Source organism: Carya illinoinensis, chromosome 1, assembly GCF_018687715.1.
Source record: "Carya illinoinensis cultivar Pawnee chromosome 1, C.illinoinensisPawnee_v1, whole genome shotgun sequence".
Taxonomy (NCBI): domain Eukaryota; kingdom Viridiplantae; phylum Streptophyta; class Magnoliopsida; order Fagales; family Juglandaceae; genus Carya; species Carya illinoinensis.
Window position 1 is genome coordinate 21,133,639 of NC_056752.1, and position 72,089 is coordinate 21,205,727.

Consider the following 72,089-nt stretch of genomic DNA (forward strand, 5'->3'; position numbering starts at 1 on the left):
GTACACATTAGTTTCTAAACTTCCTCATGGTGATCTTTTGTTTAGATGCAAAGGAGGGAAAACAATGTACAATCATTTGAAAAGCTTCGTCAGGTGAGCTTTACTTTACACAATTTATTGCTGTTTTTATGAGTACTATGGTCTTGGAGTTATATACTCTGCTGAAAAAGAGTCAGGCCAATCCCTATGCTGTTTAACTCATTTTGGTGAAGTCTAGAAAGGCTGAAGTTTTACTCAAGCTTGAATAATTTTTGCTAAACAAGCTCGAGCTCGCTTGTGAGAAAATTTACAAGCAGCTTGGCTTGGTTTAATGAGTCCAAGCCTGGCAAAGCATATATATAATTCTTGTTTTGTCCTTACTTTGAAATATGTCTCGTGTGTGGTGTTGTTACTTCCAAAAAATATATATAATTTGGATGTTGATATATGTGGGCTTTTGAGCTTAGGAGCCAGGCCAAACCTAGCTGAGGGTGAACTCGAACTTGTTTACGGAACCCTAGCTGAGGTTGAACTTGAACTTGTTTACTGAACAAGTATTTAGGCTTGATTTTGATTCCACCATTAAATAAACTTAGTTGAGCTAGGCTGGCTATGTTATGGGCTTTACCCGCTTGCTAGTGGCTCCACTAATTTTCCAGCCCTAGTTGTCACTAATGTTAAAACTCATATTTCTGCAAATATTGCTTAAATAGAGGATAAATTTAGAAAGGTTTAGTATTGTATAGAATTGGGGGTTATATGGTGGGAAACTGTAACACTCATTCCTGTAGGCTAGGGATGTTACGTAACTTACGTAACTCGCAACAGGCAAGAGACCAACATAAAAATAAATCCTGCATTTAAATAAAATAAATCTTTCATTTGAACCAAGTCATTTAACATAAAAACATTATCAGTCTTGAAAGCGGGAAGAAGTTACATAAAATCTGAAACAAACTAGTCTAAATGGCACCATAGGCTTCATTAACACTAGATAGGAGGCTGAGTAGGATGATGTCAGCTAATCAAATGCATCAGGCAGTTGGCAGGTTAGAAACATAATCATGTTTAACAAAGCTCTTCTGGGCAAATGGCTATGGAGGTATGCCACAAAGAGGGAGGCTTTGTGGCAATGTGTGAATAGAAAATTTCCATTTCTATTAATAAAGTTTCTTTGACCTGTTAAAAAACACCCAAGTAGACTTAAATCAAATTATGCAAATTCCAAGTAGGATCCACATCCCCTAGCTTACGAGTTATGACAAAGTAAAGTTTGGGCTTAATTTGGACAGCTTCTATAGACTTTAATAGGCTTAACCTACATGCTATTGTATCGTTTTCTCTTTCTAGACGGGTGTCTCTCATGTACATTCTGTATATTGGGATTGCACCTTTTTTTATTACTTCTTAAAAAAAAAAAAAAAAAACTTTGGGCCTTGGAAGAATCTTTTCCCTGTCGTCCTTATAAAATTAAGGGGTCCTACCACGTCTCCATCTATTGCTTTTGCTTTTGTGCTCCTGCATTTATATTATTTGGATGCTTCTGATTACATTAGATAATTTGTGTCATCCTTAGATATTCATGTGTAGTATGATACACTTGACCTATCGGAAGCATGTATGCGATTTTGGTGTCTTAGTATTTATTTGTGATGTTTTGGGTAATAAATACACAATCAAAATCTCTATCGTCTGTTTAACTATTTTCAGGTCAGGCGCAACCTCGACCAAGCCAAGACAATTCTGGAGGCTTTAATTAAGGTTGTTCTTTCTGATTGAACTTTCAAAACACCCATAAAAAATTGAACTCTCAAAATATAGCTTCTGTAGCTTTCCACTATCTGGAATGCAGATTTATTGTTCAGTTGTTTTAATTTATACAGAGAGAGGAGACGAAGAGGGAAGTAATGGAGACTGAAGTTAGCCTTCAGAGGATTCAAATGAAGTATAAGGTATGCCTATTATGTGTATCTTTGATTCCATTTGTATTAAGGAATGCTCCGTTGAATTTCTGTTTTGAGTAGAATCATGGTATATCTGAAACATCATAAGAAAGACACATGGCCCTCCTTCTGAGACATCTATCTTATTGTTGTTACTTGGTGGTTTGAATGGATTCACTTTTTCCATGAAAAGCATCTTGTGTATAACAGTACCAGCACTCCCCTTTATTGTTTTTTGTTCACTATTGTTATTTTTATATTTTTGAGGACCACTGCTCTAGGTTTCCATTTTTACAGATGAGAACTTTTAAGTGAAATAATTGAAATCATACCCCTTGTTTGTTATACAAATGTTAAAAGGACAGAGAATGAATCATTATTTGCTTCTCTGTTGTTCCTTTGCTAATGGTCTGTTTTGGAGGCTATTGAGTTTTTCCCAATTCTGCCGTTCAATTGTTGACATCTTCGGGTAGGAAGCTTGGTGGGAAAAGCCTAGTTGAATTGAGAGCAAATCCATCCTGTATTATGTGGTGTATATGGGCAGGCAGGAATAACTGGACTTCTGAAGTTAAAGAAGTCACTAGTAGATATCAAATTGAGTTGCAAAAGTTGAGTTGTAAAGTTGAAAAGAGTGAGAAAGGATGAGAGAAAACAAAGAGAATGTGAAAAAGAAGGATTCTTTATTGATTGTCTGCTTGCAAGGGTAATAATAACATAATTACCAGAAAATACCCTTAAGCTATAAGCAGAACAAGTCCTCCTGCAAAACATGACAACTTTTAACAATATTGATTATCATAAAGGGACGTTAAACAGTTTTTATCTGCTGTCATGGATGAGGATGCAATGAGTTTAGGCAGTTTAAAACAGAACTAACTTAATTGTACTGGGATACTCAACTAAGGATTCTCTTTATGGTATTAGCCTTTTAATATGCATCATTTTAGTGGAGCAGGGATAGATTCTCGTACTGCGTGGTTTTAAAATTCTATATTTTTGCATGTATGAATAATCTTCTTTATGTTGATCTCTTAATCCTGTGTGTCTGCACTATGTTTCATAACATGATTTTCTACATAGGTTGAACATGTTGCATTTATTCACTTTACCATCTAGTTGGTCATAGGCAAGAGATTCTTTGTTTTGTGTAATTGCCAATTTGTTTTAAATTAAAATCCGTTATAATTGATGGCTGGCTTCTTATGGGTTTTCAGCACGAGACGGAGCTTCTGGAAGATAGCTTCGCACTCCCAGGATTTCCACCCTTCTCTAGCAAGTTCGGTTCTAGTGAAGACGAATATGTGGATTCAGATGACCTTGAAAATATCCGTCCACGTGCCCGACCTTCTGCAATATCGAATATCCTTTTGACAGACTCCAACTTGGTTACAGTTCCCTCAGGAGGCATAAAGCAAGAGTTTAGGCGGCGACATGTACCACAAGGATGGCTTCATAAAATGGTACTCCAAAAGCTCTTCTGCGCATATTGTCTTCCTTATTTTGTCTGAAACCCCCCTCTCTTCCCCCATTTCTCCCTTCTTGGTGGGGATAGAGAATCCAAAGTAATTGCTGAAATCGTTATCACTGTCATAAATCAAGTATCAACTAGACTGCAGTTTAAATGGTTCCCAGAAAAATTCTATATATAAACTGTGGTGGCGTCTGCTTTTGGTTGCGGATTATGAAATGTGAATTTTTTACATGGGATAAAATCATGTGCAGGATCCTCTTGAACCAATTTTATTGTTCACGAAGCCTCTAGTTCCGGAAAAGTTGGTAGCTGCAGGCATTGTACCACCATCTGATTCGTCAACAAGAAATAGCATATCAGCACCATGTAAATTTCGTGGAAGGATGGGCCGTGGTGGCCGTATAATTTTTGATAGATGGAATCCTTTGTTGCAAACTCCAATTGACTGTGGCAACTCGTTTTATATACCACCAAAACCCAGATCTTCGACGTACAATTGAGTTGATTAGTTTGCATAGTCCCAGGTGGTCAACTCCACGGTGGGATCTTGGAAATTGTAGGGTTCATGAGCATTATGTTAGGCATATTATAGAAGTGGGTGGTTTGATGCGGGAGCAGGGAGATGGGTGTGTACCGTTTTTTGGTTTCCTTTCGTCGATCTTTGCTTAAAATGTGTTCCCGTGTCGTGTCTTACCCGATGTTAATTTATTGCTTTGCCTCGATGAAACATGGTCTCTCTTTCTCTCTCTCTTGGTGGCTAATTAAGGATCGGTGTGCGAAAGACCACAGGAAAGTTGCAGAAATTACAAGGCCCGTGACAATTGTTGTACAATGTATGTACGTGCTATGGTAATTTAGTGGAGGAGATGCATTAGAAAGAAGAGATTAGGACTCTGTTATTCTGTCTTATAACTCCTACAAGGGAGATGGGACTCTTTTATGTCTTTAATTTTTTGTGATGTATTATGGCGACGGCCAAAATAATTATATAGGCGATAGCCCTTCTTGTATCATGTTTGTTTACTTCACACGAATATATATTATATTATGTATAAGCGTTGTAGTTTGTTAATGATTAAAAAAAATGAAGATCTAAACACAATTGAATCATGTAACACAAACTCTAATCCAATCAAAACAAAAACTTGAAAAAAAATAACCGAGAATAAAAATAAACCAAGCAACGCGAATCAACAAAAACCAAACCCACTTTCAAATTTGAAGGCATAAATTGCTTGCCTGTAAATAGGCAAAAAGGTCGGGAGAGGGGAGCAACCTCTAACAGAGAAGAAGAAAGGATAAAAGGGAAATAATTGTATTCAAATTCTGCTTGCCATCACTAGAGGGGCATCATTCTCTACGTTTGTTCATTCACAAACCTCTTCTAACTCATATGGGCAAGTCGGGGGCAGGTCAACAGGAATTTATCTTTGACCATAGCTGATATAATTTGTTCATAGTTAATGTTATGCCATGTTTAATAATACAAAAATTATTATAGACATAAATCAAGATACAAATATATTATCAATATATCAATTTAGGAATGAAAAATGATATTTGCAGTTTTAAGGTATATAAGTTCCGTGCACTTCTTATAAAAAAAAAGTAGATAAATTTGGAATCTATATGAAAAATAATAATTTTTTTAATGATTTACTTTACTTTTTTTCAGAAGGAATATACGGAGTTTGCACACTCTAAGACTGTATCTAACATTACTCTCTAAGTCTTATATGATGCGAGTTTACCAATAAAATAAATCCAAAATTAGTTATAAGAGTTTTTTATATTTAAGGAAAATCTTATAAGACGTTTAGCATTAACAAGAGAAAACAATAATTGTAAAAAATGTTTAAAAGCCATTCATATAGAGGACGGAGTAAAAGAGGATAAATACAATTTTAACGAAACTCATTAAATTATAGAAAAAGACGATATGACTTTGTGTTTAGATATGTATTAAATTAAATTCTCATAAGTTTTTAAGAAAAATATTTATCTTTCTCATAAGATTTGGGGTTAGAATATAAATTGTAATAGAAACCTAAAACTTGCCGCTGCCTACATACCCATAACGTCCCTTCCTCTATTCTCTCATATCCTTCATTTTTTTTCTTTGCTTCTTAGTTGGGTAAACCCTAATAGAACACTTTCAAGTTGTTTGACATTCTTATTCAGACCAGTACTAATATACATACTATCATGTAATGCTACGCACCAACTTCCTCATGCGTGGATCATAGCCAACCTCTAAACAACAAAACACCAACAGTTCAACTTGGAGTATTTGGTGTTCTGATGCATCTCATCCTGGCTCAATTAAGTGATTCTTTGCTTTTATAATGCTCACTAGTAGGAGGGCACGTGCAGTTTCCAGCTCTCCCTATAAAAATTATTTGAAATTTGAAGAAAAAACAAGAAGAGATGTTTTCAAAACACCATGAGGTAAGTGCATGGACCTAATGTGTGCAAATAGTGCTCCTGCGGGTTTGTCTGCACCTCGAGCGAGTACAGAGTGTTCGAACTCAGGGCCAAGCAACAATATGATCTTCTACACAAGGCAAGCGAAACTGCTTGTGCTCAAGGCGAGTAACATGAAAGAGAATGAATGTTCGATCAGGGGCTAAAAGTGCCTGCCAGATGGAGTAGCAAAAATAAATGTTCATTCCAAGGGCCAATAAAAGTGCAGCTTGCTCCCTGAGATGTTGGTCAAGAGTGTCAGTTACCCTATTAGGCGAGCATTATGTTGATTAGAAGTGCCCACACCAAAAAAATCGAGCAAAAGTGCTTTGGCAAACTAGGCAAGCAAAAGTGCTCGAACTTTGGGCGGAGTAATAGTTCTCATCACCCAACGAACACAACGGGAAAAAACTATTAGGTTCGAGTGAGTACCATGTTGAGTAAAAATGGTCACCACACAAAAATGAAGTTAAGATGGAAAAATAAACTAAGGATTGAAAAATAAAGGTAGGACAAACAATGAGCCTAGACGGAAAAATGACAGTCAAAGGCAAAATGAAGGTAGGATGGAAACATCATCCAATGATAGAAAAATGAAGGTAGGATGAAAACATTACCCAAGGAAGGAAAAATTATTCTAGGATGGAAAAACAAAACTCGGACGAACAAAATGACAATAGGATCAAAGAATGAAGATGGGATGGGAAATTGTAACATGGACAAAAAATAAAGGTAGGATGGAAAAACAAAACTCGGACGAAAAAAATGACAATAGGATAAAAGAATGAAGATGGGATGGGAAATTGTAACATGGACAAAAAATGAAGGTAGGACAAAAAAAAAAAAACTCGGATGAAAAAAAATGACATTAGGATAGTAAAAAGAGCCAAAAATAGTAAAATGACAGTCGGACAAAAAATTAATGTAGTATAACAAAATGAAGGTAGAGAGGAGAAATGATTCTAGTAGGGAAAAATAACCTTAGATGGAAAAATATGGTAAGACAGAAAAATGAAGTTTGAACTGAAAATGAACCTAGGACAAAAAATGATGGCCGGACGGAAAAATGAATGTTAGGGTGGAAAATGATCCTAGATTTGAAAAATGTGGTAGGATGGAAAATGATCCTTAGATAGAAAAGTGAAAGTAGGACTAAAAAATGTGGTAGGATGGAAAAATGTACTTGTCCGCTAGGGTGAGCAATGCACTCATCCCTCGGGATGAGCAAAAGTGTCTGCCTCATCCCAAGGTGAGCACTATGTTGACCATCAAATGTCTGGCTTCCAAAGCTCTTGTCCCAAAGCTTGAGTGAAGCGCCCGAATCCCAGGCAAGTGATAACATTGAAGTAGTGCTCATCCCCCAGGGCGAGGAAGTCACTTTTTAGCTTGTGCCCCAATGGGGCAAGTGCTTGCATCCCATTCGAGAGAAAGTGTTTGCAACTCAGAGAACAAGCAAACGTATTCAACCGTGGGAGCTCAAAAAATTATACTAGCTTCACGGGAAATGCTCCTATGATAACCCAACCCAAGTTAGAATCTTGAGGTTAAAACTTTGTTTCACTTGGACCTAAGTGAGTGAAGACCCAAGGGCCTTAGAACTAGAATCTAGTAAGGTGTGCCTAATTTTTTTGCCCTTGTCACTTAGTAGCGTAGGCACCCAAGCCCAAAAGGAAGCCTTAGGCCTTGTGTTTTTTGGCCACTATAGGATTTAGGGCTTGAGAAGAGCCCAATTAGGGTTTTGAGGAGAAGAGGGAGGCGCCACTTGGAGCTTTGTAAGAAGGGAAACCTTTGAGTTTCCAAAGTCCAATCATGAGGCATCTAGGAAATGGGAGTTTCGGTTTTGCCAAATGACTTGCCACTTGGAAAACATGCAACCAAGCTTCTAGAAGAACTTACAAGAAGGAAAAGGAAAAGCTTTAGGGTTTCAGTTTACTAGGGTACACTCCAACTTCATGGAAGCCATCTTCAATGTTGGCACTTATCATGCGTGCACAAGGGTTTTGGAATTTCTAGAAAAATCTAATCATGAAAGGAACTTAGAGCTGCCATAGCAGGAGGCACCACTTGTCTTTCATGCATGAGAGTTCCTTAGGTTCCCAAGAGAAGCAATGATAAGAAAAAAAATGAGGGGTGATTTTCGGCCATGCCACTTGGTAGACATGCATTTATCCTATAGGTTCATTGTATCTTGACTAAAAATTTGATTAAGAGGGCTTAGGATTTTCAGCCCCGAAGGGAGGCGCCACTTGTGCTCCATGCTCTATGGCCCTTTAAGTTCCCTAGGTGGAAGAGTAATGATGAAAGAAATGAAGAGACACACACACTACATGGCATTCATGCAAAAACATCTAGGGTTTCAAAAGAGAGAAGAGCAAAGGACAAAGGGGTGTTTCGGCTAGGGCAAGAGGAAAGGGATGCCACTTGGCCCATGCATAGAAGGAGACAGCAACTCTTCAAATTCTGCAACAAAATAATGACGAGAGAGAGAAAATGAGTGGAATCAAGAGGACCTTTAAATATGGGACATTTATGGTCGGCGCCCACACATTTGCTAGAGGGGAGATCAAAGGTCATTTTGGTTTTTTGGATTTCCTTCTCTCCTTTCCTTTCTTTCTTGCCCACCCTAGGAAGAACCACATACCATTTTCTTCCCATCCAAACACCCATTTTGTGCAAATAGAAGGGAGATTCAAAAACACTTTATTGGAAAAGATTAGCACTGTAAGAACCTTCAAGCCATAACCTCATTCTCTTCTCTTACACACACGAGCTTGCAAGGGAGTTTGTTGGAGATTTCGGTGCAAGGGAGTTAAGAGTTGTGTTGTGATTTTTTTGTAAGCATCATGGGAATGATGGAATGATTGGTTCAATCATGAGAGAGCAGCCATGCTTAAATCCTATTGAGTATGGTTTTGTCTAGGGTTTTCTTTTCTAGGAGCTCGAATCTTTGTTGACAAAATAGAAAAGAAGGGACCTTTGTGGCAATAAGTCATATTTGGCCATCACTGTTTCCATGAGAGTTTTCTTTCTAGTAAATCACAAGTTAGAATGCCTTGCACATTTCAAGGAACTTTCAGCTATGAAGCTTTTACGCACATAAAAGCATGTTTTTCACACATTGAACACACATGGCCATTAAGGCTTTGATCTTTCACAAATGACTTGTCACCTAACTACTAGGGTTACTACTAGGGTTTTGACCAAGTGGAAAGAGTGGTAATGCTACTTGGTCCTAGGTTTTTCATAAATTGTGTGTACATGAAAATCACAAAAGATGATTCATGACCAATTGGGGTTTGGAAGCCTAAACCCTAGTACACACAATACATGTTGGGTTTTAGTGTTTTGTTTTCAAAAGTCTAATAGCTACAATATACACTTTCAATTTGTTTGATCCTTGGAAAAAAATACTTTTGGAGTGTTGCCCAGATGACTAACACAAGAGGGGGGGTGAATTGAGTTGTATTAAAAAAAATAACAATTATAAATCAAATATATAATATAAAATATAAACAAAATATGAAATAACAATAAATATAAAGAGTAAGGGTAAGAGAGAAGCAAACTCAGTATGTTAACGAGGTTCGGCCCCATTGCCTACTTTCTCGCCTCAAGCTACCCCTTAAGAATTCCCAAATTCACTATTCAACCTCCTTCAGGTGGAGATAGAAACCTATTACACCTTTGAACAACACCGCTACAAAGGATCCGTGTAAAACACCCTCTACACTTGCAATCACCTTACACGTGGTGATTCAACTATTTCCCGTGTAGAATACTTTCTACACACACAAGGGTTATACACACCCTTTTTCTGATACAAAAGCTGATAGTGGGTAGGTTATCAGAAAACACTCCTCAATGAGTGAAATAAGAACAATACAGCGCAAACTATATCTCTCAAAATGAACAAGGATTAAGGCTCAATGCTTAGAGAATAGAGAATGAAAGTTTTGAATGAATGTTGTATGCTCTTGGTGTTGTAAATGTGAAGCTCTCAAATGATCTATTTATAGGCATATGAGACTTCATATTCAAATTTAAAAAGATTCACATGTCAAAGACAACATCATTCACTTTTTCAAAAAATTCAAATAAAATGTTCTTCTTTTTCGTCAAAGACAACATCATTCACTTTTTTAAAAAAATCAAACCTAATCTTTTACTTTTGGCATATGACAAAATGAGCACACTTTCCTTTTCAAAAAATTCAAACCTAATCTTTTACTTTTTGTATATGACAAAATGAGCACACTTTACTTTTCAAATTTTTTAAACAAAATCATCTACCTTTTGTATAAGTCTAAAAAAGCATCAATCACTTTTGAAAATATTCAAATAAAACATGCACATGTGAAAGATGACAATCAATCATCTTTAATATTTTCAAAGTTCAACCCTTTAATCAAGGCATGCACATGCAAAAGATGACAATCAATCATCTTTCAAAATTTTCAAATTTAATTTTCAAAAATATTCATGCACATGTGGAAAATGTATTTTAATGCTTTATGATAAAATATTAATTTTGAGCATTAATCCTAATTTCGAATTTTGAAGAGATTTACAACATTACTCTATAATTTTAATGTGAACTTGTTCCCTTCTTGCTCATGCTTGTTTCCTTGATGTGCTTGACTCCATTGTGTAGACAACTTGAGTTTGAGACTTCTTTATTCTTTGAATTCATTTGTTATCATCAAAATCCATGTGTAAATATATAATTACACAAAACTTGAAATCTTGGGTTCAACAATCTCCCCCTTTTTGATGATGACAAATACTTGATAGAACCTGAAACCTGAATTAATACTTAAGCTCCCACTGAGAATGTGCGTTAGTTTTTCAAGCAAAAGTATAAATATAATTCCAAATATATATAATAAGTTTAGCAATTCAAATGATGTTAATGTTCTAGTCTAACACTTCTCCCCCTTTTGGCATCATTAAAAAGGATCTGCAACAAGTAAATGGACCTGAAGAAAAAGGTGCGTTAGTAGACACTGTAGATAGTTAAAATAAATAAATAAATAAATTTCATCCGTCCGTGACCCGACAAGTGTGGTTGGAGATTTGAAAAAATTGCCTGATGTTGTTGACAAACGAGATTGAAGGCTCCGAGTTTCTAAAAATGTCATTTTCACCGATCAGGAAAAAAAATACATTGCTCTTTGACTTGGATGATAGCTTGTCTTATTCTTTATGCTATCTCTATAAAATCAGTCCTGAAGTTCATCCAATCCGCATCAAGTTTTCTTCTCATCTCTATAACTCATCTGCATTCCTTCAACATTCTCGTTTTAAGCCTTCTATTCTTTTCTCAATGGCTCATTCTTCTAACATTTCTCTAGATCCATCCATGAGGCATTCTGCATCTCAACCTCCTGTTCTTTCTGCAGCTACCATTGGTGCCATGTTGCAGCAAGAAAATAATAATTTGACTAATAAGTCAGATTCTGATGCTATTTATGACTTGGTGAGTCTTGGGACTCGCTACTCTTCCTCTATTGTGGCTTTTTCTCAGCGGCTACAAGGCAAAAATCATGAAGTTGAAAAGCTCAAAGAACAAATTGTTGTACTTCAACAAATTGTTCAAGAGTCTCACACAAGGGAAGGAATCATTCGGCAGAAGAATAAACAGTTGAAATCTTTATTAGATTCTTCATTCCGCTTGCCGGTTCCCATGAATAAGAATGACATGATATTGTATGAAGAGAATGAGCGTCTCAAACATGAGGCTAAGAATCTCAAGTTTATGTAAAAGTATTAAAAAAAAAAATCTATCTCTATTTTTATTGACTCTGGTCTATCTCTTAAGAGATATTCATAGCATGCATCATACCTATTTCTCTTCTGATCATACATAATCTATCTTCTGGTAAAGGTTTTATGAAAATATCTGCTAACTGATCGTGTGTGTTTGTGAATTCTAGTACTATATCTCCTTTCTGCACATGATCTTGAAGAAAATGATATCTTATTTCACGAAGCTTAGTTCTAGAATGTTGTATTGGGTTCTTTGAAAGATTTATAGCACTTGTATTATCACATTTGATTGAAATGTGATTATACTTGAGTTTAAAATCTTCAAGTTGTTGCTTCATGTAGAGAACTTGAGCACAACAACTACCCGCAGCAACATATTCTGCCTCAGCAGTAGATAGTGCAACAGAATTTTGTTTTTTACTGAACCAGGAAACTAATGCATGACCTAAGAAATGGCATGCTCCACTAGTGCTTTTTCGATCTATTTTACAGCCAGCATAATCTGCATCTGTGTAGCTGATTAGATCGAAAGATGTGTGCTTAGGGTACCATAACCCTAGGTTAATTGTACCACTAAGATATCTAAGAATGCGCTTAACTGCAATTAAATGTGATTCTTTTGGAGATGATTGAAAGCGTGCACATAAGCACACACTAAACATAATATCTGGTCTACTGGCTGTTAAATATAATAAGCTACCAATCATACCTCGATATATCTTCGAGTCAACTGGCTTACCGGATTCATCTTTATCAAGTTTAGTTGATAGGCTCATTGGTGTTCCAATTTCCTTAGCATTTTCCATCCCAAACTTTTTCAGTAATTCCTTAATATATTTTGATTGATTGATGAATGTCCCACTTTTTGCTTGCTTAATTTGCAATCCGAGAAAGAATGTAAGTTCTCCCATCATGCTCATCTCAAATTCTTCCTGCATAGTCTTAGCAAAAACTTGACACATATTTTCATTAGTAGCACCGAATATTATATCATCAACATAAATCTGAATCAAAAGAATATCATCATTTTCATATTTAATGAAAAGAGTTGTGTCGATTTTTCCTCTTGAAAAACCTTTTTCAATCAAGAAACCACTGAGTCTCTCGTACCAAGCTCTAGGAGCTTGTTTAAGTCCATATAATGCTTTTGTGAGTTTGAAAACATGATTTGGGGAAATATGATTTTCAAAACCTGGAGGTTGCTCAACATATACCTCTTCATTTATAAAACCATTTAAGAAGGCACTTTTAACATCCATTTGAAAAAGTTTGAAATCTTTATAACAAGCATATGCAAGTAGCATTTGAATAGCTTCTAATCTTGCGACAGGTGCATATGTCTCATCATAATCGATTCCTTCTTCTTGATTAAAACTTTGGACTACAAGTCGAGCCTTATTTCTAGTAATGACTCCGGACTCATCTTTCTTGTTTCTAAAAACCCATTTTATTCCAATAATAGTATGATTTTTGGGTCTAGGAACAAGTGTCCAAACATCATTTCTTTCAAATTGATTCAACTCTTCTTGCATAGCTAGAATCCAAGATTCATCAAGAAGTGCGTCATTAATATTTTTGGGTTCAATTTGAGATAGAATAGCAGTATGATTGCAAATATTTCTAAGAGATGATCGAGTACTTACACCTTGTGAAGGTTCTCCCAAAATTTGTTCCACTGGATGATCTTTCACAAATTTCCACTGTTTGGTTGCATCTTGTATTAAATTTTGATGATCTTTCCTGATGGCTCCATGTTGAACTTCCTCTATTATTTTCTCTTTGTTGAGATTGAGACTTTCTGTATTATTTATACCTCCTGTTTATTCATCAATAGATTTCTTGGAGAGTGGAGAATTAGATTCATCAAATACTACATGCATAGATTCTTGTACAGTCAAAGTCTTTTTATTGAATACTCTATAAGCTTTACTATTAGTAGAATACCTGAGAAAGATACCTTCATCAGATTTTGCATCAAACTTGCCTAAATTATCCCTGTCATTCAAAATAAAACATTTGCATCCAAATACATGAAAGTAACCAATGTTGGGCTTTTTCTCATTCCAAAGCTCATAGGGGGTTTTATCTAACTTAGACCTTAGCATAACTCTATTTATAACATAACATGCAGTACTTACCGCTTCGGCCCAAAAATAACTAGGCAAGTTGTTCTCATTGAGCATTATTCTTGTCATCTCTTGAAGAGATCTATTTTTCCTCTCTACTACCCCATTTTGTTGAGGAGTTCGAGGAGCAGAAAAATTATGCACAAAACCGTTTTCATCACAAAATGTTTCAATATTTTTATTAACAAACTCTTTTCCCCTATCACTTCGGATACTTGAAATAGTATAGCCCTTTTCATTTTGAATTCTCTTGCATAACTTGGTAAAGGCATTATGTGCCTCATCTTTATGAGCAAGAAAGATGACCCAAGTATATCTAGAGAAATCATCAACAATAACAAATGCATAATATTTTCCTCCTAGACTTGCAACTCTATTTGGTCCAAAAAGATCTATGTGTATCAGTTGCAATGGTCTAGTAGTGGAAATATGTTTCTTAGTTTTAAAAGAAGTTTTTGTTTGTTTACCAAATTGACATGCATCACAAATTTTGTCTTTAAGAAAATTTGTTTTTGGTAAACCTCTCACAAGATCATTTTTTGAAAGTTTGGAAATAAGTTCCATATTGGCATGACCTAATCTTCTATGCCATAGCCAACTAGTTTCATTTTGAGCTGAAAAGCAAATAGCATCTTCTGAGGTAATTTCTTCAAAATCGATTGTATAAACATTATTGTTTCTAAAAGCAATAAAACAAATATTACAATCATGATTATTCAAAATAATGCATTTATCCATTTTGAAAGTAACTGTAAATCCTTTATCACATAATTGACTTATGCTCAAAAGATTATGTTTTAAATCTTCAACAAGTAAAACATCTTCAATTATGAGAGAAGATTCATTACCAATTTTACATATTCCCACGATCTTCCCTTTTGAGTTGTCTCCAAATGTCACGTGTCCTTCTTCTTTAGATCTAAGATCAAAGAACTTAGTCTTGTCTCCCGTCATGTGTCTTGAACATCCACTATCTAAAAACCATTTGTTTTTGCTTGTGGAAGACTTCATGCATACCTATAAAAACAATTAAAATGATTTTTCTTGGTACCCAAGTTCTTTGGGTCCTTTATTTATTAGTATTAGAATAAACAAGATTTTTAGGTACCCATATAGCCCTAATAGTCATTGTATGATTTCTTTTAATAGGACAAGTATGATAATTATGACCATTTCTATTACAAAAATTGCAAATAGCATGTGACATATATGAAAAACTTGAATGATTATAATAATATCCTTTTTTGACAAAATTATTTTTATGAAAAGAATTTTGAATATTAGTCTTTGATGTAGAATGATTATCAAAGAAATTTTTATAAGGTTTGTATTTTTGTTTTGGCATATATCCCAAACCTGCCTTGTCAAAAACACATCTTTGAGTACCAAGAAGTTTTTCAAAATTTCTTTTTCCATTCGTAAAGTTTTCAACAATATTTTCTAAATCGATTTTCTTCTTATTCAATTCAAGATTTTCATCTTTCAAAATGATACTTTCTTTTCTTAAAATTTCAATTTCGTTTGTTAAAGAAGAATTTTTCTTTTTCAAAGCAGTATACTTGATACCCAATTTTTCAAATTCCTCATATACCTCTTCTAAAACATTTTGCAATTCTTCATATGAAGGATTTTCAATATTATCAAGATTTGTTACCTCAATGTCATCTTTAGCCATAAGACAAAGATTTGCTGATTCTTCATTGCTTGCTTCACTATCTGAGCTACTTGAATCATCATCCCATGTAGCTTTCATTGCTTTCTTGCCCTTGTTTCGATCTTTCTTTAGTAGAGGACAATCTGGCTTGATATGACCAGGTTTATTGCATTTATAACAAATTAAAGTATCATTTTTACCTGAATCTTTCTTGGAAAACTTTTTGAAGGATTTCCTCGGAGGAGTTCTATTTTTCTTCAAGAACCTCTGAATTCTTCTTGTTATCATCGCAACTTCTTCATCTTTATCGTCATTTTCCTCATCTTCATCACTTTCACTTTCATGAGGAACAGCTTTAAGTGCTAAGCTCTTCTTTGGCTTTCCTTCTTCTTCTCCTCTTTTCAATGTGTACTCATGGGTGATAAGTGACCCGATGAGTTCATTGACTTCGAGCTTCTTGAGGTCTCTAGCTTCAAGAATCGCTGTAACTTTTGATTCCCAACGTTTTGGTAAAGAGTTGAGAATTTTTCTTACTATCTCCACCTTGGAATAAACTTTGCCAAGAGCTGTCAAACTGTTTATGATGTTAGTAAAACGAGTGTGCATACTAGAAATAGATTCATCATCATTCATCTTAAACATTTCATATTCATGAGTAAGAATATAAATTTTTGATTCCTTGACTTGCGAAGTTCTTTCATAAGTTACTTCCAAGTTATCCCAAATTTCCTTTGCCGTAGCGCAATTCATTATTCTATTAAACTCATTTCCATTAAGAGCATTATATAATAAATTCATAGCAGTTAAATTTAAAGTATAAAGTCTATCGTCTTCACGATCAAACTTTTCTTCTTCATTTTTGACCTTTACTCCACCAACCACTTTTGTTGGAATATAAGGTCCATTTACAATACATTTCCATATTTCTCTACCTTGAGCTTGAAGAAATATTCTCATTCTAACTTTCCAGAATGAGTAATTATCTCCACAAAAGAGTGGAGGCCGACTACTAGATTGACCTTCACCAAATGAAGCTGCAATGTTAGCCATAAGATCTTAACTCAAAAGATAGTTAATCTTATAATAGAGCTCTTAGCTCTGATACCAATTGTTGCCCAGATGACTAACACAAGAGGGGGGGTGAATTGAGTTGTATTAAAAAAATAACAATTATAAATCAAATATATAATATAAAATATAAACAAAATATGAAATAACAATAAATATAAAGAGTAAGGGTAAGAGAGAAGCAAACTCAGTATGTTAACGAGGTTCGGCCCCACTGCCTACGTCCTCGCCTCAAGCTACCCCTTGAGGATTCTCAAATTCACTATTCAACCTCCTTCAGGTGGAGATAGAAACTTATTACACCTTTGAACAACACCGCTACAAAGGATCCGTGTAGAACACCCTCTACACTTGCAATCACCTTACACGTGGTGATTCAACTATTCCCCGTGTAGAATACTTTCTACACACACAAGGGTTATACACACCCTTTTTCTGATACAAAAGCTGATAGTGGGTAGGTTATCAGAAAGCACTCCTCAATGAGTAAAATAAGAACAATACAGCACAAACTATATCTCTCAAAATGAACAAGGATTAAGGCTCAATACTTAGAGAAGAGAGAATGAAAGCTTTGAATGAATGTTGTATGCTCTTGGTGTTGTAAATGTGAAGCTCTCAAATGATCTATTTATAGGCATATGAGACTTCATATTCAAATTTAAAAAGATTCACATGTCAAAGACAACATCATTCACTTTTTCAAAAAATTCAAATAAAAGGTTCTTCTTTTTCAATTGTCAAAGACAACATCATTCACTTTTTTTAAAAAATCAAACCTAATCTTTTACTTTTGGCATATGACAAAATGAGCACACTTTCCTTTTCAAAAAATTCAAACCTAATCTTTTACTTTTTGTATATGACAAAATAAGCACACTTTACTTTTCAAATTTTTCAAACAAAATCATATACCTTTTGTATAAGTCTAAAAAAGCATCAATCACTTTTAAAAATATTCAAATAAAACATGCACATGTGAAAGATGACAATTAATCATCTTTAATATTTTCAAAGTTCAACCCTTTAATCAAGGCATGCACATGCAAAAGATGATAATCAATCATCTTTCAAAATTTTCAAATTTAATTTTCAAAAATATTCATGCACATGTAGAAAATGTATTTTAATGCTTTATGATAAAATATTAATTTTGAGCATTAATCCTAATTTCGAATTTTGAAGAGATTTACAACATTACTCTATAATTTTAATGTGAACTTGTTCCCTTCTTGCTCATGCTTGTTTCCTTGATGTGGTTGACTCCATTGTGTAGACAACTTGAGCTTGAGACTTCTTTATTCTTTGAATTCATTTGTTATCATCAAAATCCATGTGTAAATATATAATTACATAAAACTTGAAATCTTGGGTTCAACATGGAGATTTGTAAGTTTGCCTCTAACTTACTCTTGGATAATATATTTATGTTTTTGTGTAAACTTTACATTTGATTACTTGTTTGGGTTAATGAAATGATGTTTTGTTAAATGCCATGATCGGTTTATATCTTGTATGTTCGTACGATACTTGCTGGAATTTTTGGTTGAAATGACATATTTGGAGCCTTGAAAAACAATACATATGCCATATTGAAGTCTTCATGTGTTATGTTTAGGAGTTTAACTGTTCCAGTCCAATCTGGTTTTGGACAAAATTTAGGACCAAACCGTTATGTATTGATTTTGCATTTTTCAAAATCAATTATGTACCGGTTACCCTTTTAAATCGGTACCTTTGGTTTTACCAGTTTCTAATCCCGTTCAGTCCAGTTTTTTGATTTTAATAAAATAGAAATTTCTCATGACAAATATGTTTATTAAAAAAAACTACTTTAAAAAAATCTGTTTTATTAAAAATTTGTTACTATTTACAAAAATTTGCTTTATAAAAAAATCTATTGTATAAAAAAATTTTGCTATAAAAAACCTGCATTATAAAAAAAAATCTACTATATAAAAAAAATTCTGCTATAAAAAAACTACATATGGTCAAATAAATTTTCATGTTTCACATTAAAGCTTTATGTTATAAATTATAATAACATTATCTTATATATAATTATAATTTATATTATTATATATAAAAATTATATATAATATAAAAAATTTATTTAAAAAATTAATGTAAATATATATTATAATTAACTAGTCCGGTCTGGTCCTAAAAATTTGGAACCAAAATCGGACCCGTTCCAGCCGGTTTTGACATTTTAGAAACTGGTTCTAGACCGGACTGGTCCAAAATGGGACCGATTCCACCGGTTCGATCTGGTCTGGATAGGTTTTCCTGTTAAAATTTACACCCATAGTTATGTTCATGTTATATATCTCAATGTTCTAATTATTTCAAGCCATTCACATGAGGCATTCCTCGCATGTTGAGTACAAGTATATGACATTGTTACAAGAAAATTTGAATGGTTTTATCACAAGTACATGTCACATGTTTTCGAATTGTGCATTGAAAGAAAAAAAACTTTTGTCACGATTCTATATGCTAGGATGGGGGAATATCTTAGTGGAACTTCTCTACCACTCTAGAGTGCCTAAATTCTAACATCTGGATCGATGAAGTATAGTCAACTGATTTCGAATGGGTTCTTTTTAAATGATTTCAGAGCGAAGTAGCCTCACCTAATGCTAGTAGGTGCAACACATTGAAAATATGGTCAAGGCGAACTGCGAACTACCGAATCATATTGAAAATATGGTGAAAGCGAATTGCAAACTACTATATAATATTGTAAATGCACTGAAGGCGAATTACAAATTGCCGCATCATATTGAATTGAACATACTCACATCCAGCTAGCAATGTGATGTGGTAATTAGCAGGGAGCCCATGATACTTAGGGGAGCTATGAGGTATCCACCCACATTGTTATATTGGACAAAATTATAAGAGATTAATAAGGAATAACACTTTGTTACATGATTATATTGTTACTTTGTTACATGGGTACAAGATCAATAGTTTTGAAAAGGAATCTAGATGGGAGAAAAATGTATTTTGTCAAAATTCATGTTCATGCTCATGCATTCATATTAATGGTTTATCTTATACATGCTTATGTTATCTCTATGTATATTTTTTATTTAACTTGTTGAGATTTCTTAAAATCTAATTGTGGTAGTTTCCACTACCATTCCCTTAATAATGGTAGAAGTTGTGACATGATTGGAAGACAATGATGGGGAAGCGCAAGCCTAGAAATCCCTTGATAGTTAAGGAAGAACTTAGCAATGAGGGACCTCAAAAGGTCAAGGGAAGTTCAGCGTCTAGTTCCCGGCCTTCAAATGAGTATAGTCTTGAAGATGTTGTGATCCTTATAGCAAGAGTACTAGAATGAGTGAAGGAAATCCAAAGGATTTTAGATCAGAAGAAAAAATACACTTAGAAGATGCTATGAAACAATGTTATAATACGTATTCTTAATATGTTTTGAGAAAAAGATTTGTGTTTTAAACCCTTACTTTGTATTGGGAGATTTTTTAAACAATTTACCTTTTGGGATTAATGGTGTTTTATTGGTACCATACTGAAATTGCACAAACCCTTTGATTAGTTTAAATTTTTATATTGCGATTATTCCATACTGCTATAAATATGTTAGGTGCATTGTATGGTAACTATCATGAATGAGAGATATGTGATCTTGTGTTACATATCCTGATGTTTCAAACTTCGTCAAATTCTAAGAAGGGGGTTTGAGGGTGTCATAGCTCCTCTAATGGCGAGTATTAAAAAAATATATAAATGAAGTGTGCAAAAGCACTAGTAATACACGCATTGTGCTCGATGGTCGTGGGAGCTCGATGCAATTAGACCAGCTCCAGTAGATCTAATGCTTACATGGGAGCTTGGCTCTCTATCATATAAAGCGTACCCGATCTCCATAAATTTCTAACCTCCGATCAAGTTGATTGGATAACATAGGAGCTCGGCTCCTAGGCATGTAAAGTGTATTAGATCGCCACAGTATCCGACCTCTGATCAAACTAGTTGGATTATGTGGCGAGTAACATCTCTCATTCGAGGGCGTGCACTTTGTTCGCATTCCAACATAATGCTTGAACCATGGCAACAACAACACCAAAACAAGAAATCTCCATCTTAGAACCATCAAACTGATGACACAAATACAAATACAAATACAAAAAAAAAAAAAAAAAACACTTCTATCTCATAACTACGATGGCAACAACGTAAATACTTACGTGAAATATCTATCTCATACCCACGACAATGGCAACACCTTGGGTCACGTCTATGTAGTCATCCATCTTTGCCATAGGTCACACTATAGTCAACAAACATAGCTATACAATTTCCTTGGAGAATAAGAAGTTTGAAACAAAAGCAGAAGAGAAAGAACATAAGAATGAAGAATAATAAGAGGGTAGATGGAAAGTGGGGAGTGGGAAAGAAGATAAAGATGAAGCTAGTTCTAGATTATTGGGTTTTCATCGACTGGCTTGGTTTGGATCAGGGCTATTTTTATCGAATTTTGATTTGTTGTAAGGATATTTTAGTTAGTTCAGATATGTTGCAAGGACATTTTATCTTAACTCGAGTCTCTTGCATGGCACTTTGGTTAGATCACCAATTGTAGCAAGGGCATTTCAATCCAACATGCGAGCTGTGGAGGGGTATTTTGGTCTAAGTTATCATATGAATTCCTAGGGAATACCTCTAAACTCGTTCTTTTATTATAGATAGATGTATTTTTAGGTTTCCGTCTTCTCTCTCTTGCTCTCTCTCTAAGAGGCGACAGAGGTGAAGTTTTTTTCTTGCTCTTGGCAAGGGTAGTCTCCTGATCTTTAGGTTGAGGAGCTTGGTTTTGTTTGTAGCTCGAATTTCTTTTTCGCCTGGGCCACGAGTGCTGAAGCTAGACAGGGAGGTTCATAGTCCAGAAGTTCTCCCATAGGAGGAAGTTAGTGGAGAGAGTTGGTAGTAAACAAAGACACAAGGGTGAGGATACGGGGAAGCTAGAAGAAATGGCAGACTCCATACTGGAAAAGTGGGACAAACTCAAACTCACTGAGGCTGAACAAGAGGAGGTGCTGATCGACCTATCCGCTGATGGCATAGCCTTTAGACGAGGCACTCTTTGCCTGCTGGGGCTTGTTGTGGCAGACAAGGTGGTCAATAAGGAAGCTTTCAAAGCAACCATGGTCCAAATTTGGAAGATACGAGGTGGAGTTCAGTTTAAAGGAGTGGGCACCAATCTGTTCCTGATCGAGTTCCAAAACGCAAGTGACATAGCTAAGGTTAAGCTAGGAAGACCTTGGCAGTTTGACCGTAATTTAATCTGTCTTGAGGACTATAATGGCTTGATTGCACCAGGGGAGATGGTTTTCGACAGAGAACCGATGTGGGTGCAGATGCATAATATCCCCTTAGGTGGCATGACCAGGGGAGTGGGAAGAAACATTGGAGAGCTAGTAGGCGAAGTGCTAGAAGTGGATGTTGATGAAGAGGGAGTTGGCTGGGGACCCTATTTACGAGTTAACATTTCTGTTAATATTACAAAACCCCTGATGAGGGGGGTAGTGAGTTCCTTAAATGGTAACCGAGTATGGATCCCTTTTAAGTATGAAAGGTTGCCCTCTTTCTGTTTTAGCTGTGGTATCATCAAACATGGGGCAGCAGGGTGCGAGAAGACGACTCAAATGAGATCCATGCATGGGAAGGAGGAGTTCCAGTATGGGGCATGGCTACGAGCCTCGTATCAGAAGCATCCAAACAGGGATGTGCCGGGTGGACTCGCCGGAGGGGGAGGCAATCCGGCAAGCAATGCTGGGAGTAAGGGTGATGATGAAGGCGTGGCCCAGTCTTTTCTTCCACAGGAGAAGATGTCAACTAGCCCTGACATGGTGGAAGACACACGACCTAACCCCAGAAGCCAAGATTTCTCACGTGGGGGTCTGCCATCTATGATACGACAAGACTGCACTAGCCCATTACCAGGTATGCCTGCACCTCTTTTCCCTGAGGGACTTTCCAAGGTAGGGGGGACAGCTAGATCTGGGAACAACACGATATGTCTTACTGACTCTGGTAGGGGAAAAAGAGCGAATGAAAAGTCAATGGGTAGTGAGGGGCAAAAGGAAAATCAGGACCCTTTCACGAGTCCTGGTACCTGTTCCCCACAGAACCCTAAGGTTCAGTGCATGACCAAGAGGGACATTAGGGTCCTAAGTGAACGTGAGATGAATAACAATACGAGTGCCAATGAACAAGGGAGGGGTAGAACATGGAAAAGGAGGACTCGTATTGAATGCTACAAACCCCCTAATCTGGATGAGATAGTGCAGGATGGTGACAGACAGGTTAGCACAGCTACTAGAAACATTAAAAGACCAGGCATACATAACATGTCGACGAGGAAGAAACTGAAAGCTACTTTGGTGTTGGTAGATGAAAACATGAGTGTAGAGGCAGAGGCTGGAGAACAGCCCTGCCTAATTAAATGAAGTGCATCAGTTGGAACTGCCGTGGGCTTGGGAACCCACGGGGAGTTCGAGCACTTCGTGACCTGGTCAGGAAGGAAGTTCCCATGGTTTTGTTCCTACAGGAAACAAAACTACATGTTATGAAAATGGAGTTTGTAAGGAGAAGGGTGGGATATGAGTGTTGTTTTGCAGTAAGTTGTGAAGGGAGGAGTGGGGGGTTGGCACTATTGTGGCAAAAGGAAACTAAGCTTAGTATACAAAGCTTCTCCAAGAACCATATAGATGCTAGGATTTATGATGAAGAGGCTGAGAGACAGTGGCACTTCACAGGTGTGTATGGACATCCTGAGACTGAACTAAGGCAGGAAACATGGAATATGATTAAAACCCTGAAGGGAGTAGACACTGAACCTTGGTTGGTTTGTGGGGATTTTAATGAGGTGTTATGTTGGCAAGAAAAGAGGGGAGGCAAAGGTAGACCTGAACGACAAATGATAGCATTCAGACAGCTTATAGACGACTGTTTTTTATTTGACTTGGGTTATGAGGGCCACCCTTTCACTTGGTGTAATATGAGGGAAGCCCCACATTCTGTCAGTGAAAGGCTTGATAGATTTTTAGCAAATCAAATGTGGCTAGACAGTTTCCAAAATTATACAGTGGTGCATGGGAGGGCAGCCTACTCTGATCACCTCCCAGTTATCTGTTATTCAAGCAGGGAAAAGAGAAGCACTAGAGGCAAACTGTTTAGGTTCGAGGCAATGTGGGCTGAGGATGAGGATTGTGAAAGAGTTATAGCTGACTCATGGAAATGTGACATAGATAATAACCCTATGAACAGATTCAAGACACAAGTTGAGGCCTGCTCTCAAAACTTAACACACTGGAACAAGATCAAGTTTGGAAGGGTGCAGAAGAAGATACAACAAGCCAGGGACCACCTACAGCAGGTGCAGGATAGAGACCCATACCATATCCAAGTGAAGGTGCACCAGGAGGCTCGAAACAATCTGCAAATTTGGCTGGAAAGGGAGGAGATTTTATGGCATCAGAGAGCTAAGTCACTGTGGCTGCAAGGGGGTGATCAGAACACTAAGTATTTTCACCAGAAGGCTTCGTTGAGAAGATCTAAAAAGTGGATAAAGGCCTTAAAGAACGAATCAGGTGACTGGCAAGATGGTCAAGAAAGGGATGCAGTGATCGTGAGCTACTTCCAGAACCTTTTTTCAGCAAGTTCTCAGAATCATAGCTTAGAATTTTTAGCTGGCATGGAAGGTAGAGTGACTGAGGAGATGAACCAGGACCTATTGAAAGATTTCAGAAGAGAAGAAGTAAAGGATGCCCTGGACCAAATGCACCCTACTAAGGCACCTGGACTTGATGGCCTCCCTCCTATTTTCTATCAGAAGTATTGGCACTTAGTTGGGAAGTCCACGACTGATGCTGTGATGCAGGCCCTGCAAAGTGGTACCCTCCCCCTTACCATCAACCACACCTTCATTACTCTAATCCCAAAGAAGAAGAAGCCTGAAAAAATTACTGAGTTCAGGCCAATTAGCTTATGTAATGTGGTATACAAATTGATTTCGAAGGTCCTGGCTAACAGACTCAAACCAATCCTGAATCAGATTATTTCAAGCTCCCAAAGTGCTTTTGTCCCTGGAAGGCTAATCAGTGATAATGTGTTGGTGGCATATGAGGTTATCCATTATTTGAGAAACAGAAGACAAGGAAAGGAAGGATATATGTCTATCAAATTAGATATTAGCAAGGCCTATGATAGGCTTGAATGGGGATACCTGGAGGCAGTGATGAGTAGAATGGGGTTTCACCCGAGGTGGATTCAACTAGTCATGATGTGTGTTCAGACAGTTTCCTTTTCAATTTTAATAAATGGAGAACCAAAGGGCCCTATCCATCCCACTCGAGGCATAAGGCAAGGAGACCCTCTGTCTCCTTACCTCTTTCTCATAGGAACTGAAGGATTGGTAAGCCTCTTGAAACAGGCAGAGTTGTCCAGGAGTATAGCTGGGGTCAGAATTTGTAGAGGGGCACCAAGGATATCACATTTGCTGTTTGCAGACGATAGTGTACTCTTCTGCAAAGCCAATAGGACAGAGAACAACCACATACAACAGCTATTGGAGCAGTATGAAGAGGCCTCAGGGCAAAAGGTAAACAAAGATAAAACATCCATGATATTCAGCAGGAATGTGGATTCTAACCAACAGAGGGAGTTACTGAGCTTATGGGGAATCCAACACTTTCAGCAATATGATAGATACCTGGGCCTACCTCCTCTGGTAGGGAGATCAAAGAAAAGAGCTTTCTCATATATTAAACATAAGGTGTGGACCAAGCTACAAAACTGGAAAGAGAAGTTGTTGTCTCAGGGGGGGAAGGAAGTTTTGATCAAGGCAGTGGCACTCTCTATCCCAACCTACACTATGAGCTGCTTTAAACTACCAGGAAGCCTATGTCATGAGTTGGAACAAATGATGGCACGGTTTTGGTGGGGACAGAAAGAAGAAGAACACAAAATCCATTGGGTAAGCTGGACCAGAATGTGTGATCATAAGCAGGCTGGAGGACTGGGTTTCAAAGACCTGAGGACATTTAATGATGCTCTTCTTGCCAAACAGGGGTGGAGAATCATGCAGGAACCATCTACCTTGATCCATAAAGTGTTCAAAGCAAGGTACTTCCCAAGTGAGGACTTTCTTAAGGCAAAACTAGGCTTCAATCCGAGCTTTGCATGGAAGGGGATCTGGGAAGCAAAAAAATTGCTAACTCTGGGATGCAAGTGGAGAGTGGGATCAGGACAGATAATTAAAGTATGGGAAGATAACTGGATACCTGGGCACCCCCCTCTGGGCAGAAATGAAATAACTGCAACAACCTGTGACCAGGATGTAACAGTTGATAGCCTAATAAATTCTCAGACTAGGTGGTGGGATGCAGAAAAGGTAAGGACCCTACTACCAGCACGAGCAGCAGATGAAGTTCTTAAAATAGTGCTAAGTAGTAGTAAGCCAGAAGATAAGATGATCTGGGATCCTGAGTCTCATGGTAGGTTTACTGTCAAGAGTGCATACCGAGTCTTCAAAGAGGCAAAAAGAAGCAGGACAGACTGTGAGGGCTCAAGAAGAATGGGGAGGCAAAAGCTGTGGAAGGACCTATGGAGCCTGAAGATCCCAGCCAAAGTCAAAATTTTTGCATGGAAGGCGTGTAAAGAAAGCCTGCCAACAAAGCATAACCTGCTGCTAAAAAAGGTTCTGAGTGAAGACATATGTAAGATGTGCAACACAGAAACTGAGGATGTAGCTCATGCTTTGTGCCTCTGCCCTTCAGTAAGAGAAGCTTGGGAAAACCATTTACCTGTTATCTTCAAATCTGACCTACCAAGGGTGTATGGGGATATTGCTGGCTTTATTAGTGATCTACAACAGAAAGAGCAGCTAGAGTTGTTCTTTCTAGTCTCGTGGAGCTGCTGGTATAGACGAAATGCTTCAACCTTTGAAGACAAAGTCATTCAGATTGAGCAGGCCATAGCCCATGCCCTGGCTGTCCAGCATGCTTATAAGGCAACCCGTGGACAACCTTTGAAGGCTGTGAGGCACCACTGCCGCTGGGAATTTCCCCCACCAGGTTTTTTTAAGTTGAATGTGGATGGGGCTACTTTCTTGAGCCAACATAGTGCAGGCATTGGGGCCATATTGAGAGACAGTAAAGGGAAGGTGCTAATGGCAGCAAGTAAGAAGGAATATGAAGTCAGGGATGCAACAAGTATTGAGATGCTTGCAATCTTCAGGGGACTACAGCTGTCTGCTCACCTGGGCATTCAACATCTCATTATAGAGAGTGATGCACTGACTTTAGTTCAGGAGCTGCAGAAACCAGAACCCTCAATGGCATTGGTTGGGAACGTGATCAGGGACACTAAAGAGCTTATGAGCCTCTTCAGTACGTGTGAAGTTAGGTATGTTATGAGGTCGTGTAATGCAGCAGCACATAAGCTTGCAAGACATGCTTGGCATGTAAGTAACATCAGCTTGTGGTGGGGATCTTTCCCTGATGTAATTGCTCCAGTCCTTTGGACGGAGAGACAGTTGTAATGCTGATTTTCTACTATATGAGAAGTTCTATTCCATCGAAAAAAAAAAAAAAGATAGATGTATTTTTTTATCCTTGTGGAGGCGATTGTACCATAATTGTTAATCTTTGTAGAAAATACTTTCTTACCAAAGCATTGTTCTTACCAAAGCATGGTAAGAGGACCTTAGTTCCAATCCCTCCTTTTGCTTTTGTTCCTTCCTTTTTTTTTTTTTCGTAATTTCTCAGTTATATTATTATTATTATTAGTTTGGATAGAATGCATATTTGAAGATAGAAAAAACAAGTAGAGTTTCCAACACTGTAGAAATTCATTTAGATTGATGATGTTCATCTTAATATGGTCGGCACTATTATGTAAGAGAATGGGTCTATCTCTCTCTAGGCTTTTTGTTATTTCTATTTTCTTTTCTATGCACTTTTATTGTTGCTGCCAAGAAATAAAATCATAAACCCCCGGCTTTTTTTACCATTTGAGATTTGTTCCATGTGTTTTTTCTTTTGTTTTTAGGATTAAGCCCTCGTGTTAATAAACTTTTTGGATCAAATCCATCCCTCATATTTCTTGAATATCTATATAGGGCCGTTTAGATTGAGAAACTATCTCATATAATCTCATCTCATCTCTTCTATATTTTCAAATATCAAAATAATAATAATAATTTATTAAATTTTTAACTTTTATAAAAAATATTTCATCCAATCTCACTATCCAAACAATTCGTTAATGGATGACACACATTACTCCATAAAATGCTACATGCTAAACTATTTTTTCTTATTTTCACGATTTAATATTAAAACATAAAAGTCAACTTTAATAATTTCTTTATTAAAAAAAAACACAAAAAACTGGTGGTTTGTGAGACCTCCCATGTGTCGGTGTTCGGCCGAAGTAGGGCCATTGTGTCAATGGCTAGATTTGGCCACCTTGCGGAGGCCTGAGCTCAGCTGCCTCGCGGTGGTCAGACTTGGCCGGCTGGTGGGAAGGCAGGTCTCACAAACCATCAGTACTTTGTTTTTGTTTTGTTTTTATTTTTTAATCTTTTAATAAAGAAATTAATGAAGTTGAACTTTTGTTTAAATATTGAAAAAATAATAATTTGACATGTGGCAGTTCATGGTGTGATACGTGTCATCCCTTAATTTAGATAGACAAATAAAATATCTAAAAAATTTAATAGCACAAAGTTAATGGTATAAGAAGGCATGAGTATCTCTTTTGTTTATCGTGGACACAAATTGACAGTCGGTAGAAGGTTTCGAAAATAAATAGATAGTTAATAATAAATAGATCTTCATAATACAAACACCGAGTAGTCCATGGATAAGGTATTATTCCCAGGCTTGTATTTAAAAATAAGAGATTAGAAACGTGAACCACAGAAACTTGTTGACCCATCTTTAGGAAGTCCTCGTTTGTTGCATTTTGCCTCACCTCATTTTTTTTTGTTTTTTAGCATAGAATAGATGAAGATCTCTTTTAAGTTATTATTTGAGATTAAGATCGTGATTGGTTGTTGGATTGCATTGAGATCAATTCAGTTCAGTCTAATTTTAAATTAAGTCTAACATCTAAATACATAACTCTCAAATCACTAAACTCTTATCAATTCAAAATCTCTTTAAGTGTGAGACCTACAACATTTTTTAACTCAACACCTGTTTATACGTGAGACTTACAATCTTTTTCAATTTTTCATAAATATTATTAAACTCATCTTAACATCTAAATACATATAAACTCATATTAGATGAACTCTACAGAACTCACTTCACTATCTCAATTTACTATTATTCATAAAGAACTGAGTTCAGTTCAGCATCCAAACACAGCTTAAGACTTCATTTAGTTACACAGAAGAGATAAAAAACTACAAATTAAAGAAATACATCCATAGAGTGGACCTTACAATATGTATTGTTCATCAAATATTATCCAAAATATTTAAAATTTTGAAATTGAATATAAAAAGTATAATTTTGACATAAGGTGATATACGTCTATGGACAACCAGAATTTAATTGCACAGGTAATGCTCGGTCTCCGTCCTCTCCGTAAGGTAGAGGTTTTCTGCTTTGTCTTTGGGCAAATCTTACGTCTCTTGAACTGAAGTTCATAGAGTGGTTTCTGAGATCTTGTGACTCTTTACTTCTCGTTTATTTAGACTAATGGCCGACGAGCTAGCATCGATATGGAGTTCCCTGAAACTAACAGAAGAGGAGCAACAGGAACTGGTCCTGCCAGAGGAGACTATCCAGTCCATAAAATTGAGAGGAAGTCATTGCATCTTTGCCCTCAACCTAAATGATAGAAGTGTTAACCGAGAGGCATTCAAGTCCACAATGGCTAAGGTGTGGAACTTGGAAGGTTGGATCACCTTCAAGGAAATAGGTTTCAACAAGTTTCTCATAGAATATCAACTGCTTTCAGATAAGAGGAAGGTGCTACAAGGTAGACCATGGTCTTTTGACCGGCACCTCATATGCATGAAGGACTTCGAAGATGACCTGGCCCCAAACGAGATAAGCTTCAAGACAGAACCATTCTGGGTACAGTTACATAATGTACCATTCACAGTTATGAATGCAGAACAAGGCGGAAAACTGGGCTCAGTAATTGGTAAGGTTCACAAAGTGGAAACAGATGATCAGGGCTGTGGGTGGGGAAGGTACCTCAAAATAAGGGTGGATGTCGACATAAACAAACCTCTCCCTAGAGGAAAGATGATCAAAGTAAGAGGAAAATAGTGTTGGATTTATTTCAAGTATGAACGTCTCCCAAATTTATGTTTCAAATGTGGGCAACTTATGCACATGGAAGGCAAATGCTCAAGTCAAAACACATCCAAGCAATCCCAGGATCAGTATGGTCAATGGATGCGAGCCTCTCTTGTTCCTTCCCAAAATTTCTCAACTAAGAGGTATGGTGGATCACCGGAACAGTCCTCACAGGACAACTCCTCTCCGGTGCAACCAAAGGCAGCTGAGGCCCAGAAGGACAACTCAGGATGGTCCAGTTTAGGTGCAGAGGGGGAAGCTACCAGTCAGAACACTGCAGTTGGAGATCAGAAGCATGGTAGTGGCCTTACCCCGACATGTCAGACTGACCAGACATGGAACAGTACAGAATTAGAAGCCAGCTGTCCAACCAATGTTCACGAGGGTCTCTCTCGGCAAGAAAACATAGAAATCAAAAGGAACGAGATCCCCCATCTTTCCTCAAGGCCTCTGACACAGGTAAGTAACACTGGCCAAGTCTTACCTTTCCTCTTACAGAATAGTGATATGTGTGTAGAGCATAGCACACCACCAAGGACCTCTAGTAACTATAAGCCAAGCAACTCTGTACTTTTTAAGGAAAGGGAAAGTGGAAGGGGAACTAGAGAGGCTACTAAGTGGAAAAGGAAAGCTAGGGAACAAGTTCCCATCCTAGCTAACATCACTAACCAACAACTCATACCCACCCTTTCCTCGAACCTCAAAAGGGCAGCTTATGGTACTGAGACTAGATCCAGAAACAGATTATCAAAGAAACAGAAATTTGAGGTGGCAACTGCTTTGAAACCAAACAATGTATCAGAGGTGCTGGCTGTGCAACAACCCCACCTATCCAAATGATTTGCTTAAGTTGGAATTGCCGGGGGCTTGGGAACCCTCGGACAATTCATGAGCTTCTCCAACTGGTGAAGACTAAGACCCCACACCTGGTTTTTCTTATTGAAACCAAGTGCTCTAGTGAAAAGATGGAAACAATCAGAGTCAGAACGGGTTTTGATAACTATTTTGCAGTAGGTAGTGTTGGAAGAAGTGGTGGTTTGGCCCTCTTGTGGAACTCTAGCATAGAGGTGAAGGTGGATACCTACACTAACTGGCACATTTCAGTTCATGTAAAACTGCCAAATAGTGATAAGTCATGGCTACTAATGGGGTTCTATGGTCATCCTATTACTGCTAAGAGGTCTGAAACGTGGCAAATACTTAAAGCATTAAAACCAGCACCACAAGACTCGTGGTTGTGTTTTGGTGATTTTAATGAAATAACTTGCTTAAGTGAAAAATATGGGGCAGCTATAAGACCATATAAGCAAGTTAGGGAATTCAGACAAACCCTAGCACAATGTGAGCTAAATGACTTAGGTTTTCAGGGGGATAAGTATACCTGGGCAAATAATAGAGAGGGAAGCAATTTCACCAAGGAAAGACTTGATAGAGTACTTGGGAACTCCTCCTGGATTGACAAGTTCGAAGACCACACAGTGCAGCACCTAGCTACTTACTCATCAGATCACAAGCCTCTATTGATAACCTTGCAAACAAGAAATAACAGGCCAAGGAAAAAAAGAATTTTCAGATATGAAGCCAAATGGAAAACAAAGGAAGGCTGTGAAGCTCTCATCAAAAGATCCTGGGAGGATATCCGAGGGTCTATGGACAAAATTGGAAGTACATTGCAAAGGTTGAGAAGCTGCAAAACCAGTCTAAAGAAGTGGAGCCATAACCAATACAAGAAAGACAAAGCAGCCCTACAGTCAAAAACTGAGTTGCTAAACCACCTAAAAGACCAGAACGAAGGCCAGTATTATGATGAGATCAGAGCTATTCAGAAGGCAGTGGACCAGTTACTAGATGAGGAAAATACAATGTGGAAACAAAGAGCAAAACAGAATTGGCTTAGGGAAGGTGATAGAAATACTTCTTTTTTTCACAAGTGTGCAAATCAGAGGAGAAAGTACAACTCCATCACCAAGATCCGAAATGGGGCAGGGCAGGAGGTAACTAGTAAGGAAGGCATAAGTGATGAGATACAAAATCATTTCAAAGCAATCTTCACCTCTTCTAAACCAAATAGCATGCAAGCTTGCCTGGAATCACTTCCTTGCAAAATTACTACTGGAATGACAGAAGTGCTAGGCCAGGAATTTACAGAAATTGAGGTTAGGGAGGCCATATTCAGTATGAATCCTTTTGGCTCCCATGGGACAGATGGGTTTCCAGCAGTGTTTTTCCAAGATCATTGGTCGATAGTGGGTCCAAGAGTTACACAAGCAGCTCTCTCAGCCCTGAATGATAGCAAGTAGTCTAATGGGGTGAATGAAACCTTTATTGCCCTTATCCCCAAGAAAGCAAACCCCCTGCAGGTGGCAGATTTCAGACCTATTAGTCTCTGCAATGTTTTTTACAAAATCATTGCAAAGACTATAGCCAATCGGCTAAAGGAAGTGTTACCAGACCTCATATCCCATACACAGACAACCTTTGTTCCAAATAGACAGATTATAGACAATATAATAGTGTCATATGAGGCTCTACACACAATGAAATCAAGACTAAAAGGAAAAGAGGGTTACATGGCACTCAAGCTTGACATGAGTAAGGCATATGATAGGATAGAGTGGCTTTTTCTGAGGGAAGTCCTGAAAAAGATGGGTTTTGATCAGCATTGGGTCAACCTACTAATGAATTGTGTTGAAACAGTCTCATACTCCATCCTCATTAATGGGGAAGCTCAAGACGATTTTGTTCCATCAAGGGGCTTAAGACAAGGGGACCCTTTATCCCCTTATTTATTCATCATGTGTGCTGAGGTGTTAAGTTGTATGCTGAACCAAGCCGAGAGAAACAGGATCATTACTGGCCTACCAATCAGAAAATCCAAGTTATCCATTAACCACCTGTTTTTTGCAGATGACAGCATCCTTTTTTGCAAAGCTAACTCCATTGAATGGAGCAACCTCTACCATTTGCTGGAAAAGTATGAAAAAGCTTCTGGCCAAAAGCTAAACAAAGAAAAAACCTCCATTTTTTTCAGTTCAAACACCCGAGAGGAAACCAAGGAAATTATCATCAGCATAGCAGGGATAAGGGGCACCAATATGTATGAAAAATATCTCGGGTTACTAGCTTTAGTAGGAAGGCACAGGAGCCAATCTTTCAAAGGCTTGATCGACAAAGTGCAAGCAAAGATTTCCAACTGGAAGAATAGATTCTTGTCCCAAGTTGGTAAGGAGGTACTTATTAAAGCAGTCATCCAAGCCATACCAGCATACAGCATGGGCATTTTCAGGCTTCCCAAGAATTTAGTGCAAGAACTCAGCAAACTGGTCAGGAATTACTGGTGGGGGCAACAGAATCAGGAATCCAAAATAAATTGGGTTAGCTGGAACCAGATGAAGAAGGGTAAGAGCAATGGGGGGCTTGGGTTCAGAGACTTCTCAAATTTCAACTTGGCACTATTAGCCAAGCAAGGCTAGAAGATTGTCTCTAATCCATGTTCATTAGCAGCACAAGTACTGAAGGAAAAGTATTTTCCAAGTGGCTCTTTCCTCACAGCAAAAAAAGGTCACAACTCTTCTTTTGTATGGCAAAGTTTCTTGGCTGCTAGACCATTATTATGGGAAGGGATAATAAGTAGAATTGGGAATGGTAAATCAACTGAGATATGGAATGACAAGTGGCTTCCCATTCCTACTACGTTCAAGCCTCAAGAGTCATTTAGATTTATGCATGAGAGCACCAAAGTTTCTATGCTGATTGATGAACATACTTCTCAGTGGAAGAGAGACCTAGTAACCACCATGTTTTCCAAAAAGGAGGCTGAGGCTATTCTGAAAATCCCCATCAGCCCATTGTCAAAGCCAGATAGTCTGTTTTGGAGTACAGACATTTTTACAATAAAATCAGCTTATCACTTGAAGAATGAACTGGAAGATCGGGAAAGGGGACAGATATCAAAAGCCACCACACAACAGGGCCCGTGGTCTGGTCTATGAAGTTTAAACATTCCAAATGCCACAAAAATTTTCCTGTGGAGGGCTTGTCTTAATGCACTTCCCAACCGGGCAAATCTAAAGGCAAGAAAGGTGGTGGAAGACTCAGCTTGTCCCATTTGTTTCCAGCCTTCTGAGACCATTGAACATGTGTTGTGGGAGTGCCCCTCAGCAAGGGATGTATGGTCCATGAGCAGTAGGAAGTTTCAAAAGGCTAGCATGGTTTCCCCTTCTTTTGCAGAGAAACTAGGGAGTATAATGGAATCTAAGGAGACAGAAGAGCTTCAAATATTTGCAGTAACTGCCTGGAACATATGGAAAAGGAGGAATGAAGTGGTCTTCCAGGGGCACCTCACTCATCCTTCTTCAGTAGCAAGACATTCAAAGCAACTGGTAGAAGACTTGCATAAGCTGTCGATGAACAAGAAGGCAAGGGTGCTGAAGCAACAAACCAACCAAGCGTGGGAGGCTCCCTCTCAAGGCAAAATTAAAGCAAACTGGGATGCTTCAGTAGATAAAGCTTCGGGCAAAGTGGGAGTGGGGGTTGTAGTGCGTGACTGGAATAGCAAAGTGATAGCAACATTGCGTATGGAGCAGGAGTTATTCCCTGATCCTCACATGGCAGAAGCCTATGCAGCCCTACAGGCTGTTATGTTATGTAATTCTCTTGGTCATCGGGATGTTGTTCTGGAGGGGGACTCCTTGCTGGTGGTAGAAGGCCTAAAATCACAGTCAAATGCTCCCAACTATGTAGGCCAGATTGTGGCAGACACCAAAGAGATTCTCAACACGTTTAGTTCGTAGTCAGTGAGGCATGTTGTAAGAGCAACCAATGAAGTTGCTCATGCCTTGAGTAGGGATGCTTTTAAAATCAGTGGTAGTACTACTACTTTTGTACACATCCCACCTTGTATTCAAACTATGGTTTCATAGATACTAATACAAATCTCTTTTCAAAAAAAAAAAAAAATGCACAGGTAATGTGATATATATACTCATATATAAGAGGAAAGTGGGTACTCTACGTGGCTCAGTGTCGTCTCTCTTTTCTCTCTGTTTGAAACCACAAATCAAGTTATGTGGTCGACATTCCATCTTCCACCTTCGTATTCCGCTCTCTAATTTTGGTCTTTCTTTCGAACGCCCACCATTCTTTTCTCCTTTCCTCAAATCCTGTTAAATCCCAAAAGAAAAGAACAAGAGAGAGACTTTCCTCGTGAATTATCCACTCGAAAATTATCAGTTTAAAAAAATTATTTTGGTTTATACTTAAAAGACATTCCGGTTGAGACATGAGAGTTTGTTAACGTCAGATGCAGCAATAGCAACACCATGAACGCAACTGCAGCAGCTACAACCACTGCCACTGCCAGTTTCAGCAACACCAATACATACTTTTACCATGATAACCACAAGAGACCCTCATCCCATTTTCTTGGTAACATCTCTCTCCCGAAATCCAGTTCCTGCTACTTCATCAACACCAGGTCCAGCAGCAGCATCTGTGCTCAAAACAACCACCGTGGCTATCAGTTCCTAGTCCCCAGAGCCACTGCCTCTCCTACTGGCAAGGACAACAAGAACAGAACCAAAACCAAGGATGACAAAGTTGTTCCCTCTTCTGCCAAGGATGATAATATGAATGTTGATGAGACTCAAACCAAACAGAAACAACAGCAGCAGCAGCAGCCTTCCGTTTCATTAAGTTTGGATGATGTGAACCCGGTAGGATTGGGGCGGAAATCGCGTCAGTTGTTTGATGAGGTGTGGAGGAAGTTCTCGGGATTGGGGCAGATCTCAAGGACAACTCGAGCTGATGACAGGGAATCCCTGGATGCCCTCCTCATCAGGGAGGGGCCCATGTGTGAGTTCGCCATTCCTGGAGCTCAGAATACCACTGTGCTCGTTGTCGGAGCCACCAGCCGGATTGGTCGTATTGTTGTCCGCAAGCTCATGCTCAGAGGTTACACTGTCAAGGTTTTGCTTTGCTTTCTCTCCACTTTCTTTTATTTTATCCAATTATATACTCCTGCTTTTCATGACCTCCGTACGCTATGTAATGTAAATGGTGTAAAAAATTTCGCTTTGGTTTTATTGTGCTAGTGGTGTAAACAAAAAGCAATGAAAATTGATATAAAATTTGAATAGGGTTGAGTTGATAATTTCTATAATCATCCGGTGTAGTCATACTCAAATCAAAATCATTACCTGCTAGGAAATGTCGTTGTTTTAGTATCTCTCTTTTCACTAGCTTTGGCTGTATGGCACTCATTTTAAGCTGATGTTTTACCCATAAATTCTGATTGTAGCGTATGATTTGACAATGCATAGAATGAACTTGTTCAACCTATATACTAAATTTTAAATTCAAATAATTGCTGTCTCTCACAATTGAGTTAATTTATGTCTCTTATCTTAGCTTGCATTGCTGTCTGTTAGGTTGTATGTGACAGACTTCTCCAATTTCCAGGATTTTTTTTTTTTTAACTTACCTACCCAATGGACTAGAATATAGTAACTGTCATACATTTACGGATCCTTTTATTCAACAGTTGAAAATCTGGTGTATTGAGGTGAACCGAGTGTCACAACATTGTATTGATGTGAACCTAGTGAATGGTATAAGCTGATTCAAGTTGCAAAAAATATTCCACTATTTATCTCATTATAGCAGTCGAAAGGTTCCCAGGATATAGAAGTTCCTCAAAATTGTTTTAAGCCATTTATTGCTTTTATGTTTCTTATTCATGATCATCAGGCTTTAGTGAGGAAGGCTGATGAGGAAGTGGTCAGCATGCTTCCTAGGTCAGTAGAAGTGGTGATTGGGGATGTAGGTGATCCTGAGACACTCAAGTCTGTGGTGGAAGGTTGTAACAAAATAATCTATTGTGCAACTGCTCGTTCTACCATCACAGGGGATCTCTTCAGAGTTGATCACCGAGGAGTATATAACCTCACCAAAGCATTTCAGGTTAGGCCTTATCCTGAATCATCTCTCTTACCTGCTCTGGAAACTCTCTACGCATGTGGCACACACTAGAGTAGTTCCTCACAAATTGACTGCTTCAGAGGGTATTGCTCTAGATACGGGGTGCATGCACAAAACATAAGGCTCTAGTATTGCAGCTGTTCATCATATTTCCTTACATCATGAAAATGTCTACCCGTTTTTCTTGACTTGTTGTTACTATGGTGATGTCTAAATGCTGCCATTTTGTTCAAGTTGTATATAATCCAGCATGTATGTTCCCCATTATGAAATTTCGTTGGCAAACTTCATATCTGATACAAATTACAGGACTACAACAATAAACTAGCACAACTGCGAGCAGGGAAGAGCAGCAAAAGCAAGCTTCTTCTTGCAAAGTTTAAATCTGCTGATTCATTGAATGGGTGGGAAGCTCGTCAGGGAACGTATTTCCAGGATGTAGTTGCTTCAAAGTATGATGCAGGAATGGATGCTAAATTTGAGTACACTGAGACTGGAGAAGCCGTCTTCTCAGGTAAAAGTGGACATTAGGTGAACCATGAAAAATGTCCAGTTTGCAGCAAGATTGGCTCTTGGTTGCTGTTATTATTTCTCAAATTTTCACATTAGTTTCAAGTGATACAAAGGGGATGGTGGGAAAAAAAAATCATTATTTACTTTCAGTTGGTTTTGTTATTACTATAGGATACGTTTTTACCAGAGGAGGGTATGTTGAACTTTCAAAAAGGCTTTCACTTCCTTTGGGTCGCACTCTTGACAGGTATGAGATACTTGCAATCTCAATCCAAGCTGGCTCTGTCTAGTGGCTACTATATTTTTTTACAACTAATACCTCAAGTATAAAGGATTTTCAAAGTTCCATAATCAAATCTTCAAACTGTTAATGTGTAGGTATGAGGGCCTTGTTCTCTCTGTTGGTGGAAATGGAAGATCTTATATTTTAATTCTTGAAGCTGGTCCTTCAGCAGACACAACCCAAAGCAAATTGTATTTTGCAAGATTTACCACGAAAGTAGGATTTTGTAGGGTAAGGAACTTCTTTGTTTTATGTAACAAATTTTGTTTCTTTTCATATCACTCAACTGTCTTCCAACTCTTTTATTAGCATTTTGAAAATTCGTGATTTAGTCTCCATGTCTTTCCACATAATTGACAGGCAAGAGTACCATTTTCATCCTTCCGCCCAGTGAAACCAGATGATCCCCCGCTAGACCCATTTCTTGTACATACGTTGACTATTCGATTTGAGCCTAGAAGACAGGTTTGTTGATTTTCTGATTGATCTAATGGAAACGAATTTGGTTATGTTGCCTTCTACTCTGTTCATGGCTTTTCACATTAGAATGGGACTTCTACTTGCTATATCACCAGTGTTGTAAGAAAATACATTTTGCATGCTTGTTGAGTCCATTCGTTTACTATCATGACTGATTTTTGGTTGATTCAACTTAGTATAGTGCTTTAATGTAAAGATAAAGCTTGGTGAAAACAAGAACTTGACAAAGCTTTTCATAATGATCAGGGAATGGCAATGTAAATACGCACTATCTTTCTCTCTCTGGGCACATACTTTCTATAATATGATAGGTCACAATGCAATCTCTTCTTCATGGTGATATTCCAAGCTGTTTTGGCATGAACAAGGTCATTGCTTCTTAAAAATATATGCTTTCCTTCATTATCTATGAAGGAACTCTATCAATTAACTTTGTAGTTTTTCTTTGTTGCAACTTTTTACCTTTTCACTTCTGCATACATGTTTCTTTCATTTTTCTTTTTATTCTCAGTTTTTAATTCTGTCATATTTTTTGGACATTCATGAGTTAACTCATACAGTAATACTAAATTAGCTAGGAAATATTTAAATGGTTTACTAGCTAGTAACATCATAACAAAACTAGGATTGTAAACTGCCTGGAAGACAAATTTCTAGACCCAATGAAAATGATACTACATAGTAATCTCCATTGCAGAATCACCATAAACCATGTCAAAATGACGTCACACTGTTTTTTCCCTCTATCTTCTCCTCTTCAAGTGAATCTGCATTGTGTGTGCACCCTGAGCCACATGGAGTTATTAAGCTGGCTCTTATACCATTTGTCATGAGCTGAGGATGTGTTAGCCATATTTGTGAAATCTCTCAAAGAATTAGTTGCAATGGGAGCTTTTTGTCCATATTGATTAAAACGACATGCACAATCCTCACATTCCAAATTCGCACAATAGCTTCCTTTCTCCATGATGGGTTACTCAACCTTCATCATTTCGAATCAAATCAATATATTTTCTTTTTTACGAGTCTTAAGTTAGTAGTTTTTCATCCCAGTAGGATGTGCTAAGATTCTAAAAAGGTGTTACAAATTTTTTATATCGTCTAATGCATATTTTTTTTCATTGAATTCATTATGTATTCTTGTGCATCATTGCAGTAGGTTCTCTCTTCTCTGTTTATAGTTTCAGCAGCAATATGATAGTTTGTCTTTTATATCTTCCTCAAATACCCATTAATTGAACCAGTTATATAGTGCGGTCATTGTATTATCCATGCATTTTGGTATATTGACTTCCAATCATATAAGGTACCTTTTGTAATGGAATATATTTGGCTTTCACAACTGATTTGGTTCATTATTCTTGTTGCAGAGACTTGAAGGACCTACAGCAGTAAAGCAAGACCTTAGAAGCTTTAAGCTTAAATTAGAATATATAAAAGCCTTTCCGGTAGGTGCTTTCATATTTTTTTAATATTAGATTATTGCATAATGTAAGATTTATTCTTGCTTCCATACTTTTCATTATGTTGTACCATCCATTGAAATCATTGCAAAGTTATGTGTTGAAACTTTCACCTTTTCAGATGACATTCTTTTAATTTCTTCAATCTTGCTTGAAGGAAAATCTATATGTTTATTTCTTTTAAGAATTGAGCATGACACAAAAATTCGATGTACTTCTGAATATATGGCTATAAAACCCCTTCTTCTCAAACTGAACGGAAGCACATATGGCAAAGTTTAGTTGCAGTTGAAAATGCATGACATGAAATTTCATTTTACTTTTAGTTATTAGTGCTTACAAGTCCATATTTTTATTGATTAAAGCTATCTTTTACAAGTCCATATTTTTATTGATTAAAGCTATCTTTTACAAGTCCATATTTTTATTGATTAAAGCTATCTTTTTGTGAACCTAGTCAACCTAGTTTGATGACTTTTGAAGCAAGTCAACTCATGCAACTTTACTAGAGGAAATGGTATCATGATTATTGTGTTCACTGATTTTTTTTTTTTTTATAAGTAATAATCTTTATTGAATAGAATGAAACTAGGCAATGCCCAAGTACACAGGAAGTATACAAAGTGAGACACCTAGTTACATTCTAGTAAACTGGAAAGAAGATAAAAACTCATGAACATTCCCACCCTTTAATACAATAGCAGAAAACCATTGGAAAAGAGAGAATACTAAAAAATTCCAGATTTCCCCCACTACACGCACCTTATTGCTGATTAATCATCTAGAAATGTAGAAGTACACTTCTTGCAAGATTTCACTGTGAAATTGCAATAAAAATCATGTTTTGTTGTTTGGTATGTCCGTACAGTATATAAATTATGTTTCTATCAAGAGAAGAAGTGAAAATAAAAAAGACAGAAGGAACAGAGGGTAAAAGATGTGTCAGTAACACGATAATAAATACTGCACATAACTTCCTGCGCTAGCTTCATATTGGGAGAATGACTTATAGATATATTTTCATTTTTTTTTAATATGATAACTGATGTATTGCAGACTGGGCAAGAAACAGACTTTGTCCTAGTTTCATGCACAGGATTAGGAATAGAATCTACCAGAAGGGAGCAAGTTCTTAAAGCTAAGAGGGTTAGTTCATTCTTTTCTTTTTTTTCTTTTGCTACTTTAACATATTCTTTTCATTTTTATCTTTGTTCACATGATTTCCCCAGGCTGGAGAAGAGTCATTGAAAATATCTGGCCTTGGATATACAATTATTCGTCCTGGTCCCCTAAAGGTAGAGCCATAAATTTCTTACCAAGAACTTAAATGGCTTTGTAAAATAATCTTCAGAATCCATTTAACGTGGATAAACCATAGAGGTTATGTGGGAAGTATGGACAAGTCCATATGGAGAGCTACTCAATTTATTTGTGACTTTATTTTTATGATGCTCATTTGTCATTTCTATCACCAACATTATTAGTATTTGCCACCTGCAGGAGGAGCCTGGTGGTCAACGTGCACTCATATTCGATCAAGGAAACAGAATTTCTCAGGTGAGAGTGATTTATCATCTGAATCATAATGGCACAAATGAAACCACATGCATTTTTAATGGCTGTCTCTTTCTCAGGGCATCAGCTGTGCTGATGTGGCTGATATATGTGTGAAGGCACTGCACGATTCAACTGCAAGAAACAAGAGCTTCGATGTGGGTATCACTATTTGGTTTTGAGGTTAGTTCAAGTTGGATGTATCTGCTATCTAAGATGATTTTTCAATGTGTCCAGGTATGTTATGAATATGTTGCTGAGCAAGGGAGGGAGCTCTATGAACTGGTGAGTGAAGATCAAAACACGTTGAAGAACAATATCAATCTTTGTCTTTTAGGTATTTTTGGTAATGACAGAAACTGAGGCTGTATTTCTGACATTTGTGCAGGTAGCGCATTTGCCCGACAAAGCAAATAACTATTTGACACCAGCACTATCCGTTTTAGAGAAGAACACTTGATCATCCTTTTAGTCCCCTTTGTTTGATGCTTTTTTCCTCAATATAGTTGTCTTTGTAACGTTCTCAAAGAAGCATATCTTTTTATCTTTTCTGATCAACTATATATACAACTATCCTACTGTAGATCATGTATGTATTCTTTTTGTAAATCTATTTGTACAAGTACAATATTGTAAATGGCCAGGAACACCTGAATATTCTCCAGATAATGTGTATGACTTGCTTATTAAAAGCATCACTTCTGCAGTTACAGCCATGATTGTATGGGGATGAGCCTTCACTTGAGCATTTTGTCGGATGATACAAGGAGATTATACAAATGATCAGATTAAAAATACACAAAAGTCCTTAAAGCATGCATTATATGACTAAATTAGCTGGTAACAAAAGCAAATTCTCACTAAATTTTTAACAAGATTCACTTAAAGCCGAGTCGACAACAAGATCTAGTAACAATGATTCCACGTCCTCAGAAGCTAGCACCCTATCTGAATACATCCATTTTCAACGATGCAACCAAAATCTCATATGCACACACATTGGTCACAAGAGAGGAAACACAGCCTTCAATTTTCTTTTCAACTACGTGGCTGATTAGGAACCTAGCTTAAAATCTCATGCCCACTAAAGTGGGTCTTCGTTGATCGTGTGTGTGCTGGACCATGGATGCTAAGCCACACCCAATATGGAGGCCACTAAAGCTGACACATAGATGTACTAGATGATCAGAATGTACACGGGTTGGCCTTAGGACCGCAAGCATTACGTCAGTCCAAGCAAAAAGATAAGCATTATGTCAGATAAAGATAAGGAACTCCCTTTTGATTGTAATGCAGCAGAATGCTAATAACTCAGGGCCCAACTCCACCATCAACATTCCTTCATAGAACCTCAATATATCTTGGAGGAGTTAACTGCAATATCAACAGTTATGCTTCTAGTATCATCAAAAGGAACCCTAGGACTAGCAGCAGCAGCATCATCAGCAAGAATCTTCTCAGCCGCTGTAAACTGGCAGTAACCGGCTTGCTTGCAGCTGCTGCAGTGATATCTTATGCGGCAGTGGGAGCAGCAGCAATTGAGGCACCCCCACAACCGGAGACTCTATCCAATATACCACAGACACTTTCAGGTGAGTGTGCCTCGCCTAAGGATTGCAAGAAAGCCAGGATACAAAGGCCTAAGTCAAGGAAAGCCGAGTCTTGTACTATAAAGTGTGTCACCACTTGCATCCGGGGTGGTGAAGGCTCCCCTGGTGAAGGTCCTCTTAATGTCAGGAGGTACATATTTACCACAATATCTGTGTATATATGTGTATATATGTGTGTATATGATTTTTCCCTGGGAAGACACAGATCATTGATATGTGGGCATTGATCAAAAGAATCACCAGTCACAAAATTTAATAGGAATATTGTGTTTCTCATCCTAGTTTTGTGTAGAAACATAAGAGAAAGTTGTGCATGCATGCATTCATGTATGTATGCATGTGCTATATTCGGAATCATGCATCATGACAAGAATGCTATGAACTCTGACCCTCTGTAATTTCTCTGCAGACCTCTAGTTGTCTTCAAGCAAGGGTTTCGAAGCCGTCAATACTGGTAACTGTTCTATTCTTAACCTTCACCATTACCAATGGCGGATGGTACCTTTATATGTGATCATCCATACCCTGGGAAGCCCAAGTAAATTTAGAAAGCTTCAAGGGAAAAAAGAAATAGGAATTTGATCAAAACTTTGTGGGGTTGTATAGAAGGGCATTATCAAACTGGTCATATGCTTTGAAAATTTTCCGGGACAGGGATGTTGTGGATTATCTGTTCTTAGTAATTGTGAGGAAGAGAAATGTTTTTCTTCATTTTTAGTGTTATCATTCACAACACACCAGCCGATGTTCCATATTTTAAGTGAATTTTTCATTTAAGTAGTTAATGTATGAACCCCTTTAAAAGATTTCATATCAAGACAACATTGATAAAATCAATGACAATACCAAAACATCGATAAATTTTTAAAATTTTTTCAAATCAAAAGCAAATTAATGAATTTATTTATTTTACAAAGCAATGCTTAGAAAGTGAGTGTTCTTAGACAACCTTATTTACAGACAACACTAGTGGCAAGCAATAATACATCCTAGTACCATATCATGCATTTGATGGAGTTTAAAAAGATTTTGACACGTGATACTACTCACATTCTATCATACGTTGTGACAAGTTATTTCTTGTAGAAATGATTATTTCTTGCTAAACTAAGTCCGTTTTCGTTGTATATAGTTATTCTCGTCACAAATAATCCGTTACAAATATTCGTTTTTCTTGTAGTGAATCTAGTTTTAACAATAATTAGTCTAATTGTAAAATGTGTTTTGTGAATGCAGTTTGGTGGAGTGCTCGGATATTTGTAACTTAATTGGAGATGGTGATGATGGGCCTTAATTAATTAGTTGTATATGAAGAAGTTTTAGTGGTTTTAGTTGAATTTTGATGTGTTTTCCTAGACATGGATAGGTTCTTTTTCCCCAATGATCAGAATGTATGGATCAGATTCTCAAGCACCATTGTTTTACATTTTTTTTCCTATTCTTTTATGATATATCATTAATGAAATCAGACATCCTTTTGATACCCAAACCACCCATGTATTTTGGTCCACAAATAGAATTCCAGGATTTGAGTGTGAGATTATGAGATTTTTCAAAACCCCACCAAAATCTCATGAAGGCACGGTCTAAATTGCTAGTTATGCCTTTTGGAATGGCAATTGTTGACATAATATAAGAGGGCATAGCACTAGCAACAGCTTTACTAAGGATGGTGCGTCTGACAAAAAGTCCTTCTTGGAAAGTATCTAAACAGATCATCCTTTTTCAATACGAATCAAAAGCCTACTAACTCATGGATTTGGAAGGGTATCCTCAAGCAAAAAGAATTCCTAAAAAAAGAGTTCTGTTACCAAATAAACAATGGGGTTTATACCAAGGTTTGGATTGATTCTTGGATTCCAAACAACTTAAATTTTACACCAACTCAATGTTCCAATAAATCTTTCTCTTCGGGTATTAGAATTAACAATGGAAGAACCTGGAAGATGGAACACCATCCTACTATAAGCCCTCTTCCATCAAAATTCTATTGGTGAGATTGAAAAGATCCCTCTTGCTCAATATGACTTCCAAAATATTCCTGATAAACTTGTATTGATTCATCATAAATCCAATGCATTTAGTGTTAAATCAGCTTATGCTAACATTAGCATATATCACATTCAAGATAGGATAGAGAACAATAACACTCAAGAAGAAATGTGGAAAACATTGTGGAAGTTAAAGATTTAGGACAGGCTTAAGTTATTTTGTTGGAAAATCTTAAACGACATCATCCCAACACGAGACAGAATAAAGAATTTTGTCTGAATGAATCCTGAGAACATTGAATGTCTAGCTTGTAACACAGGAGAAGAAATCCAATCTCACATCTTTTTGAATTGCAGCTTTACAAGAATTTTGTAGCGACACTCTCCCTAGCCATTGAATATTTCCTCTTATGCCCAAAATGACAGAAACCAGTGGATTAAGTGTATTCTGGACCTAGCTAGCGTAATAGGAATCCCAAAAGAAGATGAACATTACTTCCAGATTTTTGCTATTGTGGCTATGGATAGTATATGGTTCCTTAGAAACAAGGTCCTTCATGAAGCTTTAAATCCTGATTTACTTGAATTTGTTTCTTCCACCAATTTTTTTTTTTTCTTAAAAACACTGTGATGCTTGGGGAAATAATCAAATTAATCCCAGCAGCTCATCAAAGCCTCTCCTGGTGGATCATTGTATTCTTACCTTTGATGTTGCGGTCAGACAAAAAGAAAGTACATCAACAGCTATATGTAGAGCACCAAATGGTTCCATTATCTTTGTGACTACAAAACACATTTGCAGCACAAATCAAATCCTAATCAAGGTAAAGCTACAACAATGCTAATAGGAATTCAAGAAGCAAAGGAGAACCAATTCAACTATTGATTGCAGGGGACTCACTAAATACACTGAAACTGTCAAAGATCAAAAGTATGTCCCAGATTGGACCGCACAATCATTCAAGATATGAAAGTTGCTCTCAAAGGATTTCAAAATTGGGAGCTTAGAAAAATACATCGAAATGAAAATCGATGCACGCATTTTATTGCACAGTGGATTGCCTCCAACTCTATGTTTGGAAACATTCCCCTTATTGTAATCGCTCCATCCATGTTAAATTTTCATAGTGGGAAAGACCCACCTATACTGTTTTAGTTTCTTTAATGCTATCTGTACAAATACTTTATGCAATGTTTGGATTAAAAAAAAAAATGAAAATGAAATATCTATTGCAACCTTGTTAATTTAGAAACCTTAATTAGTTGTATCCCCAAAAATTCTCAAGGCACCAATCTCATTTTCGTTGCATTGCATAAGAACTCACTTGATGGTGGATGAAACCTTTACAGTATTATTTTTATTACATTGCATTATCTTACAATCAATAACAAGTTAATCCTCTGTATGGATAACAAGTTACAATGAATAAATAAAATCTAGACCTAGGAAAGATAAATTCGAAGAAATAAAAGAATCCCTCACAAACAACTTCAACGGCAAGGCTTTTGCTGCCTTGGCAACCAGTAGATCCAAGATTACTTTCCGAAACATCAATGGAACAACTCTGTTGGCCAACACACGCCTGCCATTTGTCCAAAGATATCATTAAATTAAAGGAATAAGTTCAAATACGTTCAAATACAGCTACTTATTTATATAAGTTAAGAGTAGTAAATCAAGACAATTACGTGATGTGAGGAGTTATTTTATATAAAAAAAAAAAGTGATGTAGCCAATCGTATTAATGAAATGCGCAAGAAGTACACAAAGTGATTGTACATATAATTTTTGCTAAATTAATTACCTTTTGGACGACGGACAAAGCATTAGGAGACTCGCATTGGCCAGCTTGGAAAGAACCACAATCACCCTTTGGTTCACCAAAACTAGCAAATTTGACTTGGGAGACAACACTTTCTCCTTGGCATGATAATTCCAAAGTGTTCCCTTCATAAGCATTTGCACAGGCACCCCAACAGTAACTGTCCGGATTTTAACATTCCAAGGATTTCCTCCAAACTCTTCAAACAAAATCAACGTGTTATTGTCGTCGTTGAGAAAAGATCGTGGCACATGGTACCATCGTTGAGAAGGTCTCGCACAATGAGTGGAGCACTTGCTGTCAATCATGTATGGTCCACGATAGTCACATGTTGGAGTACATGAGGCATCTTCTCTAGCAAGGATGCTTGGCCAATACCTTCCAAGGCTGTGCCCATTTACCCAAGCATGTCCCTTTCCCAGACCGTTCAAATCCACCACCACTGGATCACTCCCCAGTGGAGCTGCAAAAGTTGTCTACAAAACAATAATATGAGTACTTGTAGAAAAATGAAGAACAAAATTATATGGATGAAAATTTAACATAAAATCGACAATATGTTGACACTCCCATGAGAATATATGTCCCACAAGTTGGTGATAGATAAAGGGAATTGAGTGCCTTCATTGTGCACCAATGACTCCTATTTATAAGCCATGAAACACTAGTTGGCAAGAGGCACAACTATTGGTAATATAATGATTGGTAAATGACAACCTAAACAAGTATCAAAAGGTTGTGTTTTTTGACACTTCCTAAACCATTACCCTCTATGAGAACATCACCGTGAAGAGGGTGTCATTTTAAGAAATACACCATTTATTGATCATTCTCTTTAGAATTATGGTACTGATCAAACGTAAGATCTTATCAGAATTATATATTCAATTACCTTGTACCAAACAAACATCTCATTTGTGGGGAGAGAATGTTGAGACCATTTTCCGCTATCTGTCGTCGACAGTAGTACTAGCTAGGATCGTGTAGTTTCTGTTGCTCTCCCTTCAGCCCAACCTTATACGTCCATTTGTTGAAATCCAGCTGTGTTGTAGTAATATTCTCAGTGATTATCTTCTTAGAACCAACTTTTCTGCTAGTCATTCATTGTCACTTTCGCAGTCACATGAACAGGACCAGAAATGCCAATCGGCACTAAATCAAAGTCTCCTCCATAATTCTAGCAGCAGACAAAAATAAAAACATTTTCATTTAGAAAGATTATTAAAAAAAACAACATTATTTGAGTGGAACTAATGAAATTTACTTGCAATCCAACAGAGGCACTAAAGCAAGGCTATGTCATTCCTCCCGCGCCTCAGTTTGCTCTCTGTGTCAAAAGTGTATTTGTAATTTCCATATTCGGCAAATTGAGATCCTGAAATTAACAAATTTGTGAAGTTGGATTATTATACAGGAGTGTAATGTTACGTATATTTATATAATATACAAGTGTTGTACAGTCATTTTAAAAAAGAATGACTCATTATTAAAAAAAGAATAATATTACATACAATCCTAGAATGTGTAAATGTTGTGCAGTCGTTTTAAAAAAGAGTGAGTCTACTATTAATTTTTTTTTTATATGGGTTTATTATATTCACTATTTTCAAATTGATTATGCGACACTTACACACTTACAACTACAACTCAAAATTTAAATAAAACTAATTAATTACCAACATGTCTTTTGTTTACAAATGCATGAATTATATGTCCATTGGTATTCACTCTTGGCGTTGTCTCTCTACCATAAAGAGGGTTGTCCTCGTTGACTTGGAAACTAAAAAAAATGCAAAAAATAATCAGGTCTTTTATTTTTTGTAATTTTTAAAAGAAAAAAAATACATTAATATTGGCCGTATGTATTTCTAATAATAATTAATAATGACGTAGTATGTTTAAAAAAAAAAAAAAAATGAACTCACCGTCATCTTATTTCCATATTCCAGAATCCAGATTTTTCACAGAACCGTGAGTTAGAACCTTCTCCATCGATTTCAGAACGGCATGGAGTTGCTTTAAATGTCCCCACTTCGGCTGGTTCAAATTACCTGGACATGGCCATAAGGTTAAAAGAACAATATTAAAACACCTTCAAACATAATTTTTAAACCTATCTATTAATCCCGAGTTGCACAGGATCCCATGAAAAGGAATTTTTTATAAGTACACTTCGAGTAATTCAAGAGAAAGTCTACCCAATTTAATAGTATCTAGAAACTAGTAATTTAATTATCACTTGAGCCAACCCTAGGATATTTGGTAATGTTTTTCATCACATTTCATCTCATTTCATTATCAATCATCACTTAAATATAAATATTTTTAAATTAATTATTACAACTTTCTTAAACTTTTAAACAAAATATAAAAAATAATTTAATATTTTTAAATTTTAAAATAAATATAATATTAAAAAATTAAATTATGATACATACAGTTATTTTTATATTCCTTGCGCACTCTATTAATTTGACTGGCCAAAGTAATTATTTTTTATTAAAAAAATAACACGGCCAATCACATTAATGGAATATGCAAGGAGTATACAAAAGTGACTACACATATATAGAGTTTTTATAAAAAAATTATATTCTAACAATATTTTTATTTTATAATATTTTTATTCAACTTTTTCTCTTATTTTCTAAAATTCCATAAAACATTATAGCTCAAATCATTTTATTATTATTCACAAATTATTTTACTATTATTTATAGACTTCTCATCTTATCTCATTCTCTAAACATCTCCTAAGGATTTAGATAATATTTATTAAACCAAATTCAAACAAAGATAAGGGATTTTTTTTATTTGTTTTATAAAAAAATTGCCATATTTATCTAATGGTGCATCATAATTATAGGATGTAGTGATATATGGGCCCCCTGCTGAGCGATCAAAATTTGTGCCACCATGGTACTGCATGCATGTGATATTGAGAATACAAAAAAGGTCGATATTAAGTATTAATTTAAGAGAAATAATATATGTAGTAAGTGTTATACAGTTATTTTTTAAAAAAAATACGAGATTTATATTAAAAAATTAATTTTTTAATAATAAATTTTATTATTTTTCAAAGTGACTGTATGACACTTACATATTATACGACTATATATAACATTACTTTTAATCTAAACTAAATATCATAAATCAATACTTTTAAGATTATAAAAAAGATAGATATATAAATAATAAATAATAAATTTGGGCAGGCAACCATGTAATAGTTCTGGAAAGTGCCACCAAATTGGAAAATAAAAGTTTTATGTGTAGTTATTTTTGCAGACTCATTTATGCATTTCAGTGATATGATTAGTTGTGTATTAAAAAAAATTAATCCACCTAATTATATTAATAAAATGCATAAAAAATACGTAAAAATAACTGTATATAAGATTATTCAAAAGAACGTGCAGCAGCATAAGCAATATCTTCAGCAGCTCTGTGTGCGTCCGTTAGACCCCACCCTTTGATACTAACAATATCAAATATAATTTGATTAGACCCATCCGATGTGTAAAGGAGAACAATAAACGATCTAAATTAATTAACCTAAAATAGGAAAGTCTGTAAAAAATATATATATATATAATAATAAGATACCAGGCACTCCAATTCTCAGGCCACATTTTAGGGCTATTGGGGCTGTTAGGCTTGAATTGGTCACAATACCATCCATTGCAAGTATTAATCTGTATGAAAATCATGTAAAATACATGACTAATTAGCCACATTTAAACTAATAAAAATGATTAAAAAAATTTAAATAAAATTTAAATAATAAAAGCGTAGAGTAATATTAGATACAGTTATAAGATTTGTTAAAAATAATTGATTTTCATGTTAATTTCAGATTTACTCAATTTTAAAAAAAATAAAAATAAAAATAAATGCACGACTGTAAATATTAAAGCTTGTAATGCCATTGGAGGGGGAGCATCCGGCTGTTGGCACATAATCCATGGAATACCAATGCCGTAGGATTCAGCCAAATCAGCACACCACTTGACATATTCTTTTCCACCTTCTCCATACCTGCTCATGAGTCATAATGTTCCCATACTCGTTTTCGATCTTTTTTAATTTTAAATATGCATGTACAAAAGAAAAATGAATTAGGTAAACAATAATAATAAAGAGATCTCGCGAAAATAAATTTACAAATTGATAACTTTATATGATATGTTATATTTATTTTATAATAAAAATAATTTTATAATCTAACATATCACATCAAGTTACGTTAATTTGTAGATTTACTTGAGCAATAATTATGGATCCACCTTGTGAGGCAAAGAGATTCTCATGCCTTGTCCACAATTTTCGTTGTGAGGCAAAGAAATTGATACCAAACCCGTAATTCCACTCTGCACAAACGTATGGCCCAATCCTAAGAACGGCATAAAGTCCTTCACTTTGGATGGTTTTATAAGGAAAAATATAGTTGCAAGTATAATTGTGCATTAATCTGTGTATTAATGTGATGTGATTGGTTAAAAAGTAGATTTTATTAAAAATAATGTTAATTTAAATTTTAAGTATAAATGAATCAGTACTAGTACATAGATTAGTACGGGACTGTACTTATATATAACAAAACTCTTTTAATAAACCTCACGATGCCACGATTTCCTGAGAAGTCATACTGAGTAAAAGAAAATAAAAATGTCCGATTTTATTAAATTTTTAAAGCCAAATTTGGAAGAAATAAAGAGATCAGGAGTACTAAAATTAAATAAACCTGACGATAAAGAGGTTCGTGCCATCGTGGGCACTCCAGAAAATGTAAGTCTCAATTGTGTCTATCCCACCCTCTTTTGCCTTTCTGATCAACCATGACCACATCTACATATTATTATTATTATTATTATTATTATTATTATATACTAAAAAATTTATGCGATATATCATGTATATAAGCCTACACACCACACACAACATGTTTTTTTTTTCCAAATTTTTTTTGAGTTTATTCTTATTAAACTAATTAAATTTTTTTTACTCATTATCTATATATTAAACATTTGATAAAAGAACAAAAAAAAAAAAAAAAAAAAAGTATGGTGTGTGGTGTGTAGGCTTATGTTTAGAATTTTTCTATATATACATGGGGGAGTTACTTAAAAAATAAATAAATATTTGTAACGAATTATATACAACAAGAATAACTATTTGAATCCAAACCGACTCATTTTGATAAAAGATAATTATTTTTGCAAGAAATAATTAGTTACAATTGAGCAGCTTTCTTGTAGTGAGTTGCATGGCATATAATATGCACTTACTTCAGGAGTGCTTCGAGGATAATGAATAGAACCGGATATTAGGATTCTGAGTTCTCCGTCAATCGTGAATCGTGATTGCTCTTCCATCATGCGAAACATCAATAGAAAACGAAAGCGAGCAGAGCAATAAGAAAGCAAACAAGAATGAGAGAAACCCAGTTCTCGAAGAAGAAGAAGCCATTGCTCCTAGACCCACAGCTAGCGCCTATTTATGGAGAAGTAGTTGAGGTAAATGTTGTTAGGGAATTTTGCTAAGCCAAAACTAATCACTTGATCAGAGATACTCTACCAAACGGCCAATACTTTTTCCGCATGATGATGAAGATTTTGAAATATGAAATTGAAAACTCGAATTAAAAAAAAGAACTAATAAAATGGGACTGTCACTCAATACGTATAAGAGAGAAATGATACTTACAGTCGTAAATATGCATATGCTGCACAATCATTTTGAAAAAATTGAATAAATACGGAACTCACATTAATAGAAAATTCATTTTTAATAGAGGACCCCACTCTTTTTTAATTCAAAACGATTGCACGGCATTTGCATGCTTCACGATTGTACGTAATATTACTTTATGTATAATATTATACATAAAATTGTATTTATAGAGTAATGTTAGATACGGTACTAAGATATGCAAGCCCTGCATACTCTATTTAAAAAAATGTGAGGTCCACTTTTTTCAAAGGGAGTGTGCGAATCTTACACATCATAGTACTGCAAATATCATTTCTAAATTCTCCTATATTATATCCATTAAATTAAGTAGGTAGTTCTCTCTAGATCAACATGAAAATTCTATCCATTAGATTAAATTTATATATCTGTGGTCATTGATGAGAAAATTTATGAGATAAGTTCTAAATAACAGAGTTGAGAGTACTGTGTTGTAATTTGCAGTTGTTAATTTGTTGAATATTAAAGGGGAGAAAAAGACGATAAGATTGCCAACCACCAACACAAAATACTCAACAAACAGATTTTATCGAAATTAGGAGGAGATATAATAGTCTTAGTACTACTAGATCATGCAATATTTATGAAAAAATGATAAACTTATAATAATTAGTCTATAACTATTTTACTACTCTATGTAAAATTGAATTTATTTTTTATTAACGAAGTGTCACAATTACATTGATGGATTTAAGATGAGTTGTAGAATAATTATAAAAGAGTTATAAGTGTATCTTTGTCCATATTTTTAATACACCGCTTTTTTTTTTTTTTTTTTTTTTAAAAAGAGTAATATGTCAGTATTTCATTTATAGACCTCAACCATTACAATAAGGGTGTTCATCAAGACCGGATCCGAAACCCGGAAACCGGGTGAATTCAGGCAGATAACCACCCGGACCCGATTACAGATCCGATTTTATAACCGGATATCCGTAACCGATTTTAGAGTTAAAAACAAAAAAACCAAACCTAACTTCACATTCATCCTTAGAGCACTCACAATTGGTTTTGTAAAACCCACTGTTATGTAAAATTTAAAGAAAAATTGTCTAAAACGTGCATCCAGCGGATGCTTCATTTTATTTCTATTTTGCATTTGTGTATAGTGTTGCCGCTAGATGTAGAAGCAACTTTACACAAATGTAAACATATTTTTATTTGTTTTCTATCTCTTCTTGTACTTTTTCTCTAAAATTAATTTCTCTTATTGTACTTTTTCTCTTATAAAATATTAAAAGGTATAATATTAAAATGATATGAAGAAAAAATAGATAAACTAATGTATGATGTATTGTAAAAGTCAGTATGTAAAATAGAAAAAGTGAGATTTGGTGATGTATTTTAAAGGATAGGATGAAAAGTCTATTGGGAGTGCTCTTACACCTTGACGATCCTCTCCCCCCCCCCCCCCCCCCCCCCCCCCCCGCGGCGCCAAAACCCTAACACAGCTGGATCCTTCGCCACCGATGACTGGGTCATCGTCTGTTTAAGCCTAACTCGAGTTCTCCTTCGTGTGTGCTAGGGTATGTCTCTCTCTCTCTCTCTCTCTCTCTCTCTCTTCCCCCACTGAAATAACATGAATGTTTTTTCTAGTCCTTTTAGGTAAATAAGATTTTCAAGTAATCAATGAATAAAATGGATTTTCGATTTGATTTCTTTTCAAATACGAGCTATCTTCAACAATATTCATGTATGCATGCAACTGGAAAAATTGTCTAAAATGTTGGCTTATTAACATGTGGATTTTTGTTTGCATTTCGTGATAGATATCCTTCTGGGTATCAAAAAATTCTAAGTATTAATGTGATAGTCAGTAGATGGAGATGAGGAGTGTAATATGATAGAATGAACTATTTAATAATGAGAATAATAATTAGATCTGATACTCTGACTGTGATTAAAAAGCCTTACAAATTTGGCAGTCATTGATTTGCATACCCCAACTTTGTTTTGAAAGGATTTTGGGAAGAACATTATTGCCATTTCAGACCTTAGACTTGTTGTTAAGAGATGAGTAGTAAAAAGCTCATTGTACTTTGAGAAAGACTTTTAAATTGCCGTGTACCAGATTTGGGGGTGAAGGTTCTTTATTTAGGAGAAGTTCTATTTATACTAGAAGTCTAGAACTAGATGTCAATATATTATATATACATGTATATAATATGTATGTGTGGGCTGTGTTTATCATTACCTGTTATTGGTTAAATCCCATTACGTTTCTTAGTTCTAAATGCACATTAAATCATATAGGGGTCATAAAAAGTAGTTAAAAAGCATGCATTTTTTGGTTAAATACAGCCCATTGTACGTTGTTCATTGAGTTCTGCAATATGTTGGTCTGCATCTATAATTTTGGTTCTTCTGTGATCTGGTCTGAAGTTTTTGTATTCTATAGCTTCATGTTTCATTCAATTATGCAAAGTTGTATAGCAGTTTGTGAAGAGCATCTAATTCATAACATTTTCTGTAATAACAATTGTGGTAGTCCTCTCTCTATGTTTTTTAATCTTTTTGCATGACAATGATCCTTTTGCTTTGTGTAAGTTTTGTTCCCATTTATTTGAGGGGCCTTTAATCAAACTCATGATTTCTTTTGCAGGGCCTTCCAGTCATTGTCATTGGTGTTGTGCTCAACACATTTGACAAACCATCTATAACTGTAAGTATATTATGCTATCTTGAATCTCCTTAACTTTCACAATTATAAAGTTGCATTGGATTAATGGGCCGAAATTTGATGAATAATTGAATATATGTATCTTATTTGCATTTAGGATTTACCGTATGTTAATTAAACTTGAACAATGAACAGAGTTTCTGTATTGGCAAACTTGAATAATTAAACTTTTTAAAAAATACTAATACTACAATAATCTCACACACATGCAACCATACCCTTTCTAAGTTGTTTAATTAAAGTTTATAAATAAGTAGTGATTGAGATTTAATGGGTTGGTTTTCTGCAATGAGAAACTTAAAAGGAGCCAAATGGGTCATTTATCAGTTAGATAACTTAAAATATTAATTGGTCAATTCTTTGCAAGCATATGGGTGTTGTTATGATATAATCGCATGACAATGATTAATGGAAAAAGGTTATACTGCATGTTAACTACCTCTCTATGGCCTGTTTAATATATAATATGTTGTCTATTTTATAATGCCTACAGTTTATGACTTACTAATTGGAACAATACCCTATCATCTGGACCTACTCATGCTAGTGAGTTTGCATCTTGATCTATTTTGCATAATTTGGTTTCAATGGGTTGTACTACTACGCTCTCTATAATGATTCTATTTGTTGCTGCTGATGAATTAGATCAAATATGAGATTATAAAGAAATTGTAAATTATCTTTAAAAAAAACTGTGAATGTTCCTACTAGGAGTATCACATATCTAATATTAACTTGGTTTGGATACATCTTATCTTCATTTTGACTAGGCTTAAACTATTAACTTCGTTTTTAATGGCAGCTATCACATGTTTTGTGGGATTGCATTTTGAGCACAAACTTTCAATAGGAAATAAGGAGTGAAGATCTCCATAATGATGTAGTTTGGGTACTAATAATTCTTCAATGGGCTTGGCTTGATTATTTGCAATTCCTAATTGTTCCATGTATTTGTAATATATGTTATTGGTAAAACTGCATCATATTGATTTTCTTATATCAACACATGATTTGGCAGATACTTATATCAAAACAGTTCCCTTGTGCAGCTTACCCTAATTCCAGATTGAAGATGTCAAGGGTAGTAACTTTGTATTTTTTTTATTATTGGTTAAGAGTAGTGACATTGTATTAGTTTAATTAGTTGTAATGTATTATTATTTATTTTTTTCTTTGTAAATTTATATTTTGCATTGTGATGTAACAACAATATTACCTATTTTGCATTTTTTTTATTTTGTTCAATTTTTTTTAAGAACATTTTAAAAGTGTTTAAATTTTTTTTTTTTTTAAATATAGGCAATTTGAACATGATATCAGATTTTTTTTTTTAAGTGCTATAATTTCTTTTTTAAAGTTATAAGTTTTTTTAAAAATAAAATATTACAAAACCTAGATTGAATCCAGTTATAACCCGGATCTGGTTTTTATCCAAAAAAAAAAAAGTAGCAAACAATCTTGATATCCAGATTGTATCCGATTATCCGCCTGGGTTTTGAAATCCAAATCCGGATCTGGATCCGGTTATTGCCAGATATCTGGATCTGGATGAATACCCTACATTACAATGCTTATCATTTCTAGACCCTTGCCAACAAAGTCTAGCATCTCCTCTATCCACGCTGTTTTTTCTAACAAGCTTAGTGTTGTCCTAGCTAAAGTATGAGCCACTGTATTGCTCTCTCTATTAGCAAATTGCAATTGCCAATCAGCATTTCTACTAAAGAAAAACTCTACATCTTCAACCAAGGACCCAAAGAGTGACATCTCCTCTTCATCCCTTTGAACTGCCACGATAATAGTTTTTGCATCACTTTCGAAAATTGCATTGTGAATATTAAGTTCACTATACAGCTCCAATGCCATCCTCAAGGCATAACACTCTGCCAACACTTAATTTTCAACATTTTTCTTTTGATCACAAATAGCAACCAGCACCTCTCCTCCTTCATCCCTAATTATGATACCCACTCACATTCTTCTTTCTTTCACATTTAAAGAAGCATCCCAATTTACTTTAACAAAACCACAACCTAGTTTTTCCCACTATATCAATCCCCTCGCAGAAGCTTGTATCTGTATAGACTGAGCATTCTTGTATTCTAGCAGAGCTTTAGTTGCTATTCTCATAACAGCTTTTGGGCATAGAAGCTTTTTTTCCAAAACAATCATATTTCTTCACATCCATACTCTTCTAAACAGCATTGCCACTTCTTCCAACTCATTCTCTCTCAATTTTTGCATCAGCCTCTCCCAAAACATCATAAAGCCATCTTCTAATCTACTCCATTTATGAACCCTGCTTCTAGCTTCTGCCTAGATATTATTAGTTGTTGGAAATTCTCATAGGACATGCATAGTGGTTTCTGCCTTTGCATTGCGAATTGGACAGATTTTCTCTCCTACCATCTTCCTTTTAAACAAATTTTCCTTTGTGGGCAACATATTGTTCCCAGCCTTCCACGAGAACATCTTTGTTACACTAAGCACTATGAGGTCCCAATTGTTTCTCAACCTTTCATCCATTCGGACCTCCTCTGAGCATTCATCTAAGGTATATATTTTATACACCACTTAGTATATCGAAACTCGCTAAAAAAAATAGAAAAATGGTGGATCCAACTTTGAAAAAAATAATAATAGTGGATCCAACTTTGTTTCAAAGCGAGTGCGCAGAACTTGTACATACTAAAACTGTATCTAGCATTACTAATATATAATAGAATAATATTAGATATAATCTTAGAATGTGCAAACACTTCTTTAAAAAAACTGTGACCCATATACAAAATTTTAATTACCATATACGTACATCCTTATAAAATGGTAACATAATTATATTGTGTTATGCAATAAGGACAATGCTCACCCAACATGTTACATGTACCATTGGGCGTTTCCCCTAGTGCATTTATTTTTTTTTTCATTTCTTTCAAATATTTTTTTAATAGCCTTAACCAGTAAGAAACAAATACACAACTTCACTAGTAGTTCTTTTTTAACCATTAAGAAAAAAATTAAAATACCCGAGTGGTAACTTGGAGGGCCCCAAGTATCATTTTCCTATGCAATAAAGACAGTTGTTTGGTGTGATGATTCTCTTTTTGAAAAATACTTTAGTCACAAAGATATTACACAAAAACAATCTCAAATACTAATGTGACTTGATGTGATTTGTCAGATTATAAAGTTACTTTTATTATAAAGTAGATCTAACAAATCAGATAAAATTACGTCAGTTTGTGAAATTATTTTATGTAATTATTTTGTGGATATAACATTACTTTTATTTTTTTGTTCCCACGATAACAATATGATCTTCAATAGAGAGATGATAGTTATAGTTTTAAGATGTGCAAGTCCGTGCATTACTTTTAAAAAAAATGAATGAATATGAGACCTATATGAAAAAATTACTCTACATATTCACAAACGAGACTCCAGCCACCTTGTGAGAATGTTGATTAATTCCAACGAGGGGTGAAAAAAAAAACTGGTAAACCAAACTAGACCAATATCAAGTTAGATTCAATCCAGTACCAATTCATTTTTCTCAAAACCAATCAAATTTAATCTGGTTCCGATTTTTCTTTTTCTAACATTAAACCGAATCGGAGCGGACCGGTTCATATATATTTTAATTCTTAATAGTGTATAAAAAAAATTTATATGATTTTTTATATTATATATAATTATTAATAAAATAATTTTGTATTATATGATAAATTGCTAATTAATATAATATTATATTTTAAAATCCTATACAAATAAATTATATATATCATTATAGTCGATTGTATTAATAGTTATACTAATACTATATCTTTATATATTATAATATACTATAATATATCACTATAGTATATAATATAATTATAATATAAATTATAATATACTATAATATATTATCACTATATACTATTATAGTATATATAAAATATTGGAAAAATTGGACCGGAATGAGTAAAATTAGAAGTACCGGTTTAGAAGTATAATTGATGCAATATCGGTTCTTCAAATCTCAATACTAGTATATATTACTTTAGTTATAAAATATGTTAAAAACTACACCGAATTGGACCCGCTACCCTCCTAATTCCAACCTTGAGATTGCGTGCCCTCTAGATAATTAGAGTCGTAATTAACGGGCCCGTGGATCTCTATGAAACCATGAATTGTTTTTTTTTTTTTTTTAATTAGCATAGACCACTTCATTGATTATCAACCATATTTACAAACTTTATCCGTCAAAATTAGACTCATAATCGATGGTAGAGCATCTTCTATCCAAACTCTCATTTTCACAAGATAAACCAAATTTTGCTAAACTATGAGCCACTACATTTGCTTCCCTATAGACAAAGCTCACATTCTATCCAGAATTTGCATGAAACATACATATGTTATCTTCAATAATCTATCCATGCCTGGTTCAGTCCTCTTCCACTCCATTAGTAGCTTGAATAATGTTCTTAGCATCCCCCTAAAAAACAACCCGAGAGAAGCCCATCTCAATGCATAACTCGCTCGTAGCCCTTCTCAGAGAATAAGTTTCAGTAGTATCAGCATTCATCAAAAAATTGTAACTTGGACATAGAGAAAGCATAGGATCTCCTCCAGAATTTCTTTCAATGATCCCAATGCCCACGTTTCTTCTTTTATTGTTCATTGCTGCATCCCAATCTGTCTTCATCGCATCCAAATCAGGTTTATGCCATCTGGCACTGTTTCTTGCAGCTTCTGAGGTAGTTTCCCTTTCACTTGGCAGTTCCTGAGCATGCATAAATTCATCTAGAGTTGTGGCTGCTGCTGTCATAATTTTCTTTGGACAATCAGACTTCTAAAATAAAAGCATTTCTCCCTCTTCCTTGTCATTGCTAAATGATAAGTGATGAAGTATCAAAACTACATAATTAAGTTGCTAAAGTAACTAAATCGTTTAACCAAAATGAATTAAGCACTTAATTATGGAGTAGATTATGACATTTGAGTAAATTAATAAATTTTGATATTTTTGCACTGAAAAGGATTTGTAATGCAGCTATTTCACATAAGAATTAATACCTTAATTTTACTCATTTTGTATCCTACTTAAATATTGCAGGGCACTACTAAAAAAATACATGAGCTACCTACACCCCATTTGAAAATAGAGAAATATTACAATAAATGGGTATTCTTGGAAATATCCAACAATGCACAAAGAAGTAGCTGGCAGAGGAAAATCACGCACAGACAGGGTTGGAGATCGTGGCCTCAAGCAATAGGAGCACGCGACAGCAGATCAAGCAGGAGCTTAAACTAGGGCTATACGCCGACCCAATCCGAACCGAAAAGACGATGTTCCGACCCGACCCAAAGTTGCATTGTTCCGAACGGAATTGTTCCGTAACTCTTCCGTTACCCAATTACCTGATCCAAAATTTTTTGAATCAGAATCAATTATTCCGTTTTGTCATGAGTTGTTGTAAAGTCTGTCCCAATCTTGCCGAAAAGAACACAGAGAAAAGGCAAAGAAAGAGAAATGGCGATGAGGTAGTTGAATCAAGCGGCCAGATCGAAGACGTTGAGGCTAGGAGACGGAGCAAGATGAGGGGGTAAAGCTAAACCCAGGTGGTGATCAAGTGGCCAAATTGGAGACGGAGCCGCAATTCAAGCCTAAAGCTGGAAGCGTCTTTCCGAAGAAGAAGAAGTTGGTGGCTGGGAGACAGCGAGTCAGGGTTGAGATGGGCGAGTCGCGACTGTGAGGCTGGGAGACAGAGAGTTGCAAAGAGGGAACCAAGAGCTGGCGGCTGGGCGTACCGCGTAGGGCATAGGTTTCGGAAGAAATGAAGAACGAAAATGCAGAGCAGCAAATAAAGGGGGGAACTAGGAAGGGGGGAGATTCAGTAGTGTAAACGGCGTCGTTCGAAGCATTAGTCGGTTAACGGGTAATTACCTAACCCGATTTGTTTCAAATGGTTATTAACTGGAAATACCCGATTCTGACCGTTTCTGTTTCGGTCCGGTTAATTTGCATCGAATCGGGTCAAAATTTTCGGGTCAGGTTGCGGCTTAATTGTTCACCCCTAGTTGAAACTAATGGGCAAGGACATTGGACCTCAATGGAGAGCAGATCATGCACAGCTAAAAGGGGACTTTCATTTATTCACCATTTTTTAATTTTTTGCTAGGTTTTGCTAGTTTTTTGTTTTTTTTCTTTCGGCTGGGTCTAGATCGTGTGCAGGGTTGCAGACTCTTTTTTTTTTGGCTTCTTTCTTTTTGCTTTTATTTTTTTGTTTGGTTGGAGACCTTACGGACTCTCTCACGGGGGTAATTTTTATTTTTTCTTGTTTTTAGTTTTGGGAAGGGGACGGCACAGAAGCACTCTCTTGCTTTTTTTTTTTCCTGCTGTGTGGGTTTCCAGGGGGTGGAGTCGGCGTGAGGCTCTCTCTCTCTCTGAGTTTTTATTTTTTCTCATTTCTTTTCAGTTTTCTTGTTCGTTCTTAAACCGAAAGGTTTGGGGACTCGGCATTTTGGTTTAAGTTTTTCTTTCCTAGACCTTTTGGTTTCGGTCATTGGCTATTCGGCCTATTATTCTTCTGTATTTATTTTCATACAGCAACTTAAAATGTTAGGGTTCATCATTTTTAGATATTTTGCTAATTTAGAAATGATAGGCTAGATTTTTAGCTTGGGATTCAATGAGTAACTTATGACTGTTTTGGGTTGGATTTTCTTTAAAGTTATGGAATTTTAAATGATTAACTTGATAGATTGTATTTCATTTTGCTTATAGGAAGGATTAAGGTTCTATGTTCTTGAACTTAATCATTCGTAGACATAAAGGCACGATTGATGCTTGAACTTGTAACAAGATTTTGATGGCTTTCTTTCACTTTTACACTTGTTATAAAATCTGTCAAACACCTTGATTATACTGAAAAGTGTGCTTATTGTTTAATTAACTGATCATAATCTCTTGGAATGAGAAAATAGTTAAGAGAAGATGAAATTAGAGGTAAATCCAACTTCAAATTAGAAATTGGCGAAAATTGCATCCCAAGTGTTTGTTTTATTGCTTCTTACAAGTTTAATTCAACTTCTACACATTTTCCTTAAATCTCTTAGTTCTTGGTAATTTTAGAAACATAGATTCACATTTATTTTCATTTCTCATAGTCAACACATCTTTTACAACAAAAATGTCACAAATACTTTGATAACCCTTTGTCTCTGTGGAATACGATCCTTGATTTATCCTTGATACAACTTGACACTTCTACACTTGGAAGAACACATTTAAAACCGAGTCAATAAGCACTTTTAACTAAAAGTCTTCCATCTTTTATAAGTCCCCATATTAATTATTTTGTCCTTTACTCCCATTTTACTGATAGGTAGACTTTTTATTGCCTCAGCCTCCTGTTGGTACTGCAACATTTGTTTCCTTCCAACATTTATTTTCAGTGTCAATTAATTCTGTAACTTTTGCTTCATTGGGTAAAATAGTAATAAGAAACTACACTTTGTAAGATGTCTGGATTGGTACTAGCCACTTATCCTTCTATATCTTAATCTCTAGCCCATTCCAAACTCTCCATCTTAATTCATCTTTAAGTAAATCCAGAGATAACCAAAGACTTCTCCATATCATTGACGGCCCGTGCCCAATTTTTGAAGCCAGTAGATTGCCATCTTTAAAATATTATTCCTTCATAATCTGAGCAACCATAGAGCTAGGATGGAATTGACAAGATCCTCCAACATTTTTTTGCCAATAATGCCTTACTAAAGCATTTCATATCTTGAAATTTGGGTTATTAGCCCGAAAGACTAAGGCCTCATTTGATTTTAGAAATCAACTGAACTCATTTCATCTTATCTAGGCAATACAACTTTTACAAACTTTTAATCAAAATATAATAAATAATTCAACGTTTTCAAATCTCAAAACAAAATTAATATTAAAATTTTATTTTCTAACAATATTTTATTCATATGATCTTTCATGCTCATACTCCCTAGAATTGGAATATCTTTCATATGATCTTCGCTTCTTATATCAAAATACCAGGTCCCTTGCTTTGTGGTATTATTTTATAAGTCATGTATTTTCTTTTTTAATGTCTCGGTTTTTTACACAATACACAATTGGAGACATGGTGATGATGGACCTTAAGTAGTATAAGAATTTTTAGGGGTTTTAGTTGAATTTTGATGTGTTTTCCATCTTCAAATCACATAGATATATATATATATATATATGTTCTTTTTCCCCAATATTGAGAATGTATGGAGATTTTCAAGCATATTAATTTACATTTTTTCTATTCTTATATGATATATCATTAATGAAATTGTTGACGAAAACAAAAACAATATTGCAACGTAGTTAAACCACGAACTAATCTCATTTTCATTACATTGCATGAGAATTCACTTGATGGTCAAGGAAACCTTTACAGTATCATTTTCAATACTGGCATCATCTTACTTTTATGTTACTGTGATGCCTGGGATGATATTGTCCATCAACTTTTTAGGTTTTTTAATAGAATTAAGGGATGATTCAAAGGTGATGCAAAGTATCATATTTATAAAATGAGATGAAAATAAGATAGTAATGTAGTTTGTAGCATTACTCTCTGAAAACAAAACTTAGTAAGTGTATGTAGTAGCATCTGATTTGGATTGTGTGTAGTAAATTTTAGCCATATTGGGTACTCTTGCATTATATTAGTAAAATGTTGGTAATATATATTTAGCTGTCGGTTAGATAGTGAGCTGAGATAAGATGAGTTGAGATGAAAGTTGAAAGTTAAATAAAATATTATTAGAATATTATTAGTTAATATTATTTTTATTTTGAGATTTGAAAAGGTTGAATTGTTTATTATATTTTATTTTAAAGTTTGAAAATTTTCTAATGATGAAATAAGATGAGATGAATTGGAAGGCTTTTTGTATTTAAACTTCTGCTATTTGTTGCAATTGTCAAACAAATATATTTGATACTTCCCTTCAGCTAAATAATATATCATAAGTAATGCTACATACAGTCATGGAGTATGCAAGTGACATGCAGTCACTTTGAAAAAGAGTGGGGTTTATTGTTAAAAATTAATTAAAATTAATTTTTTTCATATATGTCTCGTATTAATTTACTTTTTTCAAAATAATTATGCGGTGCTTGTGCACTCATAACTGCAACTATTATTTCTCATGTGTTATACGAGACATTATAAATTTCTCCAGATTTTATTATAATCTTAATCATACTATCATTTGACTTGGTTTTGATAAAAATTATCGTTAGATGCATAATGTTAGATAAAGAAGACAATTAGATGCACAATGACTAGTGGTGTCAATTTATGTTCATGGTTGGTGCTCGTGTCGTCTCAACTCATGAGTATCAAACTAATTATATGGGCAATCCAAACATGATCCAATTAAATGGATCAAAACCTAAAATCTTAACATAACCTATATAAATAGCAAGTGACATGATATGACCTACTTAACACATTTAATAATGTTGGACACAGTCATTTAACATGTTCCAACTAATTTAACCCGTTTCATATAAATAGATTAAGCAGACTCGTATTCTTTCCTCCCTCCTTCATCCCTCCTCCCTCTACTCTCTAGTTTTCTTCATTCATTTTCTTTTTTGTTTTTTTTTTTTTCAGGGCTAAGTATGGCGAAAGGCCAATATACTACTCTAGGCTGTTTGGTGACACCACGTGCTCTACTATAGGTTTCCCAAGGCGCCGATCATTCAGATGAGCAAAAAGTTTTGCCAAACAGCGCTACACATGAGCCACCCGGGTAGTCCAAAGTGGGCACGTAAAATCTACGCGCCACCACTAAGGGTGCTCTTATGTTGCCACGAGCGGCATTTCTAGGTCCAGGGTCACCGGCTACTTCAGACCTGACTTATTATCATACTTCCAAGGTAGTGTGTGGTACTCACGCGCCATCACAGTCACTTTGTTTGTAATTTTTTTCCTCCAATGTTGAAAATATGGAATTATGTCTTTTCTAAATATAATTCATTTTTTTCCATGTATCTTTAATTTCTGTTATGTCTTTTTTTTAGAAAAATAAAATAAAAAACACAGTCTCTTGGGCTTTTGTTCATACAGTATCTCTTAGACCTTTGTCTATAGAGTGTGTTCTCTACTCTGTCTTAGATAGAGTATGTGGTTTGTTAACTTTGTCTTAGACAAGTTATGTTGTCTCTCAGACGATGGTCTGTAGAGCTTTGCAACATGGACTAAATCATGTCAAGTACAGTTATATACTGAGGAGCTACTAATATTGTTGTTGGCTTATAATATATGTTTCATGTCAAAGTTATAATATCTGTTAGTAATGAATGTAGTATGTTTTATCAAAAAAAAATTATATAATTTCATATATAATATAAGGACAACTATATAAAATCATTCACAAATATTAATGAATGTCAAATATAATGGCTAATAATCTTATAAATCAAATTATGTTAAACTGAGCTAATTGGGGAGGTTGGAGTAGTTAGTCGAGATAAGATGAAAGTAATTTAGTTGAAGAAAATATTGTTATAATATTATTTTTTAATATTATTTTTATTTTAAAATTTAAAAAAGTTGAGTTGTTTATTATATTTTATTTAGGAATTTGAAAAAATTGTAATTAGATAGTTGAGATGAGATATTTTCTAAATCCAAACAAAGCCTATAAGGTTCGGTTTGGTAGTGGAGAATTTTGAGATGAGAATTTTGAGTTTTAAAATGAAATATTAAAATATTATATTTCAATATTATTATTATTTTGGGATTTGAAAAAGTTTAAAAAATTTGATTTATTTATTATATTTTATATAGAGATTTGATAAAGTTGTAATGATGAGATGAGAATTTTCAACTGCCAAATCGAACTTGAATATTTCTACTTATCATCCATACACCATACATCACATATAATTTTTTTATTTATTTCTATTTTTTCATTCTTACTCAACTAAATAAATTTTTATATTCATCATTTTTATACACCATAATTTTAATAAGAAAAAAAAATTATATGTAATATAAGGATGATATGTGACGCCCCTAAATCCCCACGCCTGAACACGGGGAAATCGAGACGTCCGGATGGTGACAACCCGGGTCACCATCCTATCGACGGGTGCTGAGTGGGTGCAAAAGCAACAAATGTGCACGGAAGAACACGCAGCGGATAACGAAAGTCATAACTAAGTACCAGAATTTTCTTAACGTAATACAAGCTGTTTAAAACATACATAAATAAAATATTACGAAACACGCATATAATAAAATATCAAATACAAAGCATGACATCAGCAACCCGGCGGAGCCGCATCCTCGGGCTCAGCCTCCTCCTCCTTCTCCTCGAACTCTGCACCAAAAGCTACGGAACCAAAAATGGTACCGCAGGTAAGTAAAACCCAAACACTACCAGATAAAAACACATAGAACTCAAACAAAATGCATGAAACATGCCCAATGCACAAAGTCCATAAAACACGATTTTTCCACACACGCCAAAAACCCATTTGACCCAAAAACATATCCTTTCTGAAAAACACGCCAAAAGTCACATTTGGCTTTTATCCATCTCAAACCATTATCCATATTAACTGTATGCACCATGACCTCCCCTGGGGGTCATCCGCACACCCTGCCTCCAGTGCCACACCGCAGAGTACCACCACGCATGTGACACCTAACGAGCGATGCCCAGTTCCGTGCCCCGCACGTTCGTAGCCAAGCATCCTCTAGCCCTCACCAGCGAAGGGCCACAGAGTCGGTGCGTAGAGCGATGCCCGGTTCCGCGCCCGGCGCGTTCGTAGCCAAGCAACCCCTAGCCCCCGCTCCCGTCGTCTAGCGACAACTCAGGGGATGTCACTCAGTTTATTCCGCTCCCGAGTGACCAGAGGAGCTCCACTGGGATAATACCCCATCCCGGCTTGGGGTCGTGATACACACGCACCCGTAAGACCACTTACGCCAATACACAGGCTTTTCACACATAAACAAAAACACACGTGCATGCACCATGTAATGCCATATCAATGCATAATAAGATAACCAACCAACATAAAACAATAAAACAAGTATCTCCGTCCTCCATCCATCCGACCCCCGAACTCCTCGGACTCAGTCCGGAATCAACCAACCAGCAGATTAATTAATTGAAAGAGCAATATATATTTAAATCTGAAAATAGGGTTTGGAAAATACTTATAGCGCTATACGGTAATTTTAGAAAACAAGCGGCGTTGCAAACGGCGGCGGAAAAGCAACGTCACAGTAAAAATTCACTGCGGCCGTGGGTTTGAAAAACCCACTTTTGAACGGGGACAAACTAGGACACGAAATTGATAGGGAATGGTTTAGGGATGGTTGTGAAGCTATTGGAAGTGATGAACGGCCGTGGGTGGCGGCGGAATCGCCGGAAATGGCCGGAAAATGCAAATCGAAAACTAAGCTCGTAGGAGCTGTTCCGGTGGTCGTTGGAGGCCGGAAATGGGTGGGTTAGGACAGTAAGGGACCGGTGATGAAGTGGTGAAGAAATGGTGGCCGGAGGTGGAGCGACGGCGGCGGATCGGAGCAAAATCCGTGGGGCTTCAAATGGCTTTTCCGGCCAAACGGCCGGCCGGCAGGGGAAGATATTTGGTGGGAAGGTGCACCGGAGGGAGGGGGTTCGAACGGGAATTCAGAGTCCTTGGGGACCACTCTGCGATCTCGGAACCGAAGTATCCCATCATTATCCATGCTATAATGCAACGGCCCTCGAGATTTTCGGACTCTTTTCCTGATGTTCAGCAGCTTCGGATCCTTTCTTTGGAGAGCTTTCAATTCTTCAAAATCAGTTACCCGAATATCAAGAACTGAAGACAAAATCTCTACTTGCTGCGAACTCTCTATAAGGAGCCTTCTCATCCCACAAAGCAACGATTCCAATTCTGACGGATCGGCTTCATCCTCCAAGTGTGACTTCCGGCTCAAAGCATCAGCAACTATATTAGCCTTCCCCGGATGATACTTGATCTCACACTGATAGTCACTGATTAGCTCCAGCCATCGCCTCTGCCTCATATTCAGATTTTTCTGGGAAAACAAATGCTTCAAGCTCTTATGATCAGTAAATACCTCGCAAGCTTCCCCATACAAGAAGTGCCGCCAGATCTTAAGGGCAAAAACAATCGCAGCCAATTCTAGATCATGCGTCGGATAATTCTTTTCATGGTCCTTTAGCTGACGAGATGCATAGGCTACAACCCATCCTTCCTGCATAAAGACACAACCCAAACCAAACTTAGACGCATCACTGAAGACGACGAATGGCTTATGCGGTTCTGGGAGTGCTAACACTGGTGCCGTTGTCAACCTGTTCTTCAATTCCTGGAAGCTTCTCTCACATTTCTCTGACCAAACAAATTCTGTATTCTTCCGAGTCAAAGCTGTGAGAGGTCCGGATAGGCGAGCAAAACCCTCTACAAATCTTCGGTAGTACCCGGCAAGCCCTAAGAAACTCCTGACCTCGCGCACTGTAGTCGGGCGCTGCCATGACAATATGGCTTCTACCTTACTAGGATCAACTGCCACTCCACCCATGGAAATTACATGCCCAAGGAATTTAACTTCTTCCAACCAGAATTCACACTTGCTGAGCTTGGCGTATAGCTGGTGTTCTCTCAATCTCTCAAGTACCAGACTAAGATGATACACATGCTCTTCAACATCTCGGGAAAAAATCAGTATATCATCAATGAACACCACCACAAAGGAATCCAGATAAGGTCGAAACACTCGATTCATTAAATCCATGAACGCTGCAGGGGCATTAGCTAACCCAAACGGCATCACCTTGAATTCATAATGCCCATACCTCGACCTGAAAGCAGTTTTAGGCACATCCTGATCTCTGATTCTCAGCTGGTAGTATCCCGACCTCAGATCAATCTTAGAGAACACGGCTGCTCCTTGAAGCTGGTCAAACAAATCATCAATCCGCGGGAGAGGGTATTTATTTTTGATGGTCACCTTGTTCAATTCCCGATAGTCAATGCACATACGGAAGGTTCCATCTTTCTTTTTAACAAATAAAACTGGTGCACCCCACGGCGACGTCCTAGGCTAAATAAATCCCTTCTCTACCAACTCTTACAACTGAGTCTTCAACTCTTTCAATTCAGCCGGTGCCATGCGATAAGGAGCTTTATGCACAGGAGCCGCTCCAGGTTCCAAGTCTATAACAAACTCCATCTCCCAAACAGGGGGTAGTCCGGGCAAGTCATCCACAAACACATCGGGAAACTCTTCCACAACTGGAATGTCTGCCAAAGATTTCTTCTCAGATGGCGTGGACACCATCTGCACCAAGAATGCATCCGCTCCCCATGCAATCTCTCGTCTTGCCTGAATCGCCGATATAATTATCGGTTTTTCTTTTAATCTACTCCCCGCAAATTCCAGACAATCACCATCTGGAAGCTGAAAGCTAATTATCCGACTTCTGCAATTAATACTCGCAGAATATCGGTATAGCCAATCCATCCCGAGGATGATATCAAAACCCAACAGCTTGAACACCACCAAATCAGCATCCAGGAATCTTCCCTCAAAATTTAACGGGCATCCCAAAGCAACCTTGGAACACCACACCATCTCACCATCGGGTAGAGCCACTACCATAGCCTTCGGCAACGGTTCCGTGACCAAGTTACACACCCGAGCAAACGTGGAAGACACAAACGATCGTGAAGCACCGGAATCAAACAAAGTACAAGCATAAAACTCATACAAACGGACTCTTCCTGAACCAAACACATCAGCCCATGAAATCCAAAAAGCAAAGAATAAACCACAAACACCAAAAATTAAATCCAACTTAAGATTAAATTAAACCATACCTGTAATTACTCCAGCATCATGGGTCGCTGGTGCCTCATCATCCACCTCTCCGGGTGTGACAGCATAAACCCGGGCTTGTACTGCTTGTCTCGGGTTGGTTCTTCCACCGTGTCTACCTCCACGGCTTCCTTGAACTCTGACGGAGCAATCCCAAGCGATATGTCCCACTTGGCCGCACCGGTAACACTGGGGTCCGCTACTCATCCGACACTCGCCCTCATGAGCTCTATTACAAGCTCCACAAATAGGCACCCGTCCTCCCATGCGAACACCTGAGGACGTAGGAGGTCGAGTTCCGGTCCGCTGAACAAACTTCTGGGGCGAACCCGAGCTGCTTCCTTCACCAGAAAAACTCCGCCTCTTATGCCCTGGAGGGGAACCCACACTCAGATTATTTTCCCGCTCCACAAGGGTAGCCACATCCACTAATTCCTGAAAAGTGGATATCCGATGGCTGACCACCATACGGCGTATGTCATAACGCAGCCCCTCCTGGAAACGATATGCTCGCATCTCCTCAGTGGCGACAAGGTGAGGAGCAAACCGCTCAAGTTCTATGAACCTCCGGGCGTACAACTCCACTGTCGCCCCCTTGGACTAGATTGGAGAACTCTCTTGCCTTTTGCTTCCTTACCGATGCAGGAAAGAAGCAGTCATTGAACTCCTTCTTGAAACGCTGCCAGGTCACCGCAGCGAAAGATCCCAGTTCAGATTCCAACAGCACCCTCTTGGTATCCCACCAATCAGAAGCGGTACCATGCAAGAGATAGCTGGCGTAGAGTACTTGCTGTGCCTCAGTGCATCCACACACCTCAAAAGTTTTCTCCAGATCTTTGATCCATTTTCCAGCCTGAAGTGGATCCTCTTTTCCAGTGAAGTGTGGAGTCCTATGCGCCAGGAAGCGCTCATAGGTGCATCCGGCTTGCACTATGCTACCGGACCCTCCTGGATACATCCAAGACCCTCCCTGATATGGCCAAGGACCTCCTGGTTGTGGCCAATACCCTCCTTGTTGCGAACAAGGCTCTCCTGACGGTGGATAAGGTCCTCCTGATGGTGGCCAAGGACCCCCTTGTTGTGGCCAAGGCCCTGCCTGTTGAGACCTCGCACTCTGCTGCATAAATTCTGTCATCTGCCGTATTGCTTCGGCTAGGGAGTCATCCCTGGAGGTATTGTCCCGTGGTTCCTGGGCATTTTTCCTTGGTCTCCCCATTTTCCTGTCACAACACCACTCTTGACCCTCCTTTAAGAAAACAAATAAAACCATCATAAAACTAACAAAACAAAACCGACACCACACAGCAAGAAACAAAAGAAACCAGCTTGCAAAAACATAACCAAATAAATACAAACAAACAAACAAGCTCAAACAAATAAAACAAATAAAACAACTATACTTAACATAATTTTTAAAACACAACTTTAAAAAGCATTCTGGTACTGCCTACGGGACATGTGGTTTTACCCAGACCCAAACTGCTCTGATACCACCTGTGACGCCCCTAAATCCCCACGCCCGAACACGGGGAAATCGAGACGTCCGGATGGTGACAACCCGGGTCACCATCCTATCGACGGGTGCCGAGTGTGTGCAAAAGCAACAAATGTGCACGGAAGAACACGCAGCGGATAACGAAAGTCATAACTAAGTACCAGAATTTTCTTAACGTAATACAAGCTGTTTAAAACATACATAAATAAAATATTACGAAACACGCATATAATAAAATATCAAATACAAAGCATGACATCAGCAACCCGGCGGAGCCGCATCCTCGGGCTCAGCCTCCTCCTCCTCCTCCTCGAACTCTGCACCAAAAGCTACGAAACCAAAAATGGTACCGCAGGTAAGTAAAACCCAAACACTACCAGATAAAAACACATAAAACTCAAACAAAATGCATGAAACATGCCCAATGCACAAAGCCCATAAAACACGATTTTTCCACACACGCCAAAAACCCATTTGGCCCAAAAACATATCCTTTCTGAAAAACACGCCAAAAGTCACATTTGGCCTTTATCCATCTCAAACCATTATCCATATTAACTGTATGCACCATGACCTCCCCTAGGGGTCATCCGCACACCCTGGCTCCAGTGCCACACCGCAGAGTACCACCACGCATGTGACACCTAAAGAGCGATGCCCAGTTCCGTGCCCCGCACGTTCATAGCCAAGCATCCTCTAGCCCTCACCAGCGAAGGGCCACGGAGTCGGTACGTAGA

General features: G+C 36.6%; 6 protein-coding genes across 7 annotated transcripts in view; 5 read left to right on the forward strand and 1 right to left on the reverse strand.

Annotated features, from left to right (window-relative positions):
• Window positions 1–4,406, forward strand: part of LOC122313191 — a 19,212-nt gene extending 14,806 nt beyond the window's left edge. For both annotated transcript variants that reach the window (XM_043127976.1, XM_043127970.1), the window contains exons 9-13: window positions 46–93; window positions 1,690–1,740; window positions 1,863–1,931; window positions 3,137–3,382; window positions 3,645–4,406. In XM_043127976.1, the coding sequence (XP_042983910.1) occupies window positions 46–93; window positions 1,690–1,740; window positions 1,863–1,931; window positions 3,137–3,382; window positions 3,645–3,893 (663 nt within the window). In that variant the 3' untranslated portion in view covers window positions 3,894–4,406. The remainder of the gene's footprint in view (window positions 1–45; window positions 94–1,689; window positions 1,741–1,862; window positions 1,932–3,136; window positions 3,383–3,644) is intronic.
• Window positions 4,407–30,658: 26,252 nt separating this feature from the next.
• LOC122319129 lies at window positions 30,659–32,122 on the forward strand. Its single transcript, XM_043137086.1, has one exon. The coding sequence runs from the start codon at window positions 30,659–30,661 to the stop codon at window positions 32,120–32,122; it is 1,464 nt and encodes a 487-aa protein (XP_042993020.1).
• Window positions 32,123–34,000: 1,878 nt separating this feature from the next.
• On the forward strand, window positions 34,001–34,615 carry LOC122319281. Its single transcript, XM_043137311.1, has one exon. It carries the CDS (start codon window positions 34,001–34,003, stop codon window positions 34,613–34,615), a length of 615 nt encoding a protein of 204 aa, XP_042993245.1.
• Window positions 34,616–34,839: 224 nt separating this feature from the next.
• LOC122313201 (protein HIGH CHLOROPHYLL FLUORESCENCE PHENOTYPE 173, chloroplastic) lies at window positions 34,840–41,757 on the forward strand. Its single transcript, XM_043127984.1, has 13 exons — window positions 34,840–35,788; window positions 36,570–36,782; window positions 37,110–37,314; window positions 37,485–37,560; window positions 37,692–37,827; window positions 37,957–38,061; window positions 39,447–39,524; window positions 40,596–40,685; window positions 40,769–40,834; window positions 41,040–41,096; window positions 41,174–41,251; window positions 41,331–41,378; window positions 41,482–41,757. The coding sequence occupies exons 1-13, from the start codon at window positions 35,144–35,146 to the stop codon at window positions 41,551–41,553; spliced, it is 1,869 nt and encodes a 622-aa protein (XP_042983918.1). The 5' UTR covers window positions 34,840–35,143; the 3' UTR covers window positions 41,554–41,757.
• A 578-nt stretch (window positions 41,758–42,335) lies between these two features.
• Window positions 42,336–44,192, forward strand: LOC122313208. The gene is made up of 3 exons (XM_043127997.1): window positions 42,336–42,833; window positions 43,113–43,157; window positions 43,940–44,192. The coding sequence occupies exons 1-3, from the start codon at window positions 42,394–42,396 to the stop codon at window positions 43,995–43,997; spliced, it is 543 nt and encodes a 180-aa protein (XP_042983931.1). The 5' UTR covers window positions 42,336–42,393; the 3' UTR covers window positions 43,998–44,192.
• A 1,884-nt stretch (window positions 44,193–46,076) lies between these two features.
• Window positions 46,077–51,989, reverse strand: LOC122319354 (beta-galactosidase-like). Its single transcript, XM_043137427.1, is given in 17 exon segments — window positions 46,077–46,277; window positions 46,500–46,666; window positions 46,669–46,993; window positions 47,629–47,694; window positions 48,483–48,568; window positions 49,352–49,439; window positions 49,741–49,778; window positions 49,931–49,998; window positions 50,127–50,215; window positions 50,447–50,557; window positions 50,559–50,597; window positions 50,784–50,952; window positions 51,131–51,168; window positions 51,265–51,285; window positions 51,288–51,368; window positions 51,809–51,874; window positions 51,876–51,989. Coding segments are annotated over 17 exon segments (1,767 nt in total).
• Window positions 51,990–72,089: the final 20,100 nt, after the last annotated feature.

What these genes read in the sequence shown, in the direction of transcription:
- LOC122319129 (XM_043137086.1), top strand. Translation starts at nt 30,659, where the DNA reads ATGATTTGCTTAAGTTGGAATTGCCGGGGGCTTGGGAACCCTCGGACA.
- LOC122313201 (XM_043127984.1), top strand. Translation starts at nt 35,144, where the DNA reads ATGAACGCAACTGCAGCAGCTACAACCACTGCCACTGCCAGTTTCAGC. An exon ending in TGGAGAAGCCGTCTTCTCAG is followed by an intron (nt 37,315 to 37,484) that starts GTAAAAGTGGAC and finishes TTATTACTATAG; the next exon opens with GATACGTTTTTACCAGAGGA. An exon ending in CAAGAAACAAGAGCTTCGAT is followed by an intron (nt 41,252 to 41,330) that starts GTGGGTATCACT and finishes CAATGTGTCCAG; the next exon opens with GTATGTTATGAATATGTTGC.
- LOC122313208 (XM_043127997.1), top strand. Translation starts at nt 42,394, where the DNA reads ATGCTAATAACTCAGGGCCCAACTCCACCATCAACATTCCTTCATAGA. An exon ending in GGTCCTCTTAATGTCAGGAG is followed by an intron (nt 42,834 to 43,112) that starts GTACATATTTAC and finishes ATTTCTCTGCAG; the next exon opens with ACCTCTAGTTGTCTTCAAGC. An exon ending in TTTCGAAGCCGTCAATACTG is followed by an intron (nt 43,158 to 43,939) that starts GTAACTGTTCTA and finishes TTGTGAATGCAG; the next exon opens with TTTGGTGGAGTGCTCGGATA.
- LOC122319281 (XM_043137311.1), top strand. Translation starts at nt 34,001, where the DNA reads ATGAGCAGTAGGAAGTTTCAAAAGGCTAGCATGGTTTCCCCTTCTTTT.